The following is a 72,089-nucleotide window of genomic DNA, read 5'->3' on the forward strand; positions in this document are numbered from 1 at the left end:
ATCACAACGTTTAAAATGTCAAAATCGATTCTTTAAATATAATTATTTTTCCTCTGTTTGTGTTTTATAAGCTTCATTATTTTCTTGATGGCACATAAGTTTCACACATTAATTTGTATTTTGGATACTTTGTGACTTATTCTGAACATTACACTAGGCTAAGAAATGACAAACTTTCAATACAAATATATAGATTAATATTATACTCCTTTGGGAAGGGTGTGTTTTATTTCTTTTTCATTTTTGGCACTGCCCTTTACCTATCTGCTATCTATTATACGTTTTTACCTTATTCGGTCCTAATGCTAATTTGTGTCTGATTTAGCGGCTATGCAAAATATATGTATTTTCACCATTATTTTTGCTATAAAATAGATCCGAATTTAAAACATTCTCAAACCATTCGTTACTTTCGTATTTCAGCTATCGTTGCTCTCTACAAATATTTATGTATACATCAACAAATATATTTGTCAGGTGGCACAAGAGTTCCATTTAAGTTTCTGTTTTTCGTGTTTTCTCTACACTTTCTACTTCGTTTCAAGTTCGTTAGGCTGTAATTTTTGAGGCGCCAGACTCATTCAGAATAAGCTGAACATCAAATATCTTATTAAATGTATTCTTATTTTATAGTTATACTGTGTGATTCATAGCCATACGAAAATATATATAGCTAAAAGGTTGTGGGAAAGGTTTGAACAAGGACTGAAAGCTTTTCTTGTACTGAAGGATATTCAATATTTCTATTGTCTAACACCTACGAAACTCTGTACTTTTTATTCGGTCCTTATTGCCAGATACTGCGAACCGAAACCATCTATATATTTAGCATGCACCATTACTTTTTCTTTTTAAGACTTTTTAAAACGAAAAAAACGAAAGTAAAGAGTACACAAATAAAATATGTTTTTTAAAAAATTGTTATATATTTTCAAATGTAAAGTAAACTAATAATATAAAAATTAATTAAACTTAAGATAAACCTTTACAACTAGGAAGAAATTGATTTCTACAGTAGATTGAACATCTATAATTATTTAAAATATAACATAATAAAATTTAATTTTTATTTGCCATTTTGATTTCGAATCAATTAAGGAAGTACACTGGGGCATTTTTCAAATTTAAGTTTCCGTTTTGTTAAACAAGTTTCTTTTCTTTTATAGTTAGCACACGAATTTTTCATTATTCGATTTAAAAGTAATTTTTGTTTTTAACTTATGCAATTTATAATGCTTAGAGGAAAAAATGATATGCTAAGATTTGTGTGCTCAATTGTGTATTCTGTAGGTTAAAACCTAAATCTAAACCTTTAAGATAATAAGTTAATAATTATAATATATATATAATTATTTTAAAATGCAATAAATTAGTGTTTGTGTGTGTGTTTTGTGTTAGCATTTTTAAAAAATGAACATTAGCTAGGCAAAGGCGAAAGGATTATAATTTTTAAAATTATTTCTGGTTAATTGCAGTTATGTAAATGTAAATGTAAGGAAATTAAAATTAATAATTATTACACATGAGATCACAGTATTAGAGACATAAGTTAAATATTTTTTCCCATTTCAATTACATCGAATATAATTAGTAATCATCAATTTGCTTTAGTTAGGCTTTGTATTGGTTAGTAACTCTGTTTTGCTTTGCTTGACCATCCTATCCTGACCATTGTGTGATATTATCTAGGCTAACTGTAGCATATTGTATTGTTCATTACGATTTAATGTCTTGCATAGATTTTGCTGATAGCACAACCCCGATTTTACGACTACAACTCAGTATACATTAAATGATTATTCAGCATCAGCGATTGATTCAACTGGATCCGGAACACCCGGGACTTAGACCATCTTCTCCAGGATTTGGCTGTCCTTGTAGAAGAAGGGCTGGCTGGAATCCTGGCCGAACCACACGTAATTCGATTGCCTGGGACTGGTGAGTGGCGACAGGGTTCCATAGTCCGATGTGAGTTCGAAGGGAAAGGCGTTCTCGTCGAGATCCAGGGCTAGGGCCAGACTAACCTTGTGCCGGGGAGTCTTGGCCTTAGCCGCGCTGGATGCCGAGTTCTCTAGTCTCTACATGCTCGCACTCGAGGTGACTATGGCCAGGTCGGCGGAGTGCAGCAGGTGATGTTGCTGGTACTGCTGATGTTGCTGCAGGCTCAGGTGATGTTGCTCCTGCTGCTGTTGCTGCTGCTGCAGTTGCTGTTGCTGCTGTTGTTGCTGCTGCTGTTGCTGCTGCTGCTGCTGCTGTTGCTGCTGTTCGCCACGCACCTTCTCCTTCTTGATGCGCTGCTTCAAATGCACCTTGGCATGTCGCTTCTTCTCATCGGAACGCGCAAACTTCCTGCCACAAATGTCGCAACTAAATGGCTTTTCCCCGGTGTGGGTGCGAATGTGGGTGGTGAGGTGATCGCTGCGGCTAAAGCTGCGCATGCAAATGCGGCATTGGAAAGGTTTCTGCCCCGTATGGATGCGTATGTGGCGCGTGAGCTCGTCGGAGCGCGAAAACCTACGATCGCAGTTTTCCACGGGACAGGCGTAGGGTCGCTCATGCACGGGTGTCTTGCTGGGGCGGTTGGGATATTTGCGCGGCTTCACGGGCACCAGTTTTAAGGGTACACTACTCTGCTGATAGACCTGGGACAGGATCTCATGTCCCTTGCTGGTGGATGGACTGTATTCCGCCAGTTGCACAGCTGCTGCTGCTGCAGCGGCGGCCGCAGCTGCTGCCGACGAGCTTCCGCCGGATCCAGCCGAATAACCCGTACCATTTGAACTGGGCTGCATATCCGGATAGCTCTCCTGTTTCGGTATTAGAACGCCCAAGGCTGCATTGCTGGAACTGGCGGATGAAGTGGGTCCTGGCAGCACCAAGGTCTGTTGTTGCTGCTGCTGTTGCACCTGTTGCTGCACTTGCTGTTGCACCTGCTGCTGGGCATAATCCGCTGGTGAGTCCAGCCACTGGTACTTTGGCTGCGATCGTACATATTGCTGCTGCAACTGTTGCTCGTGGCTGGTGTGGAGGTCAGCCAGGCCGGCGAATCCGGAGGAGGCTCCGGCGTATGTTGGGGGTGGTTGCTTCAACAGAAGGGGTGTGCAATCCATTGTTAGGCCCAGTAGTTCAGCATGCTGTGCCGCCGCTGCTGCTGCAGCTCTTCCATCGTCGTAGGGTGATGGAGCAGCTCCTGCCGCCTGCTGCTGCTGCTGCTGGTGCTGGTGCTGCTGCTGTTGCTGCTGCTGCTGTTGTTGCATGGTGGCATAGTGAGCGGGCAGGCTGAACAGGGGTGGCTGGAACATGGTCTTATCCGGACTGGGTAGACCCCAACTGTTGCCCAAACTATTCGAGGGCGGTGACATTGGCCCGGCCAAGACGCCCAATTGCGGGGAGGGAAGTTGCTGCTGCTGGTGTTGCTGCTGCTGCTGCTGCTGCTGGGCTGCTGCTGCGGCGGCTGCTGCTGCATTCATTGCGTTGCCTGTGGTGGTGAAAATGCCACGATATGAGATTTTGCTAGCCTGTTGTTGGATGGCATGTTGCTGATAGTGTTGTTGGTGTTGTTGTTGCTGCTGCTGGTGTTGCAATTGCTGTTGTTGGTGTAGCGGCTGTTGTTGTTGGTGTTGCTGCTGTTGTTGTTGTTGCTGTTGTTGTTGTTGGAGTTGTAGCTGACTGTGATGGTGGTGGTGGTGATGATGATGATGGTGATGATTTGGCAATTGTTGTTGTTGGTGTAATATTTGGTGTTGTTGGTATTGATGTTGCGGGGAGCTCATGTGTTGTTGTTGTTGCTGCTGTTGTTGTTGGTGACTGTGGTGGCAATTGCTGTTGTTGCTGGTCGTGTTGTTGTTGTTGTGATGCAGCTGTTGTTGTTGCTGTTGGTGTGATTGTGTGTGGTTGCCCGGCGAGCCAACGCATTCAGTGTTGTTGTTGTTGTTGATGCTTTCGCTGGTGGTTTGTTTGGTTGTTGTTGTAGTTGTTGATGATGATGTGGTGTTGTTGTTGTTGTTGTGTTGTGGGTACATATTACAACTATTATTACTTGATTCTTCCTTGACAATGGCCAAAGCTGGCGGAGTACTGCGCTCCTCTTTCAACGGACTGCAATGCGACAACACGGGACTGGCCACAGATATCACCTGGGGTTCCAAGGAGAGATCCTCGGATTCGATAGAGCCTGGAATTGAAAGATGATGGATATTTTGTTTAATTTAGGTATTACAAATAAGAGGCTATATTACTGTAATTATCACTTAATTGTAGTGGTATAAAGCTTTGTGGTTCCTACACTTACATTTTTTTATTATTATTTATATTTAGGAAATAAAGTTATCTTACATTCCATTTGTCTGACCCAAACAAAACATATATTTTTATTTTTCCAATGAATCAGAAATTATAATGGAAATAATTTTCTTTGTAATCTCAAGAGAAGTTGATACAGAAATTTAGCAGGAATGAGAGTTCTCCTGGGACACTGGATAATATATTTTGGTTCTATAGGAAAGTAAATCATTGCCCTGAATGTCTTGATTGCTGGTGCTGCTAAAGTTGCTGCTGTTTCTGTTGCTGCTGCTGCTGATGTTGCTGTTGCAACGATATCAATCACAGTTCGCTTGAACGGCATTGGCACTGTGGCACTGGGCTGCTGCAGCTGGGCGCGCTTTGATTTCGCGGAAATCGAACGACACGGGAGGTCGGAATCATCGCTCATCGTGCCAGAAGTCCAAGACCAGAAGTGCAGAAGCTGCCGGCGGCAGAAGACCAGAAGACAGTGGGGGCTTGGGGGATTGGGGGCCAGGCAAAAGTGTCGGCGAGAAGACTAATTACGCGGCTACCAGGCCGAGGGAATCTTCTCCAGCGCTCTTATTTTTTTTTTTGTTTTTTGTTTTTGCTGCTCACGATTGTCGTCATTAATGCCGCTCGGACTTGAGCTTTAGCCTGGATATTGATTGAGTTGCAATGCGCCTAATGTGCTGCGACATCAATCTGGTTTTAGAGGGGCAGGAGGCAGTCATGCCTTGAGATTCACAGAAATTTTCGCGATAGCGTTTCTATTGTTCTTTTCCCCGCATATACACACACATATATTTGTAAGCCCCATTAATGCTGTCAGGGCAAATTATGTCCCTCTCCTACCAAAAAAAAATAGAAATAGAAAAATACGACAACAAATTATGTATCATTTCTGACAGACGCATTCTAGTCTGGCCAATATGGAGCCTTTGGCCGGCCATCCTCTTTTTGGCCAACCAACTCGTCCAAGCCCTCGAATCCGAGTGAGACATGGCCAGTTGTTTCGCCAGCTTGCCAAGTTTGGCGATTAAAAGCCGCTCCATCATTGTCATGCAAATTGTTTTAATGGATTTTCATTTGAAAATTGCCCATGTCTATGATTTTAGCCGTTCTTTCTTTTTCGCGTTTGGCCAAAAAGTCCAAGCTGCGTGGGCAGTGGCCAGAATTTATGAGTGACATTTTTTTGGCTTCTGGCTAACATTATATGTAGCTAAAACATATTTTAGCCCAGCTATACGTTAATATATTGTTTTTATGCATTTTCAATGGATCTTTGCGCTCTTTTTCTCTGTGAAAAACGAAAATGTTTTAATTCTTTGGGGTAAAGAGAGCAATTAAACTCAATTGTTTTTGATAGCAGCAGCAAATCTAGTATACTTTATTTGCTTTGCCTTAATTCAATTAGAAATGCAGCTCCATATGTCTGTAGATATATATTGTATGAATGTATATGCCCAAGTCCGATATGGTTTTTTTTTCTGTGGGTCCGCGTATCTTGGGACAGTTGCTAGTGAGAAAATTGCGCTCGAAACATTGACACTGAACGGAAATGTTTAATACATGCGTCGTTGTTGTTGCCTCTAGATTAATTAAGCGACGTTGTTGCCATTTTTATTTATTATTTGTATTATGCAGTCTTAGAAATATGAGAACGCTGCGCGCCGTGAGTATTGCAAAAATTCACTTTTATTTGACTTTAATGAAAAGTGAGCGCAAAAATAAAAATAAAAATGTTATGACATAAATTTTGAGAAGTCTATAAGGTGATATAGCCATTGGGATGTCAACATTTTTATTAATTTATATTTATGTGACCAAAGACGAAAAGTGGCTGTATATAATGTATAAAAACTCTTGGCTGGAGGTTGCTTTAAAAGCCCCATAACTTAATAAAACATTCAAAACGAAATTATTAAGACACAGACAGACGTAAAATCACAAAGTAAATAAGAAACTCAAAACGAAAAACAAGATCAACAAATCAGAAGACGCGCAAATAAAGAAAAAATTGGTACTTGAGCATTTTCGAATGTTTATTTTTGATTTTGAACTTGTTATTCGGGCCAGGCCCAGGGAGAAAAGGTTGATGGAAGGGAAGTCCGGTGAAAGACAAAGCCGAGTTATGTATGTTTGCTGGAGTGGCGCAGAAGTAAGTCAAGATATGGCCTAACATAACGACAGTTTTCTGCGCTCTCCGCTGAGGCTGATTTATGTTGAGACTTAAGACTGACAACGGATTAGTTGCAGACTCCATACGGACCGTGCAACTGGCATTGCTTGCCACTGGTGCAGCATGTGGCAGCTGCAAGCTGCATCCATTAGCAGCAGATAAAGAAACCTCACGGCCCGAGTTTCTCCCAGCCGATGGCGCAGCTAAGCAAAACTCCATAAATGCTTTTCGAGGCTTTTGTGTCCACGATTTATAGGGTGTATTATAATATTGAACTATCGTGGCAGGGAATGCATACACTTTCGCCTCATTTTAAATTATATTGATTTCAGGGTCATACTAAGACTTTTAAAAATATACTACACCTTAAGACACCTTTATGGAACATTTAAAGTACTTTGGTTTTTAAACTTTCAACGTTTTTATAAAATTATTTACAATAGGCTTGTTATTTTAATAAAATTTAAAGTATTTAAAATATTTATTATTATGATTACTTAAGTATCAACTAGTCGAATATAAGAAAGTATATTTCCTAAAAAAAATAGAATGCTATGTGTAACTTTTTTAATACAAATTTAATGGAACTTGTAATATTTTATTTACATTTGTTGTTTAATTTAAAGGAAATGAACGATATTTTTTTTAATTTTTTAAAGTTGCTCTTAATTAATTTCCTTTTTAAGATTAAGATGAATTTTAATGTTGTACTAATTTTTACGTAATTTATAAGACGGAAGATTTTTTCTTTTTTAATATGTTAAAAGATTCTCTTCTTATTTATTTTTTAAAATTTAATATTTCTAAGATTAATATGCTCTTATGAGGGTGTACTCACCAGTAATGGGTGGCGGCTCCACCACGGTGGTGGGTCCGAAGAACGAGGGTATGTCGCTGGACGTGGTCACCGGCGTGTTGAGGTCACCCGGCAGCGCCTCGATCAGCTGCTTGTGGGCCTCCACCTGCTCGACGGCCGAGGAGGCGGGACTGTGCTGGCCACTGGTGTTCAGCAGGCTGAGATGGGAGGCCGAGCTGCGTCCGCTGCTGGCGGTGGCGCTGGGCTGAACGGCCACGTGTCCCGGACTGCCGCCCTGGGTGGGAGTGGCCGTCTGGTTGCGGGCACGGAGCACCGAATTGTTGGCGGACGCGGATGCGGCGGCGGCGGCTGCTGCAGCGGCAGCGGCTGCCGATGCGGTGGTGTAGTGCAGCAGCGAGGACGAGGACGACGAGGAGGCGGCGGAGGAGTTGTGGGAGCTGCTGGTGCTGGCGCCACCGTGGTTGCCACCGAATTGGGCGGGACTCAGGTAGGTGGCCGTCGAGGGACTGCCGCTGCTCTGGGCCGCCGTGCTCGTCTTGAACAGACAGGTGTCGAAGCTCAGCACATTGAAGTGGGCGGCCGCGGCCGTCTCGGTGAGCAGGAATGCGTGATGCGTTGGCGCCACCAGGGTTTCAAGCCCTTCCATGATCATGGCCGCTGATGGAGTTCCAGGGGCTACGCCGCCTGCAATAAAGATGGGGAAATATAGATTATAATTTGGGAAATTTAATTATAAGATACGAAAATTGTCAATATTTTGAAGCACTTGAAAAAAAAATGGAAACCTAAACAAAAAAACAACATTAAAAAAAAAAAGTTTAAATGATCAACAGGCAACATGTTTATCTCCTGTTTCAAATTTTGTTTTTAATAAAATAAATATGTAGAACTGGTGACAATGGAGAAGTCCCTACACAGACATACACTTATAACTCCCTACTCATTATTCCGAAGAAAAATTATATAGTATATTTCATGGTAAATTGAAGATGAAATGTCAAGTGTAATCAAAGTTGGTAACCGCAGATGGAGCCCAAACTCATGCAAAATCATAATGCGAATGCTGCGCACTTTGGCTTTCAATTGATTTGCCACGACAGCTGTTCGATTGCATAACAACCAATCCGTCGATGGGTGAGTGAGTGCTTTCGGGTCATCAAGTGGTGAAATTACTTAACAATTTAATTTGCCATCGAGTTGTCGTCTTCGGAGACTGTCGCAGACTTTCGCCTCCTGCGCCCACGATCGCAGGCAATTAAATTAAGATCGATTAAGCACTTGGCTCAGCCCTGAGAAGTAGAACTGGCCTCTTTCCCATGGAAGTGGTCACATATCACCCAGGTTTGGGGTTTTGCACTGGGGGACCCACATCCCGGGAAGTGGGTCAGGCGGTGACCTTACGCAATCCCACCGCCGCGAACTTATGCAAGTCTCTCAATTAGAGCCTGTCCGGCTAATTTTTCTAAACAAATGTCTCATAAACTTGGCTTATTATTAATTTTGTAGTTTTGCAGTTTTGCCTGTATGTTTATCACGGATAAACTAACCGAAATTGCGATTGCCATCTGCAACGAGTTTCGGCACTGGGTCTGGGTCTTCCCCCACCATTCATTCGATCTGCTCGATGTGGCGTCATCCCAGCTCTCGAGTGTTGTTTTATTTTATTATTATTTTTTCAGTTTTTCCGTTTTTTTTTCTGTGGCGAAGGCTTGACCGCGTTGATTTGCATTACAAGTGCACTTGTGTTGACAGGCAGCTATGCGCCAAAATAACTACCGTGCCACGGCGTATCCGACATTTTACGAAGAGGCAGCCGCAGCTCGCCGCTTTTGGCACTTTTGCTTTTTTATTTACATTTGATTTCACGCATAATTTCCATGGCAAAGTGCACTCGACGAGACGTTCGGCGAGTGAAATTACATTCAAAACTGTAGGCCGCCGACTGAACCACAGATTCATGCTCAGTTTCAGATTCAGATACGGATACAGATACAGATAGACACACAGCATGTAGAGATACTTTTAGTTGTGTGTTGAGCCAGCGCGTGCTGTGCCTGTGCCTGAGCCTTTTGTGTTTTGTTCATTCATAAAATTATGCGCCCGAGTCAATAATTTTTACAGTCGATCAAAGATTTGTATCTTTTTCTTCTCTTGCCACATGAATCATCCGCGGGCGGCCGAAATGTGTATAAAATCCAATACCTCGAATCGAACCTCTCAAAGTCTGAAAACTGGTTGGAGAGCATCGAAGCCACTTCCACCTCTTTGGACTTCTTGGCCCGGTCTTTGTCTTCCCCTGTGGTTCTTAATAACTTGGCTAACAATTGACACTCCCTTAAAAAAAGAAAAAAATCAAGAAAAACCAACAACGGCCAGGCAAAGCTGTTGATTATCTACAGTGGCAACTGGCTAAGAAAATTACTACTGCTGGGCTTGACAAAAAAGCTTGATAGGAAACATTACTTCTACCGACTACAATCGTTATAAAAATCTCCTAGGGCTTATATTTTCCTGTGCAGACTTTTCCACTCTACGTTCATCTTAGCCAATCGCCACTGTTCCGTTTATGTATATTGTAAATCTTGTCTCCGGCCCGGATCCCCTGACTTCTTTCACTCTGCATATTTTTGCATAGCATTTTTCCTGATTTTGTTTTTAGTGTAGTAGGACAGACAACACACGTCAAGATCTCTTTGCCATGAATGAATATTGGCAGTGGCTGTGCGCCAGAGTGAGATGGATATCCGAAAGATACATTTAACGGCTCGATGAGGAAGAGGTAAGGCGGAGAGAAAAAAAAGCGTCGAGCATGAAAAAATTGTTATGTTGATATTATTTTAATTAAGTTTTGCCAAACCGGTTGCAGCTGTCGCTGCTCTAGCCATTTCCATAGATAGTTCCTCTTGGGGTTCTATATGCTCTTTTATCTTTTTTCTTTTCTTATTTTTTTTTATTTCGCCCCAGTCGAGAGTGTTAACAATTCGATAGATGGGCGCCAATTTGTTTGCTTTGGCAAATGAGGAGGGGATATGGACAGGCCATGGCAGGCTGACCCCCAGACCCCGGTTTTTTGACCATTTGTTTTCATTGGCAGCATTGTGAAGACCTCATTGAGGATTAAATGTTGAGACGTGCTAAGCGACCTTTGGCTACTTAACGGCTCCAAAAATAAACTACAAGTTTGTTGTCTTGGGAGATCTTGTGCAATACTATCCGGTGCTCAAGTATCGCCAGATTTGCATTCCCAACCTTGGCATCTCAATTAATAATAACAATAATAATAAAAGTTTTTTGTTTTGGTTTATTATCTTTGGTTATAAATATGAAAAGAAATTGGAGAAACGTTTAAAGGAGAAGGGATGGCGATCATTAGTCAAGTGTGTGAGTGTGCTGGTGTGTGAGGAGTAAGAGTATCTTGCAGATACATAGATAGAAAACATGCAAGTTGCATGCGACACGGAGCCAAAACGAAACGATGATGGAATGGCCGGGCGGCAACAAAGTCCATCATTCACACAGCGGGAGCAGTGGGAACCCCACCCATCCGTATCCCCATCCATATCCCCATCCTCCTCCCTTCACCAGGAGTGTCCAACAAGTTAACATGGACAACATGAAAATGTATCTTTTGCCGCCGTCTTTTGCATGCGTAACACTTTGTCACACTTTTCATGCCAACAGCTCTGGTTGCCTGTTTTTCCCTCCTCATGAGAACAATTAATGAAAATAAACAGCCGCGGGCCAGACAACAACAACAACAACAACAACACCACACCACACCGAATATGTATATTTTTATAAAGATTTTTTTTGTTCGAAATCATTTTAGTGGGCACTTAAATGAAAATTTTCTTGTTTGACTTGGCAGACAAAAACGCATAACGAAAAACAAAAAAACTCCCGACGGCAACTTCATGCATTTGGCCACTTAAAGTGGTAGATCCAAAGGAGGGGGTATGTCAAAGTGCCATTTGGCAACTGCGGCAAGTGTTAAATGAACTCTACGACCCAGCAACGCACGTCGGCACCTTTTGTTTTGATCTCATAATTAATTTCCCAAATACGAAAATTGACGAAAAGTGATGGAAAAGCTTTAAAAATTGATAAATGATCTTTTGCTTTTCCATTCCGCGCGTTTTCGTTATGGGAGGTTGCATGTAAATCATTTTGCTAATTGTTTTTCCATTTCGTATGCACTGTGGCTGTGGCATTAAAAAGCGCCACTAGGAAATGCATTAGCGGGAAAAGTTTTTGGGCGTTACGGGGGCGGACCTCTGGGGATATAAGTTTATGTAAATTTGGGGAATGCAGACGGACCAAAAATTTGCCATCAAATTGTAAACATCTGAGCTGAGCAGATTGCTATTTTAATTGAGCGCTAAGTGTATGACAATAATTTAATTTCAAAAACTGCAAATGGCTAATGCAGATACAGATACAGATAGACTTGTGCTCGGCTACATAAATTTAGGAATACATAGTTGCAGTCGTAAATTTTGCCGCTTGGCTGTGCCTGCTCACAGGTGCTATCTAAATAACGTGCAGAAATTTTTATTATGCGTTAAATGAATTTTTATATCTTTCAACTAAATCTGGGAAAAGAAAATACGCCGACTGGCAAGAGGAGGCAAGGGTTGTTGATTTTTCTATATATTTTTGGGACTATTATTGCAACAAGTTTATAGGCTAAAAGAAAACAAAATCAAGGAACTAATTTATTTTTTCACAATGAGAATCTAATAAGAATTTTTGTTTTAAAATGAATGTTCTATGAAACACACTAATTGTATACCTAAGGAATTCTTTTTTAAAATATTTTAGATATATAAATAATTTTCAACAAACAAATGAAACACTTTTATAAAACTTATTTAAAAGACACCTTGAATCTCAATCAAATGCCAATAAAAATTCTGAAAAAATGTTTCTTCCTCTAACATTGAATTTCCAATTTGACGCGGCACACATAAATCAGCATCCAAATTTATGCTCTCTTAGCGTTCTTATAAATTAAATTTGTTGGCCAATAATTCAGGCAAGCTCACAGCGAACATATGTCATTTTATTAAAAAAGTGAATAAAATGTAAGATATTTTATGTGACAACCTAGACAGAACACATCACGAAAACAGTTTCCTTTTGCATCACTGCTAAACAAACACCCACCTGGATCGCAATGGCACTTGCAGAAGAATTCAAAGGGATTTTCCTTTGGCTTTTTTTGTGTAGCCCTCTCGGCTTTTCGTCGCTCTAAGACGGTCTAAATAATTTTCACTGTCAGCTGCACGAAAGTCTCGGTCGTTCTCACTGCGGGGCAAAAATCAATAAAGCACTGCTCGTGTAATCATCTTATGGGGCTGTGGGCTTTTTTCATTCATGCCGTCGCCAACTGCCGCAATATCCTTTCACTTTTACTTGAGTTTTAGTTTAATAATGGAGCATTATTTATTTCTATTTGTTTTTATTGGCACTGCTCTTTCGCTGTATCACTGCACAAAACGATTTGTTATTTTCTTATTTTTCTTTTGTTTAGAATTTTCCAATAGATATCAACCGTTTGAATATCTATATAAATGTTTGCTTTAGATTTGCTTTCTTGATTTCTTGCTAGCTTGCTTGCTTGCTGGCTTGCTTTTTAGTTTCTTCTATTCCAACCGTCGCGTTTGCTTGTCCGAACACAACTGAGGCACGAGATGCGCCCTCTTTCGGTTTTTATGAATGAAACTCAACATCGCGGCTCGCTCACGCATACCGATGCATCGTCGGGCGCCAGTTTCATCGTTATATGTGCCCCTTCTCGAGCGGCACGCGCCTCACAGTCGAAATCGAAAAAAACCCGCTCTCGGGCGGGGAAATCGTAACGCTCACCGACGTCATATATCTCTAGCATACTTATATAGGTGTGTGTATGGTATAGCCGGCCGGTTTTGGGGCCCGATGTCGATCCAATCGTAGGTCTGGTTGCCTCCTACGCTGCAGCCATTTTCATCGCGCACGCGCACTCCAGCCAATCAACAGTTTGCCAGGCCTTTTCGCCGTGGTGAGTTTCTCTCTCTCTCTCTCTCTCGAATTCGAATTCGACTTCTCTCCGGTCTCGCTTGAGGTAAAAATAATACAACAGGTACTACGAACCCATTCCCCTAACCCGTCCCCCCAAAAGTTTAAGCATATACCTCTCGGTATCCATCGATTGTGTGCGCTTGTGTGAGACTTTTAGCGGCTGGCAAATGTTATGATTTCCCAAAATACGTCATCAGTGTGCGCGAAAATTGCGGCCCATTAGCCATTGAAATTTTCGCATCGACGTAAACACACTGAGATCCCATCCGAATTGTTTGCATGAGCCGGCCGCCAAAAATGTACCGATTTCTAAACAAATGATTCACTTGACCATTTATGGACAGTTTTTCGGTGCTATGTCTGGGCATTGTATCTTCGAGATTCTTTTTCCGGTAGCCACCAAAGGTCAGGGTGCAAGTTGTTTGATAAATATTTGAGCAAGTGTTTTGGCAGTGTCTGTCTGAAATACTTCACAATTGAGGTGTCTCGAAAGAGCGAATTGTTTAGGTAATTTTCGGGTAATTGGGGCACTTTTATTAAGTTAAACAAGTCAGTTTGGACAGTTGAGTCTTTGAAAAGCTTTTTGCATATATAAAGGGTCGGGAACTTTGTTTTCCCATAAAACCCCTCACAATGTTTAAGACAGTTAATGAAAAGCGCTTCATTTATATGCGTAACTGGAGTGGGCAAAGAAGGGCTTGACCATAAGTTCTGGTGACTGATTTTCGTGAGAATTATAAAATATCAAAGAGTTCTTAGGATGATTGATTTATTTGGGTGGTGAATAAATGATTTTATGCTTGACTGATTTTATAAAAAGATTTTCATAATATTTAAATTCAGTCTATAAAGGGTTTTGTAATCATCTTTTATTCAACATAAGACCCCAAAACATAAAATTTTTCTTGAAAATTCGAAAATGTAAAAATTTTAAAGTATTTTTTGCACTGCTTCCGTGTTTTCCTGTTCTGATTCTGTCTGTTTTCCAAAATTCCATTGACAGCGTTTGGAATTTTGGCTCATATGTTTATCATTCGTTCACATTGTAAATGAAACAACAGTTTTCATGTGCTAAGGACAAGGTTGCACGTCAGATGTGCAATGTGCAGAGGAATTTATTCCGCACTGTTTTTTCTGGGAAACATAAACAAAATTGCAGCCAGAAATAGTACGGAAATTAAAATGTTTTGATGGTGAATAGGAAAACACAAAACTCAGTCAGTCCCTTGAGTTCCGTAATCAGTAAAGGGTTTGGGTAAATTAACCCAACCTCAGGTGATAAAATTCAAACATAAGCCCAACCAGACACCTTTTTTTGTGTTGATTGGAGCACACGCCATGACCTAAAAATAAACACCTGGGGAAGTGTTTTCTTTTCGTTTTTTGCCGGCAAAAAGTTCAGCACCAGACAACAACAGAGTACGTCAGATATCTGGCAGATACACAAGGGATACGGCCACAGATACAGATACAGATATATGCGCCCCCACCCAAAAATAGAACTTTGCCTCATTTGTGAAAGTTTTTGCCAAACAAAATAAATACAAATCGCATACGTTCCCGATTATTTTTAACCTTCACATAATGCTGACCGATCGAGGATTCTGTAAGGGGCTGCAAGAGAAGGGGATCTATGGATATGGTCAAAATAGAGAGATGGAAAGGGACCGAATGTAGAGGCCGTCGGCCACCTGTAGGCCAACGTACTTGTGCGATTTTCATCAAGTCAGTATCGAGGAAAATGAAAACTCATTACGCTAAATATAGGAAAATCTGTTCAGAAATTTTCTATAATATTTATTGTAAATTTCTAGTGACGTTGTTTTTGGGATTGTTATGGTGTTGTTTTGCTTGTGTTTAAGGAAAAAACGTGAGAGGTACTTGGGTGCCCAGCCCCTGACAAAACACCCACGAAAATAGTTTGCACAATTTAAAAATACACTTTTGTGGCCATTGTAAATTATTTGCTGCCTGCTGACTGCCAGTTTGATTTTGATTGCTGTTCATCCAAAGATGGACATGCTTGGCACCCAGATGTGGCGGGCGTTCTGCGGATTTAAGACCAGCTGAGCTCCCAGGTGATGACTGGTAGCAGCACCACTGCACCTTTTCCTCAATTTGGTAGCACAGTGGCTTCAACAACAGCGCACCCAGGACAGGTCGGGTCTCCAATAAAGCTGCCTGGTACAGACAAATAAATAAATTAGCTGACATTCATTGTTGGCTTTTTTGTTGGCTTTTTAACAAACTAATTAATGTTTTTTCGGTGTTTGGCGTGAGGTAGGCCTCTGTTTATACCCTAAGTAACATGGATAACAAAATGTTTCGGTGATCTTTAATGTCAAATGGGAAATGGTTGATGCAAGTCCTACTAATTAAGAGGTATTTTCAAAACACTATTTTAAATTTCTTAGAATATTTAAGAAAATCAACTGTAAACATTCTAACAAATATTAAGCAAATTAACTGAAAATATTTTATTTATTTTTAGAGTTTCGGAAATGAAGAAACACTCAATATTTAAAAGTTTTTGTATTCACAGACCTTAAAATCAGCTTGATCAGCTAATTTATTCACCCTTTTTGTGGCTTGATGCCTTGCCTATCTGAATATCCAACATCGCACTGATATCTATATCTGTCTATATGCCAATTTCGCGGATGTGTGGGTTTCCTCAGCCGTGTTATCTCATTGAGAACGTTGCTGAACGTGCGTGGGTCAATTGGGGAGACGGCTGATGAGGCAGAGGCGTTAGATAGTCGCAAGTCGCGAGTCGCAAGCCAGATGACACATGGCACGCGCCCAGCGCAGACACAGATACAGATACACGACAGAAAAAAATACAAAAACAAAACTTAACTTGACAAACAAACAAACAAACATTGGCATCAATGCCAAGCCTGGCTTGAGTCTGTCTATCTGTCGTTTTAGCCAAGGTCCGCGTTTTGCCGTAAATGGTGAAAAGTTTTGTTAGGGCAACTTTTGAGTTACAGCTCTCGCGTAGGCCGTAATTAAAAGCGTATTGACTCGACTGACTGGCAATGCAACTCGTTTGCTGCCATCCCGCTTCCACTCGAATCGGTGGTTATATCTATGGGATACACTTGAGTTAGTGCTCTTTCTATTCACTTGTTATTGGTTGGCAAGTCTTTCGATTGCCCTCGGTGCTGAATTGTTTTGTTTTTCTCAGCCCTACCAGCTGCCAATGGGGGGACTTTGTGTAGTTTTCACTCCGATTCAAAACGCACTTGATTGCTGCGCATTACGCAAGCCAACTTCATTTTGGTTTTGGGGCCACATAGGTGAGAGCCATAAACCAATCGCCAAGTGGGCGTCGTCTTTAGAGTTGAGGTGTGAATAAATTTATACACCACCTATGCCTTATATAATATACACCTTTTACATGTATTTATTAACAACCGTTTTGATAGTGCTTAAATTTCTCTACTTGTAAATTGTCAGGACCAGAGATAAAGTTCAATTTTATTTTCCATTCGTCTGACTTAATTTCTTTGTAAATTCATAAATAAAATTTTTGATATTTTGTTTTATATTTTATTTAATTTAATTTATGACCATCATAATATGCTTTATGATCTTGGCATGTTGCCGTAAATTGCTGCAGTCAACAGGAAAAAGGGGGGAATATTGTTGTTCAGAGACACAAATTGGAAATTTAAACATTTGGAGACCCCGAAAAAATATTCCATTGGCTGAAATAGAGCAAGAGATGCGGAGTGGGCGGAGAATCTCAGGGGGACACAAAAAATCGGAGAAACAGAGAATCCAAACCTAGCGCCATTTTCCCCCTGTCTCTGGCGAAAAATGAGGTGAGAATTGAATTTGACTTTCGGTTTTTTATTAGTTGTCAGTATTCCAAAACAAGTGCATAAAATTTAGAAAATTAGTATGATAATTAGTGGTATTAGATATATTGCAGAGTGTTCTTTGGAAAAGTCTAAACTTGATTAGAGGGTGAATATTTATGGCCGATAAACTTGGCAAATTAAGATTGTATTTATAAGACAGCTTGAAGATCATATAGATATATTTTAAATTTATTTAAAGGCTTTTAAGAACTAATAATAATATTAGTTTTTGGTTTTGTTATTTAGAAACAATTTTACTAGAAAATAAGCTGAATTCAGCTTTGTTTATAGGAAATTGGCATGAAAAATAAAATATATGTTAAAAAAATGCCTCTATTTTTCATGGAATATTTTCAGGATTTTCAACATGAACAATCACTTTAGTTAACACTTTCTCCGCGCTGTCTCTTTGTCAGCCTCGATTTTGGAAAGCTTAAATCCAACTGTCTGCCAATTGTTTAGCAGCTGCCCACTGCCCCATTGCTTTTGTCTAATTGCAGACTCTATGGGTTTTGGCACCAACATGAATATTCATAAATAATAACTCAGCGCAATCCCAATTAGGAATAAGCTGCTCGATTCAGCCTGTTTCGCCTGGTGAAAGTGGGTCAAATTAAAATGGCATCGGAAATAGATTGCACGAATGTGTTTGATAGGTACTCATGCTCTATTTATGTTGATCTCCTGTTTTTTTTGTTGGCGCTCACACGCCAAAACATGGCAATCATCTAAATATAAAACGCGTGGCTCACTCGAACTAATTTTAAAAACGCTTTCCGATGAACATATTTAGCCAAAAACACAGAAAAAATCGACAACCAAAACAAATCAAAATTTCGTTCGTTCATCTTTATTTTATTATTATTATAGTGAGGGGCAAGACTGACAGCGAGTGGTGGGGCGATGGGGAAAAATTGGCTGAAATGCCCAATCAGCTGGCTGAAAATAGAGAGAGCCCGCGGAAATACGTGTGCCGGCCAAAGAAACAAGACCTAAATTGGCCAAAGTCAGCAGGCGGTCTGCCGGCGATCTCTCGATCCGCTGGATACGTCAGTAAACAATTAACTGCAGAGAGATTTTAAGATACAAATGGCAAATCCCCATCGATCTCGCGGAGATGACGTGAAAAGCACCGCGTGCAAATAGCAAAATAATTAGAATATAAATTTTCCACGCCAAGTTCATAAATACTGTGGCGCTTAATCAGCCTCGTTCGCCTTAGATGCTCACGTAGATTTTCCATCTATTTATAGACCTTTGTGTTATTTTTTCCTCCCTCGGTCAAGGTAATTTTAGGCACTCACACACTACTCGTACTTATCTAATGACGTTCAATTCCTTGGCGTTGGGCGAAATCTAAAAATATCCCAACAATGATTGGCAAATCACATGGGTGGAATAAATAGATTCCGCTGCATTTTTCGGGTTTTGGCTTTTACTATCTCCCTCTCTCTTATTTTGATGGATTGGGTGTATGCATTTTGCCGCTCGCTGAAAATTCGTTGAATTCCATTTTAATGGCTTTATTTATGGGGCGTGCATGGGCAGCGCGTTTTTTTCGCTTTTGGATATTTATGACACTGCCGTCTCGGCCACAAAAAGTTAATCCCACTAAATGCCGTTGATAGTTTATATTACGATTTGTTGTGCTGGGTAAAATGGAAGATATTGGGGCATTTTAATTTTAGAATTGTGACAAATGCGCAACTTTTTACGGCTGCATATGCCGAGTGATCCGAGTTTCGGTTTTATGATTGATTTTCATTGTTTTTCATTTAGCTTAGTGGGGTATTTTTCTTGGGACGTCTATCAGTGGGTTTTTCGTGCTTACTATGGGCATTAGACATTTCTTAAATTTTTTAAATGAAAAACTGGATTTTTTGGATTAGGTCTTAGGAATCAAGAGAAGAAATTTAAAGATCAAGGAATAATATTGATCTTACTATGTACAAATTACTATACTATAATTTTTGCACTCCTGAACCAAATTTTCACGTATTAATTTGCGAATATTTTCCCTATCAATTGGCATGAACGTCACAGACTATGGATAACCGATAGGATAGATAAAGTTGCCTACGTGTAACTATATAGAGATAAGTCAAGCGGCGTCATCGAACCCGCTCTCAAAAGCGTTGTGCGTCAATCAGCATAATATACACGGATATATAGATGTCACACGGCTAAATATAGTCCCTTGGCTGAAAGTATGTAGTATACCTTATAGCTGGCGATATCGGGGAATATATATCCGTTTGATTAAAAGCACCAAAGGGGGCCTGGCAACCGTGCAAGTCGAATGTGAACCAATTTCCAATATTGTCAGCTGCTAATGAGCAGATTCTTCGCCTTGTGAGTGCTAGGAGAAAATATCTGTGAGGAAATATCTTTTGGGTTCTTGGATCTCTTCGTTTTTGGCCGGGGCATCCGTGACACACTTCGCAGTTGCATCATTAATTTTCAGTTTTCGTTTCGGCTTTTCCATCTCAGCCATATGGATGGTATGGCAGTCCCTCGTATCTTGGGCTAATGACACAAAACTATCTGGTTGTGGGACAATGGGCCAAGGCACACGGCTAGAGGCAAGAACAAATTTTGTCGTGTTTACGCTGCCAGATTGCCATTAATTTTATATTTATATAGATATATCCCTATAGCGAGAGGGGGTGTGGAAGGGAGGCCTAGACATTCTTGATATATCTTGTAATTTTTAATGTTCGCAGTGTTGTCGAGTGGAATTTTTGATCCAAACTGAAGTGTGTCACGTCGTTGGTGCTGGGATTTTTATTGATTTAGTGGCCCATTTCCTTGTTTCCTCTTTTCGGGGTATTTTTAGAGCTCCTTTCCTCTTTATGACGAACCAGAAATTGCAAGCCTATATTTAGCCCAAAAATCTATAGAGCACCGACATATAGATAGGCCTTGTTTACTTCGCTCCCCCACATTTTTCGGTTTGCTTTTGGATTTGTTTAGATGATAGCGACGTCATAGTTGTATTTTCCTCGAGACTTTCAAATTCTCATGAACTTGACGTCGGCAAATAATTAGCTGAAAGCATTTTCGCTTGTTGTTCAATAATAATCAGCAGCTAATACTCGTTACGTGGAGCGATATAAATAGTTTGCGCTTGTTTATATTTAGCCACAGATACGGATACACAGGGAATTGGGGCCATTAAACGTTTGTCTATATAATTTTGATCTCTTTGCTAAGCCAAACAAATTGGGCGGAAAACAAAAGAGAAATGTGCAAAGAGATATTTTTTTTCTGGATAGGTGATTCTCCTCCACCCAATTTTACTCCTCCGATGGCTAATACAATTCTTAGGTATTTTCTGTTTTGGTTTCCTCGGTTCGCTTTCGTCATTTTTCATGGCGGAAAGTCCGGGGTGGATGTGTCGTCGTCTACAAGTCAGGCAGGTCTCATTGGGGCCACATAAATCCCTTCAAATGCCATGACATGTAAATATTTTCCGAGTCTTATGGCAGCCAAGAGCAACGGCAACAAGCCGAACAACTCTCTTGACTTGCACAGCGCGCTTATAAAATATAATTTCATTCTATAAGAAAAATGCAAAGTGACAACATAATTCGCCAGTTTATCATAATCAAAATACGCCTACATTGTTCGCCTTATTTTTTGTTGTTGTCTTCACTCTGGCATGCAAACACTTTACAGGCACGCTTTAACAACAAAAAGAGCAACAAGACACAACACAACACCACATACAACACCAACACAACAATGACACAGACGAGTGTCAGGCCAAGTTGTGCGAAAATAACTTCAAATAGTTTTTCGGATCTCAGTGCTCTGCACTTTTCCCCGTCTCGCCCCGGCAGTATTTTCTTTTTCCTTCAAGCAGTACATGAAATTTCTTTTTGCCGGCTGACAACTTGCGTTTTAAAAATGGTTTCTATAATACCCTGCAAAAGGTTAATCACCCAGAAGTTTTAGAATTTTTAAATCTTAATATGTATATTCTTGGACAATATATATTCATTAAAAAATATATCAATTGACATATCAATCTTAAAAAATTAAAAATCATATATCAAAAATGGTAGTATTTTTTATACATATGATCTCGATATTACTACTATTCTTTGTTCAACAGAAAATCAGAGTCAGACTACAATATATATATTTCATAATATGTATGCATTATATACTAAAGTAAGCAATATAATTACTGAAGTTGCCTTAAAATATATTTATATATTTAAATAAAGTCACTTAGAAAAAATTTTCAACATTTTTAGAGCATACAACTCTCGACCTAATTCTATTTCAAAGATGTCTCCTTGCTGATTTAGATTTGATTTCGGACACTAATCTGTTTGCTCCTGGTCTAATGTTGATAATCTCACGGCAAATTAATGCTGAACACGAAGTGGAAAAGTCTTAACATGCATCAGTATGAATCATTGCGAATGTTATTCTTAATTAACAGCGAATTGTTGGCTGCACCTAGCGCTGAGGACAGGCCATATAAATGTGTCCCAAGATCTCACTTCTCATGCTGTTCCATTCAAGAGTTTCCAGTCGAAGACGAAGAAAAAAACCCAAAAGCTCTTTAACGAAATGTCAGACACTTAAAAATTACATTTTATTTTGGCACTCTTTAAGCCAAAGTCGAAAAACAGGTCAAGTAACAAAGTGATTTTAATGCTCAGACAATGTATGAGCATATTATACAATTCATAAAAAAGACTCCGCCAAATTTGGTCAAAAGTAGGCACCACAAATTTAGTGTCTGCTTTTTTTCAACCATCATCTCATCGTTTCGGCTGTTTCGGTTGTTTTCTTTGGCTCCCTTTGACTGGTCTTAACCAAGTTTGGGCAAACTTTGTGATTTGTGCTTAATTGCGGTTTTCGCTTCTCTCCCTCTCATCGCACCATTTATGGTAACATTTGTGTCGAGAGTCGCGAAAACAAGTTAATAATTTCATGGCTGGCTTAATCATCGTTAGCCACGTCAGGCTTCTGAGCCGACTATTTTTAACAAAACATTTCACCATGGAAACGTGTTGCGACTTTGTCCGGGGAGCTTCTGCCATTGAATTTGCTCTTGGATTTGTGTATTATCAGATGAACTTCAGCTAGAGATTTAAAATCTTTAAGATTTTTGAACTTAAATGTATTTTAGAAGGTTTTATGTTTATTATAATATTAATTTGAGTATGATCTTAAGCTTTAAAATTATTAAATATTATATTATACGTTATATATTACATTTATATTTTGTTATATTTTTGTATTATTTTTTTTCTACTTGAAAGTATTTATATATTTCTTTTTAGGAAATTAGTATTGGGTTTATTTTAAAATTAGGAGATTTTTCAAGAGCTCTATAAAATACCTAGAAATTGCAGATCTGTTTAAGAATAATCCCTTAACTTTAATCCGTTCTGCTTTTATGAAAACCCTTAATGAAATTGGATTATCCAATAAAAAAGCTCTCCACGCTTGTTGGCCTTTTAATTACTGGAACTATTTTTATCGACGAATGTGTCGACTGTACAGTCGTCTAATGAAAATTTACGAGTCGCGCAACTTTGTTTGCTGCCCAACTACGTCAAACGAAATTGAGGGAAAGTGAAAATGGGGAAAGAAACCGGCGCAGACACAGACGTCTTTAAAATTCCACCTGTTGTGTGAAACTTTCCGCAGTCAAGGACATTGTAGGGCCTTGCTTTCGTCATAGCAAACTTCCGCAATCACACCGATACGCACCCACACACACACCCATCAAAATGGCAACGCAGGCGCCCTGTAAAGTATGCTATAGATTGCCGCTTTCATTCATGAAAATTCACCGGGCCCACAAAAAAGTTTACGCCAGCAAGGAAAAGCGAAGAAAACTGACAGAGAGTTGGGGAAATTGCAGGAAAACGTTGCCGGCAATTTTTAGCTCTATCGATTTTCGAAGTTTCCTCGGCAATAAAGAGATTGAGAAATGGGGAACTGCTCCTTGACTTTGAACTAAGATAAGTTTTCCACACGTGGCGCTCGGTTCAAAGTGCACCGGGCCTTATCCCAGGGTCTGTATTTATTTTGCTGTAGTTTTTATTTTAGCTCACCGGTTGACAGGCAAAACCGGTAAGCATTTATCATCTTTGCCGTCGTCGTCGTCGTCGTCGCTCAACCAACCCGATTCCTTTGCAGAGGCCTTGCCAAGAAGGCGTTCAAAATTAAAAGTCGCTCAACTGCGGCATAAAAAGATACAAAATGAAAAAAAAAGACAAAAAAAAAAAACAAAATGCATTGCGCAAATGCGAATGATATTAAAATGAAAAGTTTGCCAAGTAATAAACTGATAAAGAGGCGACGTCTGCGTCTGACGTCGACATATCGCAAGAAGGTAACTTATTAAACAACATGGCGCTGGCTTTTGATACCCTCACCTGAAGATACCTAAGAACGGGTGAGGTTCTTCTCTCAAGTCGGTGTGCTCAAGACATATTATTAAAAATACTCTTTGGAATTCTCAACAAAGTCCACTTTACCATATATTTATCAGGCATTTTATTCAGTCCTTAAACTAAACATAAGCTACTAAAAGTATTTAGTAAGGAACCTAGTAGATTTTTAAAAATTAACTTGACTAAAAGGTTTTAAATTTAAATAATTTAAATTTTGTGCTTTAATAGTACAATTAATTTTTTTGGAATATGGTATTTTTTCCATTTTTACTTTCATGCCCTTGCAAGGACATTTTCACTTCGGCCACGGGGTTACGGACTTTTCCTTTCTTGTTATTAATACACACACGCACTTATGCCGCGATCCAGTTGTTTTTGTTGCTGTGGCAGTGTGACTGCCTCGTTGCAGCAGATAAATGTAAATTATTATGTCGTAAATTTGTTGACTGCCATGTTTGTGGCCGCAGCCTCACACTGACATGGCCGAAAGAGAAAAAAAGTAATGCCAAAAAGCCAAACAGCCAACAACAATGCGAGCCGACGCTGCGACTCAACCAGTGCAAATTAAAACCCCTGAAAATGCTTAATAAAATGCCTTGATTGAGTCGCCTTTTGCATAATGCGCTAAAAACAAAAACCAAAAAAAAAATTGAAAAAAAAAAGATCGAGGTAGGTAATAAGAAATATTGTGTAGAAATAGGTATTGAGCCTGGGCGAACCGGATGCCTAAGATAGGCAGCAACATGTTGATTTATTTGAGTCGGCACACGACCAGACGACAATGACATACGCATCTAGAGTGGAAAAAAGTGCAAGTTGCAAGCTGAAAGACGTGGGGGCCAAAATGGCGAAGAGGCGTTCCAGATCGAAGCGTGCCAAAAACGCCTCCGTTTTCAGATACTTTTTCCTTGCATCATCTAGACGCCCGTGGCGTGTGCCAAAAAGGTTTGGTCCGCCCTTGAACTCAGCGTATATGTGTGAATTTTCTCATGACTGACCGACATTTGGCAGATCAGCGCCTCAGGTGGGTGGAATACACACAAAGCAACCCCCGCAAAAAAAAAAAACCGGCCACAAACATTTTTGCGACCAGACATTACGACGTCATTTCCTACACTTGTCGATGCCAAGTTCGCACGCAGAATTTTCGCTTTTGTGTGGAGGTGGAGGAGGAGTAGTATAATGTATAGTATATAGCCCCACGTGATCCGCGATCTGTGGCCGAGTCGCGTGCCACATTGTCCTACACAAAAAAGCCAGCACACATGGGTCAGTCACTCGAACTGAACTTGCTCCATAAAAAGAAGGCAGATACAAAAAAAAAACAAAAAATGAGGAAAAAACGTAACCGATCTGCCAGAGAATGGAGGCGTTTGCCAATTTGGCTTGGAAAGTGGGTGCACTTAATATGCACACTTCGCTTAGGCGCGATCAATTTTCGTCTAGTGGGGGTGTGGGAACTTTTTGGCGCACCGCTGCCTGCTGCTTATGTTTTTTTTCTCTCATTTCTTTTTTTTATAAATTATTGCACATAAATTTCACACACAAAGTAGTTTGGTCAGACGACTAAACTGCAACCGCCCACCCAACATAACGGACCCAAAAACCATTCCGATCCGATCCGGAACCCCAGAGACCTGGGCGAGATCGCCTTTAATTTAATTAGTTGCGCGTGCGGCAGCTTCTCTCCCGATTTTGTGGGATCTTCGAGCTGCCGGTTGTCGGCTGCCATTGCCCAGGTTCCATGCTTCAGTTGGAACGCCTTGTTATTTATGCGTCGCCTTCTTTATGGCTTCCCATATAAATTCTCATTTCGCTTGTCATCATTTTTTCCCCCAAGTTCTTGGCGAGAGGGCAACTGATGCGTTAAGTGCACGGGATTTTGGTTCGAATTGGTGAGCGCTTGAGCAAATTATGTGCATTTCAGCCGATCAGTTTCGGGGTTGCAAGTGGTCAGTTCGAGCAATTGAACTTGACACTAAAATTGGGGCATTTATTGGTCACTGCTTTAGTATGTATGATAAATATTCTATGGAGAGCTGAAACTAGAAAATCAAGGGTCTTGCATATTTTTTATTGTCTTGAGAAAAGAGTCAAATTATTGGTATCATCCTAAGGAATGTTGAATTTTATTGATTTGTAAGTTTATGTACAGGAAACAAACCCTGGCCAACCTACACTACACCATCAGGTAATATATTTTTTTGGTATGCAAAAATGTTTTTTTTAAACTAATTTAAGAAAAATAAAATTTAAAAAAAATAAAAGTAGGTATATTCAAATTTATATAAATTTTTATTAAAAAAGACACATTATTTGTTTTGTTAATTTAACTATTTTAATGGTTCTAAAACTTGATAAAAAAATAAAAAAAATAATATATAAAATAAAAAAGAGATTAACAATAAATAAAATATAATAAAATAATAATAAAATAAATTAAAAAAATTCAATTGCGTCGGCCGGGAATCGAACCCGGATCAACTGCTTGGAAGGCAACTATGCTAACCACTACACCACCGACGCCCATAACAAAATTCAGCTGAGTACAGCCCTAAAATTTATGTACTGATTACGAAGCAGACAAACTATGTTTACAACTACAACTGCTTTATCAAATTAACATATTATTTTCCTAGAAATACAACTAAATTATGTTTTATAGTTTTATTGGGTGGCTAACCTTGCCAATATGTTGATTAATTTCTTTTCCAGCCTTTTTTAATTGGTTCTGCTTAGTGGGCTCTTTCACTTGACGGCGACAGGAAACGGTTTGTGTAACTATAATTCTTATGAATATAATTAAAACGCATTGAAAATGAATAAAGCAAACAGTCAGTCGGCTGAGCGGCTTGCAAAGGCAACAAAACCAAGCCGATCCGATCCGAGCAACATCGGCTTCAACTTGACTTGAGTGTCTGTCGCTGGTTGTTATGGTTGTTGTAATGGACGCCCACCCAGTAAATGTCTTTTGCTGTAATAATTTATTATCACATTTACGTCTTGGCATCGCCAGCAATTAATATGAAAAGTAAATGGTGGAAACAGAAACAGAAAATAGAAAATTAAATGAATGAATCAACGGCGACGAACCACTAGGAGCGAGCAGAAAAAAAATCAAGTGATCAATGAACAAAACCAAGTTGTTGTAGCCCCATCTACAGCAATATCTATCTGTATCTGTATCTGAGGCCATATCTTTTGTGTTGGCGTCCGAAACCGCAGAAACAACAATCGGCAGCTTTTGGCTTAGTTGGCAAAGCGTTTGCCAATGCAGAAATCAAATTAGCCGCAACAACAGTCGCAGCTCGCAGTCCGTAGTTTGTCTTGCGTATCTTACAGATACCCAGATACTTGTCGCGTTTTTCGTTTGTTGTGTGGGTTGCCACTGGCGGTGTCCACTGTGCGTAGGTCGTACAAGTCGGCAGCACCCTGTATCTGCGGCGCAGAATAATAAAATTTAACAATTTATTGCATTTGTTGCTTTAATTTGTTGTTGTTTCTCGGCCAAAAACAAAACCAGAAAATCACAAAAAAAACAACAACAAAAAATGTATATTTTCATTCACAAAACGGCCGCCGTTGTATGCAAATTGATCGTTGTTGTTGTCGATGTTAACTTTAGTTTGGCTTTTTGCAGTAGCTGCGCAGTCGACACACTTGGCAAGCGATGTTCGATGATTGCAACAGCAACAGCAACGGCAACACCAGGCAGCAAACAGAAACAACAACCAAATGAATGAATTGGGTTTGTGCCTTGGGCCAGGGCATGTTTGCCGTTCACGTCGCCGTTTCGCCTCTGCCTACGTGGCGGCTACGTGTTGGCATAAATTATATATTAATGCTCTTTGAATGGTGGATTTGAATGGTTATTCGATGGATTCGAAGTAGCTTATGGAAGATGGAAACTCCTGAGTATTTGATGCCTCAAATGGGGAGGCAGTTAGATAAGATGTGTATTAAATTGTCAACATGGTCCGCATGGTTATATTTCTTGTTATTTTAGAAAATTAGCTGTAACTCACAATACTAAGTCTAATAAGTTTCCGCCTCTAAAATAGTGTTGGTGATTATGGCCTTCGACTCAACAATTTTTCCATTAACTAAAAAATAGTGTTCTAATTAACTTTAGTTACAACATTACTGCAAGGATTTTTAAAAAATATTTTAAAACGGCTATAAATTGTATTGAAATTGAAAACTAAATTTCCTTTCTGTGTTGTATATAAATTATATAGAAAATTACTTAAATCCCTAAAAACAAAATATATAAAATATACATACATATATATATTTATAAAAAAATCATGCTTTATCCATCACTAGGATATTACTTCATTAATATTAAAGGATTTCTTTACAAGTTAAAATTTAATTCCTATAAAAAGGGTATTCGCTAACCAGTTGTCGTTTTACATTAAATCTCCTTTCGTTTTTTTCTGCAATTGCATGCACATTTTATTTATTTAAAGCATTAAACAAAGACACAGACATATGTTCAACGATGGTTGTTGTTTGTGTTTCACTGGCGACATGCAACAAATGTTAGACATTCAATTTGTTGTTGACACTTCATTAGCAAACAAAAAATTAAGCGAACGAAGAAGCAGCAGCGGCAGAAACAGCGAAGTGGCCAAAAACTGGGTTAAATGTTGCTAAAATTAAGCGAGGCACGCAGTCGAGTCGAAGGAGCGATAGAAGATGAAACCAGAAGCAAATCAAGATATGGAAAATACGGACAACCCATTCCCCAAGTTTTTAAGCCTAACCAAATAAAAGCAAGTATTGGGTTACTAACTGGCCAAGAGGTGAAAGAGATATAGGGAATGGTTGAGGGCTGGGCACGCGTTTCTTAATGAAGTTGGTTTTTTTTTCTCCCATTTTTTTATGAATGAAGAAACGCATCGTAGTAAACTGCGCCCACATAGCTCGATGATGAAATCATGAATGAAACGAAGCTCAAGACAAAACTTTGGACCCAAAGAGAAGAAACCCCAGGTGCCAAAAGGGCACGCGAGTCGTAAGTGTGGGCAGCAAATGCAAATTGATGGCCATGGGCTAAGGTGCTGTTGGTAAGATGCTGTCTCTTGGCCATTAGCCAGGCACACCGGAACCGCATTAGCATGTCCGAGATCCGAGATCCGAAATGTTGAAAATCGGGGGACCGGAAAATGCCGAAATTTTACTGCTCTTCCCCGTCGCTTTGTCAATGCAAACAAATTAACTGTCAAACGCTTCAACAGCCATTCGAGATGCATTCAATGAAAAACATTTCGAAAGAAATCTCTTCCCCATCAATGAAATGTTTGTTCAAAAGCTCAGTGGGTAGGAAACGGACTAATCGTCTGGAGAACCGTTTCGATCGGAACTATCATATTTCAGGCGATTGTCAACGGCTACTTTTGTTCGTATTACCTTTATTATTTGGCCTAGAATCATTTTCTTTAGTCGTTTGCTGTTCCCAAGAAAGCGACGAGTAAGTTGTTAAGTATGTGAGAAAAGGCCCATTAAATGCGGGGATTATCTGAACGTATCTCTGACCATAAAATGTATCTGCAACTAGTAAAAATCTTGGCATAAGGTTTTTCGTAATTAATTTGCACTTTAGCGCTATTCATTACGGGTCTCAAAATCTTATCCGTGAATGGCTTATTTTCCACTCCTCCGCCAGGCTTTTTTTTGCGGCCATTACAATTTTACGACTTGCTACAGCTGCAATAGCAGTAACAACAACCACTGCTAACCACTTCCCATGGTCAGGCTGACGTCATAAATGCATAAATGCAAGCGGCGATGACATAAATTGCATTTGAATATTGGCCAACAGCGAGAAAAAAAAACCATAACCCCAGAGTTTAGGTTGAGCTTTGGTTTTGCCGCTTGTCACGATGTCTGACAGCTCTGGGGCATTGATCGATTTTTTCCCCTGTTGCTTGATTTTATGGCCTGCTTGGGGAAGTGTGTTTTGTTTTGCCACTTGATAAATTATTTTATATTTAAAATTGCCTGTAATGGCGGACAGGAGTAGGAAAAATGAAGCAAAGTTGGGACATGTTGCGAACATTTGGAATATGAGATTAAAGAAAATCAAATGGAAGTTGAATACTCAGAAAATGATTTCGTTCTTTAATATTACAAAATGTAAAATGCAAGTAATAGATAATAAATTAAAATAAACAAAAACATTTAAAAGATTTTTTTCTTAAGCATTCATAACTACTTTTGAAAATTGTTCAGCTAATATTTTTTGCCGAAAAAATATTTAGGCATTTATTAATTTGTATTTCAGAGGTTTGATATCCCAGTTCTACAAGTTTGACCCATAAGCTGAAAAATAAATTAAAATATTGCTTTTTAAATTAAAATAACATAAAAATCATTTTTTAGCTCATATATAGAGTCGCATCTTGGCCAACTGCAGTTGACAACGCCAGCAGTAAGTGCAACAGCAACAGCAGCAGCTACAAGAACAACGGTCGCAACGAGAGCCACTTTAGTATTGGCGCGTGGGTTGCTCCATTCATAACGACCGAAAATTTTCGCTCAATGAATTGCAGTTTTGTATCTCTCAGATACACACGCCACCAACAAACTTGGGCCAACTAACGGCACCGATCAGCCGACTGAGAGAAGAAAGCCAGCAAGTAGTGCACCAGAGGATTAGGGAGTGGTGGGCGGCTGAGCGGGAGCATTCAATACGCTGATTGGGAACCACCAACAAAAAGTTAAATAAAACTCGTCGGCGATTTACATAAATCAGCTGCAAATTTGTTCCACTGTTCAAATGCAATGTCGCCTTTGTGCGAGCGAGAGGTTCGAGGAAGTGGCAACAGCTTCCACCAGAAACTCACAGACGGCCCAAACGACAGACGGAAAAAATAATACAAAAAAAAAAAAACAAAAAAGATATCCCAAGTCTCTGCAGTGGCCCAAAGTCAACGCGTGTCGCATTTGGGAAAACTTGCTGCTGGCGTGGCTTTTTTTCGGGCTTGACTTCTTTTAGTTTTATTTATTTTATATTAGTCTTTTTTCTGCGGGGGCCCGTTGGCAAAGTTAGTAAGTTTGGTTACAGTTTTGTTGGGTCTGGCCAGGAAAAGGGGGATAGAGATAGGCAGAAAAGACTGCGATTGCATTCGCATATGTTATGGGAAAGGTTGGGACTCTTGTGGGGTTACTTCAACTTTAATCTTCCTTAATAGACGCAGTTTACTGGTTACTATTGCCTACTGTACACACTTTGTTGAAATTATAATTTATAAACATCGTAGATGAATTTTACTATATTTACTCAAAATATACTATTCCTTATCAAAATATTTTGTAAACTATCAATTGTTTTATTTTGTTTTGACTATGTATAAGTTTAAAGTTAAGAGAAATATATTTAAATGGAAAATTTTTATTATTTCAGTTTTGGAAGTATTGTTTTTAATAATTTTTAAGGAAGATTCAGATAGTTTTTTATATGTTTTGAAAACTTATTAAACTTAACAGTATGCGCATAAAAAAGTTCTAACCATATGTAACTAAGAGTTCATAATTAATGTAGTTGTCCCTGGAAATATTAAAACTTAAGACTTATTTTTATAAATTTTAATGATCTACAATAATTTGCTGATAGATCAATATAAGGTGCTATTTAAGCAAAATATTTCATTAAGTTTCCGCACAACTGGAGTCGCCATTTAACCCCTTGACAGCTAAACGACTAAGATATGTTTCGTGCCCATCCCCATCCCCATCCTCCCACTAATTAGCCCTCCTGTCCACTTTTTGGGATCGCCACAAATTGTCGCATCTTTCAGCGTTTGACATGGAACCGAAAATGCCAGCGGACAGTTTTCGGCTTTTGTGCTAACGATATGTGTCTGTCCAAGCCATCAGTTGGCACCAATTGCCAAGGATGAGGTGGTGCCAAGGGGTTGGGATGGAGACGCATAAATCTTGGTGCCACCAAACGAAAAAGACTTTTCTTTTCTCTCGGAAAATGTCGTCTTTACTGAATTCTCAGGCGTTCCGTGCGAGCCGTCGAATGATTTCGAACCATGGCGATATGCGGCATGGTTGAGCTCATTAGAAAATATGCGCGTAATTTGTGAGTTTCGGACTCTGAAAATGGGCCGGGGAACAGCTATTTTCTGATTTGTCTGCTCCCCTCCATTGAAATGTGTCAAGTGGCGTGAGCACACAAAGCCCCTTGATGATTTCTTTTGATGGAAACGGGGAGGACGCACTTGAAATTTGGCTACCAGACTTTGACCACCAATCGAATTTCTCGAAGTGAAAAAAAAATACAAAACAAAAATCCGAACCAAACCAAACAAAAAGCGGCACTGAAAAAGGCAATCCAAGAGTGGGCAGCCAGGCGCGCGCTACGCCCACAAAAAATTCAAGAAACAACTAGAAGAGCAATAACATAAAACTTCAAATCACGCAAAACTGCAACAACAACAGCAATGGCAACTATAAAAGATATAGCGACAACAGCAAACAGAACAATAAAGAGCACAAGAGTTGATGTAAATTATTTGGCTACCATATTTAGTTGGAAATCTTGTATGATCTGTGATCTCTGGCGGCGATGACGATGATGATGGCTGCCCCTGTTTTTCGAGTGGAGTACCCTTGATGTGCGGCAAAAGGGTATGACGGACAGTCGAGATCTCAATGAAGGAGAGGGGATTTTTTGGAAAGCTCCATTGTGAATTGATTTACGTAAAAGACGCAGAAGAGATAGTAATTGGGGGCAATATAAGAGGGATAGGGGTTTTTCGGTTTGTAATTAATTTTAAAGTTATTTTAAATATATATATTTTTTTTGTTTATTATATGACTTAAGATCAATAATTTCATACGATCGTTGGAAAGGAAAAGTTAAAGTGTTTAAATATACGCATAGAAAAATATATTGTATTTTCTTTATTAAAAATTTAGTAAGTAGTATAATGATTATGGAGAGTTTTATGCAAAACAACGATCAGAATCAACTGATCAGTTTTTCGGAAAATAAGGTGTTTATAACTATTCAACTTTTGTTGGGTTAGTTCATTTTATTATACCACACTTTGAAAGGTTTTTTATTAAATATGATATCTTCAGAAATTTTTGTTGGCACCTAAAGAATCTAATAGTCATATGTTTTTGAATTTCTATTACAATAATGGAATCATAATACAATTAGAAAAGAATGCCTCGTTTTTCATACATTGATCTTGAATAAAATTTTAACAAATCAAGGGCATTTTAACTTCGCCTCCTCGCACCGCTGACACTTTCCTCGAGCATTTGGTCTAAGCCATCTTGGGCAACCCACGGTGGTAATGGCCGCTAAACGCTTACCGAACCCCCAGTAAACCACCATCAGCGGCTCAAGCGCTCTAGACTGAAGCCGCTGGACAGAAAGTACAAAAAAATGGTAAAATAAGAGACAGAACAGACGGACCGACGATGGCGGGATGTTGAGCTGTGACTGACATTTCGCTTCAAAATGTCAGATGGCCTGGAACTCGCTGGTGCTGGCCAAGTACGAGTGATCCAGCCTGCTGGCCCCGGCATGACAGTTCAAATGTGGCCAAAACACGGTTCGGTTCAGACGAGACCATTTTGTGCCGAATGCGCCATATTTGGGCCCAGCTGTGTGTGAATATCCATTGAGGTTGTCATGAGAGGACCCCCGCGCCGAAAAAAAGAGCGTGATGAAGTGCAGCTGAGCCAAAAAGCGGGGACTCAAGATATATACATTTATATATGTACGTTTTTTTTTTTGGGGATCTCTAGAGATGAAGTTTATTTGTGCTGCAACACATCTGAAGCATCACAAGATGTGGCTGTGCTCCGGAGAAGGACTGACTTTGGTCGTTAACCGGAAACCCCCAGCGACAGCCTATAATTTGCAAATTTAATTTGCAACACACGCCAACATGTGACCCCAAAACGGCAAAATGTTATAAATAATGTGCAGTTGCAGTTGCAGTTATGCACTTTTGCTATATGCAGTACGCTGCATGCTGTATGCAGCTCTCCATCGGATCGTAGGTGTCCAGTGTGGCTTACCTTAAACTAGAAATGCTCGGCTTATGAATGGAGCTCTACCTCATGAATGAAATCAACTCTGGGGCTTGGTCTCGGTCTTGGTCCCCGACTCTCGACTCTTCAGTCTTCTGTCTGCCGCATGTTCGATTGCCTGGCACAGACAACAATTTTTTATGCAAATGAAAAACGCGTTTTGCGGTTTTTCAACGAAAATCCAACCAATTTCAACTGAACTCTGCTTATGGATTTTTTTGTCTTTTCTAGCACTCGTTTGATTTTGCTGTATTTAAATGATTGTGGTTTTCGATCTGGGTTTGTTGAGGGTCTTTTTTTTAGCGTAATGTGCGTGGGTTGCCACCGAGTTCCACTATAAGGCGCCGACAGGTTGGGCGTTATTCTAAAAAGATCAAGAAGTCCACTTAAGCGATAGATATATATTAGGATCTCAAAAGGAGTTTACCATTTATTTCTTTGTTCAATAGATGCCAAAACAAGATAAATGGCACATTAAAGAAAAGTAGCAGGAAACACAGATATATGATAAACAAATTGGAAAATTTGTGCTATGCACTCACTGATAAAAAAATGTTTGAAATAAAAACGTAATCTTCTGAACCAAACTAGACTATTGCACCATTTATTTTGAAAGTATTCAAATCAGTAAAAAGTAAGTATTTTTAAGTTTCATAAAAAACGATTTCAAAATCAAATAAAAAATTCTTATATTAATTAAAACTGTTAAATGCTTAAATTTTCCATTTTATTTAATTTTAAACGAAATGAGTAAAAATTAAACTTAAATATTAAAGTCCCTTGTCCGTGCTGAGGAAAGAATCCCATGAAAGATGTATACTTTTGCCCAATAAAAAAGTAAAATTATAAACGTTAAAACAAAATTACATCCCTTATAAGAGAAAAACCAATGTCATTAACTACAATTTACCTAATTGACATGTTACAATCGTCAACGGAACTGGCTTATTCCCTTAATGCCATTTAAGTCATGTTTAAGATCCAATAAATCCCACGTTCTACTCTGGCCTTTGGCTTCTGAGTTAAGCTAATATTTTTAGACCCGTGATGGCAATTTTTTCCTACTTGAAAGTTGTCAAAAAGTTTACACAAATTATAACTTAACTCGAATGCAAGCCGCAGAAACCAAAAATCAGCCCACATGCTGTGGCTTTCATATATACATTTTAGAGTTCCAAATCGATTTTATTCGATTTGATTTGGCCAGCGGCGCAGACTTGGCGCCAACTTCCAGACCGCAGGTGACAATGCAAAAAAAAAAAATGGATATAGATAAATAAAATAATAATAATCAAGTTGACCTATACGAAGCCATTTGTGGCACACTTTTTCGACCCACACACGTCTTATGCTAATGGCAGACTTAACGCAACTTTTGATTTTGGACCAGTTCGAGTCGATTATGTTAGTGGCTGTGACGAATCTCCAAAGGCATCGGGCCATTATGCAAATACTGGAGAAATGGAGGGGCAAATGCAATCCATCAACTGCATTGTGCCACCAACAAAGCCTGGCCGGGAGCAATCACAATCTTGCCTCCCATGTAAATGGCAATTAAGTTGCCGTCGTCGCAGTCGTGAACTTGTGAACCATTCCATTCCGAGAGGCATCATCATCATCATCATCAGGTCTGCGAGGCTGCGAGTCTAGGAGGAAGTTCGGTTCCATTTCCATGTCCAGTGGTTCCTGCAATTAATCGCGGCTCAAGTGGCTCGCTGATTGCAATTAATCTTCATTAAGGCCACTGCAGCAGATTCTGCTGCTGCTGCTGCCCGATTCTTTGGAGATGTCCTTTGGCCCAGGCATTTGACACAGGTCTTTTACTTTTCCCAATCCCCCTCTCAAAAGCTTATCCTTACAAACCAATTTGGCGATCGTGAGGTGTTGTTGTCGTTCGCCAAAACCGCAACAGCAACACCAACCGCTGCAGCAGCAACAGCAGCAACATCGCCAGGTGACCGCACAGCAATCACCTTAATTAAACATTAGGCAAGCCTCGCTGAGTGCCAAGCTTCTGGAGATTGTGTTTGTGCTTGGCTTGGTTTTCTTGCCTCGGTTTGACTTGACTGCTGTGGTGTGGTCCATGTCAGCGATTTCCGTTCGGCACAGGGTAACAAAGGTTGTGCTGCCGCGCACAGTGGTTCTGGCCTTGATCAGAAAGGGTGGTTCGGAAGTTACCGATCCTCAAACATTCTCCCTTTTTTAAATCGGGTCTTAAACTTTTAGGATGTTTCTAAGAAATGCTAACCGTGTTCCCTTAAAACATCATTAGTTTCCAATTCTTGTACTTCATTATTTTTGAGCTCACAAATTTGCATCGACTCCAAACTTTCAAACTTCAGCACCTAAAAACACATGAAAGCCATCATATTTCATCAACTACCCATTCTTTCAGCAAACTTAGAGTTTCATTTCCACATACCTTCTGAAGAACTGCCAGAATAGTTAGAACCACTGTGCCCCGTGTGCATTGAGCCCGGATGGTTGCCTTAATTTTCTTGCAGTTTTCTTGGCTGTTGGCTTTCATTCGTTCGTGTTTGTTGTCGGCGGTGTCAACGTCGCCTCTCGTTGACAAATGCTGAAAGGCTTTGTGTGCGAGTCTGTCTGCGATTTTCATTGGAAAACGTGGAACGATCACCCAGGTTGATTTGACAAAAGGAGGCGAAAAGCGGAGTGAAATAAAATAAACGGGTCACGTTATTAATTGGTTAACCCTTGCCAAGAGATTTATGAATATTGATTGCAAGTGAAGTGCAGCAGCGATCGCAAAAAGTGGCAGCTGCATTTGGCCCTGGGCCTGCGAATCGCTCCCAGATTGAGTCAGCTTCCTGTCGATTAGGGTCACTCAGCCGGCCAGTCTTGAATGCCGAATGCCATGCCCCTCGGTCAGCCGGGGTCATTTCCTGGCTAATTAGTTGCCATGAGAGATTTGTTTTTCTCTTGCCTTCTGTATATTTTTTTTTAGCGGCCTGCTCTCCATCGGCAATTAAGCCCCGTCGCATATTTATGATATTAATTAATTAAGACAATTTGTGTGGCGTGTCTTTATCTGGGGGAAATATGAGAACTGCGTTGGGCTTGTCTTTAATTTGCCATATATGGCATTGGATCCCTGGAGAACGGCGTTGTGAGTGATCTAACTTTGCATAGGAACTTTGCTCGGTTCGAAATCACTGGAGCAGAACACGATTCGAATATGGTTATAAATGCCAAGACTTAAATGGTATTATATCTAAATTATAATAGGAAGCTTTAAGAATGTTTCAATGAAATTTACTGTTTGATTTGTGACTTCAGAAATAAAATACAGTTTTAGCAGTCGTTAAAAATAAAAATATGTAGAATATTAGAGAATTTAATCACAAACTCATAGAGGTATGCCACTTCTAAATCGGGATCCAATTACCCAAGTTATGAAAGTTAGAAGTGCAGATTTTGGTCCCCATTCTGAAAGCCCGCTGGAAATAAGGAAAATTCGAACATGAAAATGGGTGAAAATTCTGACCATCGTTAAATCGAAATATTTAATGTAGAATATAAGACAATTCAACCACAAACTCAAAAAGGTATGCCACTTCTAAATCGGAGTCCAAATACACAAGTTATGAAAGTTAGAAGTGCAGACTTGGGTCCCCGTATTGAAAGCCCGCTGGAAATGCGGAAAATTTGAACATGAAAGGGGCTAAAATTTTGACCATCGTTAAATCGAAATATTATAATGTAGAATATAAGAGAATTCAACCACAAACTCAAAAAGGTATGCCATTTCTAAATCGGAGTCCAAATAAATAAGTTATGAAAGTTAGAAGTGCAGTTTTGGGTCCCCGTATTGAAAGCCCGCTGGAAATGCGGAAAATTTGAACATGAAAAGGGGGTCAAATTTTGACCATCGTTAAATCGAAATATTTTAATGTAGAATATAAGAGAATTCAACCACAAACTCAAAAAGGTATGCCACTTCTAAATCGGAGTCCAAATACACAAGTTATGAAAGTTAGAAGTGCAGACTTGGGTCCCCGTATTGAAAGCCCGCTGGAAATGCGGAAAATTTGAACATGAAAGGGGCTAAAATTTTGACCATCGTTAAATCGAAATATTATAATGTAGAATATAAGAGAATTCAACCACAAACTCAAAAAGGTATGCCACTTCTAAATCGGAGTCCAAATACACAAGTTATGAAAGTTAGAAGTGCAGTTTTGGGTCCCCGTATTGAAAGCCCGCTGGAAATGCGAAAAATTTGAACATGAAAAGGGGCTAAAATTTTGACCATCGTTAAATCGAAATATTTTAATGTAGAATATAAGAAAATTCAACCATAAACTCAAAAAGGTATGCCACTTCTAAATCGGAGTCCAAATACACAAGTTATGAAAGTTAGAAGTGCAGTTTTGGGTCCCCGTATTGAAAGCCCGCTGGAAATGCGGAAAATTTGAACATGAAAAGGGGTTAAAATTTTGACCATCGTTAAATCGAAATATTAAATTGTAGAATATAAGAGAATTCAACCACAAACTCAAAAAGGTATGCCACTTCTAAATCGGAGTCCAAATAAATAAGTTATGAAAGTTAGAAGTGCAGTTTTGGGTCCCCGTATTGAAAGCACGCTGGAAATGCGGAAAATTTGAACATGAAAAGGGGGTAAAATTTTGACCATCGTTAAATCGAAATATTATAATTTAGAATATAAAAGAATTCAACCACAAACTCAAAAAGGTATGCCGCTTCTAAATCGGAACCCAATTACCCAAGTTAGGAAAGTTAGAAGTCCAGATTTGGGTCCCCGTATTGAAAGCCCGCTGGAAATGCGGAAAATTTGAACATGAAAAGGGGGTAAAATTTTGACCATCGTTAAATCGAAATATTTTAATGTAGAATATAAGAGAATTCAACCACAAACTCAAAAAGGTATGCCACTTCTAAATCGGAGTCCAAATACACAAGTTATGAAAGTTAGAAGTACAGATTTGGGTCCCCGCATTGAAAGCCCGCTGGAAATGCGGAAAATTTGAACATGAAAAGGGGGTAAAATTTTGACCATCGTTAAATCGAAATATTTTAATGTAGAATATAAGAGAATTCAACCACAAACTCAAAAAGGTATGCCACTTCTAAATCGGAGTCCAAATACACAAGTTATGAAAGTTAGAAGTGCAGACTTGGGTCCCCGTATTGAAAGCCCGCTGGAAATGCGGAAAATTTGAACATGAAAAGGGGTTAAAATTTTGACCATCGTTAAATCGAAATATTAAATTGTAGAATATAAGAGAATTCAACCACAAACTCAAAAAGGTATGCCACTTCTAAATCGGAGTCCAAATACACAAGTTATGAAAGTTAGAAGTGCAGTTTTGGGTCCCCGTATTGAAAGCCCGCTGGAAATGCGGAAAATTTGAACATGAAAGGGGCTAAAATATTGACCATCGTTAAATCGAAATATTATAATGTAGAATATAAGAGAATTCAACCACAAACTCAAAAAGGTATGCCACTTCTAAATCGGAGTCCAAATACACAAGTTATGAAAGTTAGAAGTGCAGTTTTGGGTCCCCGTATTGAAAGCCCGCTGGAAATGCGGAAAATTTGAACATGAAAAGGGGGTAAAATTTTGACCATCGTTAAATCGAAATATTTTAATGTAGAATATAAGAGAATTCAACCACAAACTCAAAAAGGTATGCCACTTCTAAATCGGAGTCCAAATACACAAGTTATGAAAGTTAGAAGTACAGATTTGGGTCCCCGCATTGAAAGCCCGCTGGAAATGCGGAAAATTTGAACATGAAAAGGGGCTAAAATTTTGACCATCGTTAAATCGAAAAATTTTAATGTAGAATATAAGAGAATTCAACCACAAACTCAAAAAGGTATGCCACTTCTAAATCGGAGTCCAAATACACAAGTTATGAAAGTTAGAAGTGCAGACTTGGGTCCCCGTATTGAAAGCCCGCTGGAAATGCGGAAAATTTGAACATGAAAAGGGGGTAAAATTTTGACCATCGTTAAATCGAAATATTATAATGTAGAATATAAGAGAATTCAACCACAAACTCAAAAAGGTATGCCACTTCTAAATTGGAGTCCAAATACACAAGTTATGAAAGTTAGAAGTGCAGATTTGGGTCCCCGTATTGAAAGCCCGCTGGAAATGCGGAAAATTTGAACATGAAAAGGGGGTAAAATTTTGACCATCGTTAAATCGAAATATTTTAATGTAGAATATAAGAGAATTCAACCACAAACTCAAAAAGGTATGCCACTTCTAAATCGGAGTCCAAATACACAAGTTATGAAAGTTAGAAGTGCAGTTTTGGGTCCCCGTATTGAAAGCCCGCTGGAAATGCGGAAAATTTGAACATGAAAAGGGGGTAAAATTTTGACCATCGTTAAATCGAAATATTTTAATGTAGAATATAAGAGAATTCAACCACAAACTCAAAAAGGTATGCCTCTTCTAAATCGGAGTCCAAATACACAAGTTATGAAAGTTAGAAGTACAGATTTGGGTCCCCGCATTGAAAGCCCGCTGGAAATGCGGAAAATTTGAACATGAAAAGGGGCTAAAATTTTGACCATCGTTAAATCGAAAAATTTTAATGTAGAATATAAGAGAATTCAACCACAAACTCAAAAAGGTATGCCACTTCTAAATCGGAGTCCAAATACACAAGTTATGAAAGTTAGAAGTGCAGACTTGGGTCCCCGTATTGAAAGCCCGCTGGAAATGCGGAAAATTTGAACATGAAAAGGGGTTAAAATTTTGACCATCGTTAAATCGAAATATTAAATTGTAGAATATAAGAGAATTCAACCACAAACTCAAAAAGGTATGCCACTTCTAAATCGGAGTCCAAATACACAAGTTATGAAAGTTAGAAGTGCAGTTTTGGGTCCCCGTATTGAAAGCCCGCTGGAAATGCGGAAAATTTGAACATGAAAGGGGCTAAAATATTGACCATCGTTAAATCGAAATATTATAATGTAGAATATAAGAGAATTCAACCACAAACTCAAAAAGGTATGCCACTTCTAAATCGGAGTCCAAATACACAAGTTATGAAAGTTAGAAGTGCAGTTTTGGGTCCCCGTATTGAAAGCCCGCTGGAAATGCGGAAAATTTGAACATGAAAAGGGGGTAAAATTTTGACCATCGTTAAATCGAAATATTTTAATGTAGAATATAAGAGAATTCAACCACAAACTCAAAAAGGTATGCCACTTCTAAATCGGAGTCCAAATACACAAGTTATGAAAGTTAGAAGTGCAGTTTTGGGTCCCCGTATTGAAAGCCCGCTGGAAATGCGGAAAATTTGAACATGAAAAGGGGGTAAAATTTTGACCATCGTTAAATCGAAATATTTTAATGTAGAATATAAGAGAATTCAACCACAAACTCAAAAAGGTATGCCACTTCTAAATCGGAGTCCAAATACACAAGTTATGAAAGTTAGAAGTCCAGATTTGGGTCCCCGTACTGAAAGCCCGCTGGAAATGCGGAAAATTTGAACATGAAAAGGGGCTAAAATTTTGACCATCGTTAAATCGAAATATTTTAATGTAGAATATAAGAGAATTCAACCACAAACTCAAAAAGGTATGCCACTTCTAAATCGGAGTCCAAATACACAAGTTATGAAAGTTAGAAGTGCAGACTTGGGTCCCCGTATTGAAAGCCCGCTGGAAATGCGGAAAATTTGAACATGAAAAGGGGTTAAAATTTTGACCATCGTTAAATCGAAATATTAAATTGTAGAATATAAGAGAATTCAACCACAAACTCAAAAAGGTATGCCACTTCTAAATCGGAGTCCAAATACACAAGTTATGAAAGTTAGAAGTGCAGTTTTTGGGTCCCCGTATTGAAAGCCCGCTGGAAATGCGGAAAATTTGAACATGAAAGGGGCTAAAATTTTGACCATCGTTAAATCGAAATATTATAATGTAGAATATAAGAGAATTCAACCACAAACTCAAAAAGGTATGCCACTTCTAAATTGGAGTCCAAATACACAAGTTATGAAAGTTAGAAGTGCAGACTTGGGTCCCCGTATTGAAAGCCCGCTGGAAATGCGAAAAATTTGAACATGAAATGGGGTTAAAATTTTGACCATCGTTAAATCGAAATATTTTAATGTAGAATATAAGAAAATTCAACCACAAACTCAAAAAGGTATGCCGCTTCTAAATCGGAGTCCAAATACACAAGTTATGAAAGTTAGAAGTGCGGGTTTGGGTCCCCGTATTGAAAGTCCGCTGGAAATGCGAAAAATTTGAACATGAAAAGGGGTTAAAATTTTGACCATCGTTAAATCGCAATATTAAATTGTAGAATATAAGAGAATTCAACCACAAACTCAAAAAGGTATGCCACTTCTAAATCGGAACCCAATTACCCAAGTTATGAAAGTTAGAAGTGCAGTTTTGGGTCCCCGTATTGAAAGCCCGCTGGAAATGCGGAAAATTTGAACATGAAAAGGGGGTAAAATTTTGACCATCGTTAAATCGAAATATTTTAATGTAGAATATAAGAGAATTCAACCACAAACTCAAAAAGGTATGCCACTTCTAAATCGGAACCCAATTACCCAAGTTATGAAAGTTAGAAGTGCAGTTTTGGGTCCCCGTATTGAAAGCACGCTGGAAATGCGGAAAATTTGAACATGAAAAGGGGGTAAAATTTTGACCATCGTTAAATCGAAATATTTTAATGTAGAATATAAGAGAATTCAACCACAAACTCAAAAAGGTATGCCACTTCTAAATCGGAGTCCAAATACACAAGTTATGAAAGTTAGAAGTGCAGTTTTGGGTCCCCGTATTGAAAGCCCGCTGGAAATGCGGAAAATTTGAACATGAAAAGGGGGTAAAATTTTGACCATCGTTAAATCGAAATATTTTAATGTAGAATATAAGAGAATTCAACCACAAACTCAAAAAGGTATGCCACTTCTAAATCGGAGTCCAAATACACAAGTTATGAAAGTTAGAAGTCCAGATTTGGGTCCCCGTATTGAAAGCCCGCTGGAAATGCGGAAAATTTGAACATGAAAAGGGGCTAAAATTTTGACCATCGATAAATCGAAATATTTTAATGTAGAATATAAGAGAATTCAACCACAAACTCAAAAAGGTATGCCACTTCTAAATCGGAGTACAAATACACAAGTTATGAAAGTTAAAAGTGCAGTTTTGGGTCCCCGTATTGAAGGCCCGCTGGAAATGCGGAAAATTTGAACATGAAAGGGGCTAAAATTTTGACCATCGTTAAATCGAAATATTATAATGTAGAATATAAGAGAATTCAACCACAAACTCAAAAAGGTATGCCACTTGTAAATCGGAGTCCAAATACACAAGTTATGAAAGTTAGAAGTGCAGTTTTGGGTCCCCGTATTGAAAGCCCGCTGGAAATGCGGAAAATTTGATCATGAAAAGGGGTTAAAATTTTGACCATCGTTAAATCGAAATATTAAATTGTAGAATATAAGAGAATTCAACCACAAACTCAAAAAGGTATGCCACTTCTAAATCGGAGTCCAAATAAATAAGTTATGAAAGTTAGAAGTGCAGTTTTGGGTCCCCGTATTGAAAGCCCGCTGGAAATGCGAAAAATTTGAACATGAAAAGGGGCTAAAATTTTGACCATCGTTAAATCGAAATATTTTAATGTAGAATATAAGAGAATTCAACCACAAACTCAAAAAGGTATGCCACTTCTAAATCGGAACCCAATTACCCAAGTTATGAAAGTTAGAAGTGCAGTTTTGGGTCCCCGTATTGAAAGCCCGCTGGAAATGCGGAAAATTTGAACATGAAAAGGGGGTAAAATTTTGACCATCGTTAAATCGAAATATTTTAATGTAGAATATAAGAGAATTCAACCACAAACTCAAAAAGGTATGCCACTTCTAAATCGGAGTCCAAATACACAAGTTATGAAAGTTAGAAGTGCAGTTTTGGGTCCCCGTATTGAAAGCCCGCTGGAAATGCGGAAAATTTGAACATGAAAAGGGGGTAAAATTTTGACCATCGTTAAATCGAAATATTTTAATGTAGAATATAAGAGAATTCAACCACAAACTCAAAAAGGTATGCCACTTCTAAATCGGAGTCCAAATACACAAGTTATGAAAGTTAGAAGTCCAGATTTGGGTCCCCGTATTGAAAGCCCGCTGGAAATGCGGAAAATTTGAACATGAAAAGGGGCTAAAATTTTGACCATCGTTAAATCGAAATATTTTAATGTAGAATATAAGAGAATTCAACCACAAACTCAAAAAGGTATGCCACTTCTAAATCGGAGTACAAATACACAAGTTATGAAAGTTAAAAGTGCAGTTTTGGGTCCCCGTATTGAAGGCCCGCTGGAAATGCGGAAAATTTGAACATGAAAGGGGCTAAAATTTTGACCATCGTTAAATCGAAATATTATAATGTAGAATATAAGAGAATTCAACCACAAACTCAAAAAGGTATGCCACTTCTAAATCGGAGTCCAAATACACATGTTATGAAAGTTAGAAGTGCAGTTTTGGGTCCCCGTATTGAAAGCCCGCTGGAAATGCGGAAAATTTGATCATGAAAAGGGGTTAAAATTTTGACCATCGTTAAATCGAAATATTAAATTGTAGAATATAAGAGAATTCAACCACAAACTCAAAAAGGTATGCCACTTCTAAATCGGAGTCCAAATAAATAAGTTATGAAAGTTAGAAGTGCAGTTTTGGGTCCCCGTATTGAAAGCCCGCTGGAAATGCGAAAAATTTGAACATGAAAAGGGGCTAAAATTTTGACCATCGTTAAATCGAAATATTTTAATGTAGAATATAAGAAAATTCAACCATAAACTCAAAAAGGTATGCCACTTCTAAATCGGAGTCCAAATACACAAGTTATGAAAGTTGGAAGTGCAGTTTTGGGTCCCCGTATTGAAAGCCCGCTGGAAATGCGGAAAATTTGAACATGAAAAGGGGTTAAAATTTTGACCATCGTTAAATCGAAATATTAAATTGTAGAATATAAGAGAATTCAACCACAAACTCAAAAAGGTATGCCACTTCTAAATCGGAGTCCAAATAAATAAGTTATGAAAGTTAGAAGTGCAGTTTTGGGTCCCCGTATTGAAAGCCCGCTGGAAATGCGGAAAATTTGAACATGAAAAGGGGGTAAAATTTTGACCATCGTTAAATCGAAATATTATAATGTAGAATATAAAAGAATTCAACCACAAACTCAAAAAGGTATGCCGCTTCTAAATCGGAACCCAATTACCCAAGTTATGAAAGTTAGAAGTCCAGATTTGGGTCCCCGTATTGAAAGCCCGCTGGAAATGCGGAAAATTTGAACATGAAAAGGGGGTAAAATTTTGACCATCGTTAAATCGAAATATTTTAATGTAGAATATAAGAGAATTCAACCACAAACTCAAAAAGGTATGCCACTTCTAAATCGGAGTCCAAATACACAAGTTATGAAAGTTAGAAGTGCAGACTTGGGTCCCCGTATTGAAAGCCCGCTGGAAATGCGGAAAATTTGAACATGAAAAGGGGTTAAAATTTTGACCATCGTTAAATCGAAATATTAAATTGTAGAATATAAGAGAATTCAACCACAAACTCAAAAAGGTATGCCACTTCTAAATCGGAGTCCAAATACACAAGTTATGAAAGTTAGAAGTGCAGTTTTGGGTCCCCGTATTGAAAGCCCGCTGGAAATGCGGAAAATTTGAACATGAAAGGGGCTAAAATTTTGACCATCGTTAAATCGAAATATTATAATGTAGAATATAAGAGAATTCAACCACAAACTCAAAAAGGTATGCCACTTCTAAATCGGAGTCCAAATACACAAGTTATGAAAGTTAGAAGTGCAGTTTTGGGTCCCCGTATTGAAAGCCCGCTGGAAATGCGGAAAATTTGAACATGAAAAGGGGGTAAAATTTTGACCATCGTTAAATCGAAATATTTTAATGTAGAATATAAGAGAATTCAACCACAAACTCAAAAAGGTATGCCACTTCTAAATCGGAGTCCAAATACACAAGTTATGAAAGTTAGAAGTCCAGATTTGGGTCCCCGTATTGAAAGCCCGCTGGAAATGCGAAAAATTTGAACATGAAAAGGGGCTAAAATTTTGACCATCGTTAAATCGAAATATTTTAATGTAGAATATAAGAAAATTCAACCACAAACTCAAAAAGGTATGCCACTTCTAAATCGGTGTCCAAATACACAAGTTATGAAAGTTAGAAGTGCAGTTTTGGGTCCCCGTATTGAAAGCCCGCTGGAAATGCGGAAAATTTGAACATGAAAAGGGGTTAAAATTTTGACCATCGTTAAATCGAAATATTAAATTGTAGAATATAAGAGAATTCAACCACAAACTCAAAAAGGTATGCCACTTCTAAATCGGAGTCCAAATAAATAAGTTATGAAAGTTAGAAGTGCAGTTTTGGGTCCCCGTATTGAAAGCCCGCTGGAAATGCGGAAAATTTGAACATGAAAAGGGGTTAAAATTTTGACCATCGTTAAATCGAAATATTAAATTGTAGAATATAAGAGAATTCAACCACAAACTCAAAAAGGTATGCCACTTCTAAATCGGAGTCCAAATACACAAGTTATGAAAGTTAGAAGTCCAGACTTGGGTCCCCGTACTGAAAGCCCGCTGGAAATGCGGAAAATTTGAACATGAAAAGGGGCTAAAATTTTGACCATCGTTAAATCGAAATATTATAATGTAGAATATAAGAGAATTCAACCACAAACTCAAAAAGATATGCCGCTTCTAAATCGGAACCCAATTACCCAAGTTATGAAAGTTAGAAGTGCAGTTTTGGGTCCCCATTATGAAATCCACTGGAAATTCGAAATTTTAAAGTTTTGTACAATTATGGCAATTTAAATTTTTTCAATAGTGCCCAATTAAAAAAACCCTTTAAATCGAATAGGAAAACATTTTTAATTTAAGAAATTATGACTATCTTGTCTAAAAATCTGCGAAGATATCTTATATGCAATCCCTTCCGCTTCATGGTTGACATTTAACCAATTCGCAGCCAAAAATTTAATTGAATTCGAAGCGGAAATAGCACCGTTAGGCCTCGATCGGAGCCACAAGACATATAATTTAATTTGTACGCACTGTGGCGCGCTTCCCAGCGCCAACATTGACACACTTTGGGTGGTCTTGGCGCGCTGACTTAATTTTGGCAAGCCGGCGAGGGAGAAAACCTAAAGCCAAATAAAAAAAACCAAAACCAAGAGAATAAACCAAAAGTCCGACCGCACTCACGTCCAATTCGAGGCGAGTAATCGATGAGACGTGCGATGGCAGCCCAAAAACAGAGGTGCATGCATGCCACCTGTTGAAAGGGCGCAGCCGGAGTGAAAAGTCTTCGGGTCTCCGTCTCCGCCTCCGTCTCCGGACGATGCACTGCATCATTTGCAGCTGAAATTTCAATTTCAGCCTTTTGGCAGCCTTTCAAAAGAGCGGCTGACTTCGGTCGGTCGACAAAACTCAAGTAGACGGCGGGCGCCAAGGCGCCAGCTAAAAATTTGCCAGCGAACGGCATTAAAGTGCGCGAAAATCTCATTTTATTTCTATTTTATTTATTGAGCCATTAGAGAGGGGCGCAGGAGTTTGGCTGTCAGCTCATTCACAGATTAATTTTGGCAATTTATAGCCGGCGAGATAGTTTTTGAGTAACTGCATCATGGACATATTCGCAACATGGAGTGCGCAGACCGTGAGTTATGTAATGAGCGGGGAGGGAAAATGAGGAGGGGGAAGGACGCCCGATCGCCAATTTGACTCCCATGTTGGCGACAGACTAACAGAAATGTCACGATACCCTGGGAAAATGAACCGTCCAGCGTGAGTTATTGATTGGTATTGGGGGGAGTTGGGCCACTATGGTAGATTTTTAACCATTACAAATATTTCAGTTAAATGCAATAGCTTAAATAGTTGATTGACACCAAACATGGAGTGCATTTTTCTTTCGAGTGTACAACTTAATTGCAGTTTTTGATAGTTAAATGTAAATATATACTCAATTGCATTTATTTATTTTGAATAAATATTTTAGATACTCGTTAGAAATGTTAATTAAAATTTTTCATAAAAAATATCGGAAAATTAAAATAAAATTTCAAGAATTGATATATTGAAATAAATATTTTTTTATGTCGGTAGCATTTTCTTACATTTAAAGGAGACTGAGATGTTATAGAAGAAAAGAGAAACTCTAGCCCTTTGTAAAATACACATAAAGTTATTATGCGAGTTGATGTACTTATAACTGTTTGAATATCTTTAAGATACTTTCAATATAATACCACATTTAGATTGAGATGTATCATTTACTTTGTAAATATTGATTTTGTAAAAAACTATCCTATCTTTAAGGATTACATTTTTAAAATTTTTTTAATTTAGCTAAATATTTCTGTAGAACTATTAGCACTCGACAGTCAAGTTTTAATGACCATATGAGGGACCACTCACCTGTGCCATTGCTGCCGAACCAGAGGGCAACTAGGTCCTCACTCGGCGGCGTATGGTGGTGATAGGGATTGCCGTACAAATAGGGACTCGGGTAATCGAGCAGGACACGACGCGAGCCGGGCGATGAGGACTCGGCTGGAGGGGTCAAATGATATTGGAGTAATAATGGTGGATGGGTTATAAAGTGGCTGGTGCTTTCGAGTCCTTACCCTGAGCTAATTGTGCAGCGTATTCGGTGGCCTTTTGCAGATTAATTCGCGGTCGCGGCTTGGCAAGAGCTTGTTGTTGCTGTTGTTGCTGCTGCTGCGGTGGCACCACAGTATTATGCTGTAGTTGTTGCTGATCTTGTTGAATGGATTGTTCAGTTGTCGGGGGATTATTTGCAGCCGCTGCTGCTGCTGCCGATGAATCCAACAGCAATTGTTGAACCTGGAGTATGTCTACGTATTCATCCAATTCCACCGAGGGTGGTTGTTGCCCCGAAGTGGTTGCGTCAGTGGGTGGTGGTGGTGCAGCACTCGAAGTCTGATAATAGCCGAAAGTGGGTCCAGAGGCTGGGGCACTTGCCACCGCAATGGGTGGTGCAGGTGGCGGTGCAAATTGCAGGGGATTCCGACTAAGACCCAATAAAGGTGTTGTGGGTGTATTCAGAGAATCCTGTGATGGGGCTGCCGTGGAATTTGCCGTTGCCGGTGGCACTAAGCTGAGATTTTGTCCAGGTAAGCCAGGTGAGTTTGTGGCACCTGCCACAGTTGCAACTGATGATGTTGTGGAACTCGCCGACGGATGCTGTTGTTGGCTGCCTACAATCAGTTCATTTTGACGCCGCATTGTCAGCAACATTTTTGTGGTTTAGCGCCTTGCACGTTGATCGATTCGAAAATAAAACGAAATATTTTGAAAACAAAAAATTTAAACACAAACGTATTAACCAAAACTCCATTTGTTTGGTGAGCAATCACTTTGTTGGTTAATTTAAATTCAATTGACACATTTTGTCGTACTTTGTTCACGTTTTTGCTGTGGTCAGCTTGATTGATTTTCACTGTATATTTTTTTAAAGATCAAATCAGTCTTGGCCAATTCACTTTGATTGGGGTTTTTATATGATTGAAGTTTTCGCAAAAGCTGAAATATAAGAATAAATATTTGAATTATTTTATGGACAATAAGGTTTAGATTTCTGTTAAAAATGTTAAATATTTAACTGAATTTTACCTTTTTTAATGTATTTTCTTTGATTTGTAAATTCTTGTTTCACCCTTTTAATCTTAAACTTATTTGTATAAGTAAAACACCGAAAAACATTCATAAAAATGTTTAGGGTAAATATGCACTACAGTAGATAAACACTCAGATTTTAATAATCACAATATGACACTTAGATTAAGAATTCTATAAGATATATATTTTGTCAAAATTGACCCTCAAAAATACACATTTATATAGATCTCAAAAATGTTGACCAAAAATATGCCCAATATAATTTCACTTTGCCGTCGGCAATTTATTTATTTTATATTCGATGCTTTTATTTTTGTTGGCTTCAAATTTTTGCCAAAGAAAAACTCTCGGTCATTTTTCACGCTGTTGTTTGGGCTTTTGCTTAATTTTAATAAATATTTTTGATTTTGAAAATGATTTTGATAAATTTGTTTTGGCCTGACGCGCGCGATGTAGTTATTTCGGCGATTTGTTTTTTTGTGTTCGATTTATTTTGCCAAAAGTTTGCGAGACGAGCCGTTGAGCCGTCGAAACGCTACTGGCGCGAGCGGTGAAAATTGAAAATGAAAATGGGAAACTCGGGCCATCGGTAAAAAAAATAATGAAAACGGCGGCAAATCGGCTGCGTCGGCGTCGGAAGCATCGGAAAATGCCTGAAAATGTGTGTTTAGCTTTTGGCCATCATCTATTTGCCGCCCGAACGCTGCTGTGTCTGTCTGCGTGTAACTTTGATTCTTATTTGTACTGAAGCATCTGCTGGCTGAACTCTCGCTCCTGGCCCACACACATTTCTCTCTCTCGATTTCTCGCCCAATTTCCCTGGCCCATCAGTGTGTGTGTGGGTGGCTGTTTGAGAGTGAAAAGCCGCATTTCCGATTTCGAGAGGAGCAAATGTCAACAATTGTGGGTGGCGAGTGGTTGGGAGCGAGTGTGAGAAGCGCTGAGCATCGAGGAGATGGGGCAAAAATGAAAATGCCCAAGCAATCGCGGAGGAGAGCGGAAAATGTGCCACTGAACTTGCCAAAATCTACGTAATAGTTGTGCATTATTGCATGTGTGTATTTCGCAAACGTAATTCGCTTATCAGCGTAGATAAGCCATTCGATTTTCGGCTTTCACTTTCCATGCCCATTGGCGTCATCACAGGGCGTATGAGTAATTTATGGTAATTATTCATACGCCTAGTAGTCTCTTGGTAGAGTCCAATTAAGTTAATTCATTAAAATTGTATTAAAATTAATTAAATATTTATTTATAGGTCGAGTTAAACCAGATGATTCAATTAAGTTTCATTAAGGAAAATTCTTAAATTTTTTAGAATTTCAAATTTTAGTTATTATGTATATTTAAATTAAATCTTTATTTAAGTAAAAAAATTTTAAGTTTTTATTTTTCGTTTAGTAATTATTAAATATTAAATTAAGTTAAAACTGTTTATGACAACTAGTCGTCAAACTAAAGATTGTATCGAGCAGGACTCAAATCATTTTCATTCTTGGAAACATATCGGAAGCATGTGAACTGATCAGATGGTGCTTTAACCTATTGAACTTCACCTGCTCACCGAAAAGAAAACCTCCGCTAGCAACCTATCACTTATCAACTGACATTTGGCCAAAATGTTGTGGAATTCCTGAAATCCAAACACTCGAAGGGCCAAAACACCGAAAACTTTGAAAAGTCAAAAAAAAAAGACAACATGCTAAATGCTAAAACGCCCCCGTTTCCTCGCAAAATGGCAATTAGAGTTGCACAGTGGAAGCTTCGTCCCTGCGACGACATTTAAAGGTTAGAGGTTGCGAGCATCAATCAAAAAAGCAACAACGAAAATGTAGGGCCCTTCCCACTCAATATGCTCTAGGTAAAACAAAAGAGCAATAATATTAAGAATCATTATGAAAGGACAGCAGCGACTGGCAGGTGAAAAATCAGGAGGCCGGTGGGCTTATAACATTGAGGTTATCCAAGCTGGACCTGTTGATTGCCTGCCTTTATTTCGCAAAAATGCTACACTTGTACTTCAATTTCCTAGTGGAAATCATTTCTGGCGTGGGCGTGTAAGAAAATGCTCTACTAGGATGCTAATAGATGCGATTAAACGCCCACGTTGTCAGATACCATTGACTGGGAGACGATGATGAAGTGGAGGGCAGCAGTCTAGCTTAACAGCAGAAGCTGCACAGTGGGTTGTGGGTACAGTGGGAATTTCGAATATTTTTGTAATCCTACAAAAACAGGAAAAGTAACAAAACTGCCATTTTTGCTTCAAAATGTAGTTAATTGTCAAAAGTCTGAGTTTAGTACAAAAAAAAAAAGAACAAAAGTATATAAGTTTGAAATGGGCTTCAACACAAAATGTAGGCGTATGGCAAACCTAGAAAATATTTATCAAATAATTTTAAAGCGACAAATACATTCGGCAAAATATTTGGAAATTTGAAAAATAAACAATTTATTTTGTAAATTTTTTTCTATTAAGTTGTTTAACATAATTATAAGATCGTAATTAAATCAAACTTAATTTTTAGACCCAAAACTTGCAACCTTAAAGAGTCTTAAGAAAATTTAAAACTATTAAATGCCAACATATTTATAAATTTTAGATACCTGAAAGGTTTTAAACATTTTTCAATTAAATGACTCAGGCCCACTGTGCAGGAAAAGCTAGAAGCCACTCGAACTTTCCACTTGATAAGAGCATAGGGAGCGTAGATACAGGATGCTGATGCTTTGCCCTTTTGCCAAATGCCTGCCACGTGTGTGGGCTGTCCTGTTGCTGTTGCTCCTGTAGCTGTTGCTCCTGTTGCTGCTGCTCCTGTTGCTCCTTGCCGGTTGTTATTGGCCAATGGCAGACGAAAAGTTCGCGGTCATATTCGGATATTATATGAATGAGTGGAAAACGAATTGACCTTATAATGAAAAAAGCTCCCGTGACGTGGGGCTCAACTCGAAATTCATTCATGAGACGTCCCGAGTTCTGTTAATAGAGAACAGGAACTATGGAAGCTCCCTTGCTATCCGATTGAACTTTGGTATTTGAGGAGTCCTGCTCCCCTTTGCTGAAACATTTTGGGTTCACTTCAAATGTCAGCTGCGACTCCATTTTTGCAGGGAGCTTTAGCTGGAACCGTTAAGTCGCAGTGTTTAATTAGCCCGGCAGTTTTAACTTGTTGCAGGAAATTTGCGGGCGCCTATTGCCGGTTGACCTTAAGCAAACAGGCCCCCCACACATTTATTTCCGCCCATTTGCAGGAACATGTGTGCGCGACTTTTAACCTTTTATTGTGGCAGGGCTAATTGATTTGTTTCAGGCACGTGTCGCGCTCCAGGAGTGGGAAGTCACTTCGTGTGGGCCTTGCATGCCAAAGTCTTTACTATCTTACATTCAAAAGTAACTGAATAAGAATATCCAACAAGTCAGAAGGCTTTTACAAAGGAAGTGCTTGAGGGCACTTTTTTTATATTGGTTATGTTTATAAGGAACTTTTTTGTTTCTATTTTAAAAATATATCCTTTTGACGACCTTTACAATATTTTTTATAACTTATTTATAAATTGGTAAAAAGTATACAAATTTTCGGCATTATTAGATAAATTTTATTAGGCTAAAAAGAAATAACTCATTCTTATTTTTATGAATCTTTCAATGAACTTACAATTATTTCTAGAATATTCGGTACCGTTAAAAAAACCCGATTTGTTTTAAATTCCAAATAGAGTGCCAATGATTTTTGGATAAGACTGCAATAAAGTTTTAAAGTTTGAAAAATGTTTTCCCTGCAATATGATCTCATTTTTGTATTTCACCTGTTTGTAAAATTATAAACGTGAAAATACGTAATACCTACTACAAGAAATGATTAATTCGTTGTTAAGACATTATATAGTATATACTCCAATACCAATTAAATTATTAGGCTTTACAAATATACTAGAATTTATTGATATAAAAGAAATAAAAACAATACGGCAGTTATAAATTTAAGTGGGGTCCAATTTCCCCGCCATTCATATATGAGAAAGCTTTATTTTCGCCCCAATTAAAGGCCATTAGAGACCATAACCAACGAGCTTCTTCAAACCGAGAACTACCCGCCCATCCGTGACCATTAATATACTTGTTTAGATGTCGATGGTGGAAGCCCAGCTACTTACCAGCTATAAAAAGGCAATCAGATGTCGTCGATTCAGAACCAAGCCGGCGACAACAGAGCACGCAAGCTAGTCAGAAAGCTAGTCCAAAGAATCAAGATTTGGGCGCGTAAATAGGCAGGATCGTTGGATCGTTGGATCTGCTTTTCCTCAGGAGTTTGCCGGTCGAAAAAGGGAAGCGGGGGGACGGGGATCGCGACTGCGTTTGTAATTAATTACGAGGCGGGCCAAAAGGCGAACGCACGCGCGACTTGCAACCACCACTGCCAACTGCAACTGCAACTGCAACTACAGATGGCCAAGGAGCGATAAGATCCGGCTATAGAACGTGGCCAAGTCAAAGGAAGCGACCGAGCTACTGCGATTACGCGAAAGATATATCCACTGGCGGTGTAATCGCGATCTTTTGGCTTTTGCGAAACTCGTTCCCGGCTTCTTCGCAGATTATGCAATTTTGATTTGAAACACGCAATTTGATGGGCTGGCCAAGATATTGGCTTGGCTATGGGCTATCTTTCGGCTTAATTCGCTTAACGATCTCATGCACAGGGCGCGTAAATCGGTGCTGTATATTCCTTCTCCCTTTCGGATTTACTGTGCCAACTTATTAGACGATAATTTCCTTCCGGTTGCGATCCGTTTTTTGCGATTCGACTCGTCGTCCGACTGTCAGCGGTATAAAAAAATACGGTTTGCTTCGCTTTGCTGCGCTGCCTTGACTGTCTTGCCTCGGTTTCACTGTATCCGTATGATGTATTTGTATCTGTGAATGTATCTTTGGAATTGCAGAGTGTGAGTGCGGCAGTCGTGGGCCGATCATCGCCTTACTTAGAGATCTGTCGCCCAGTCGAGATGCCTCGTCTTAGTAGTGTTGTTGTTACTGCCGTGTGTGGGCACAACTGTACATGCGAACGGGCTAAGATAGCCGTCCCTGTCGCACACATGAGCGGAGGATTGCCGGTGGGGCAAGACAACAACAAACAACGAACAACCAACACCGAACAACAAACAGCAAACACCACAAGCCACACACGCAACCCCCGCAACGCCTCACAAAGTGCTTTTCTCTCTCGCTGAGCTTCTATCGCCCATTAAAAGGCTCCAACACCTTTGGATTGCTCTTAAGCCGTTTTCCTACACTCAAAAGAAATCTAGGAACTATAGTCCTTAGGCTGTAAGTCTTCAGGCTGGATTCAGTAATTATCCAAAAGAAACACCTATTCTAAACATTAATTTGATATCTAGTAATAAGTGTAGAAAACACATTAAAAAACACAGTCATTCAAATTGCAATTTAAGCTTGCCAATTTTATTGCCTTTCAATAGAATCCCCTGGAGATTGGCGTCATTTTCAATTCTTGAGAAATATCACGTTTGGAAAACGCTGTTAGCATTTCCTCGTAATTTTAGCTACTCAGGAAGTTTTGTCTGTCTTGTCAAAGTCAAAAATGAAGTCAAGTTCATTTAGTTGAAGACAATTAATCGACTTAAACGGTTCAGTTCTAGTCGCACAGTACTGTGTACTTTCTCTTGAAAAGGCTATTTAAATTTACAAAAAATAGTAATAAACAGTTCCTTGTTAAACTCTGTTGGTGAGAAAACATTTCCCCTTATATTCTTAAATTAAAATGATATTTCTTCAAGAGGTTTCCTACGTATACTCATGGAAACATTGTAAAGTAAAATTCTAGTATTGACATATTTTACATTAGGCTATTCCCCAAAAAGTTTTAATTTTTTTGTGTGTATAAGAGCGTGCCAAGTTCTAGTTGTGTGAGTGGTTGTGTGGGCTTTCCTCAGTCAAAAAGCCCACACACTTAGCCAAGACTGCTGATCTCAACCCTCTCTGAAGATTGGAGCACCTCGCGGCCTTTTCGTGCAAGAACCCTTTCTGCAGGATATTTTTGGCATTTGCGTCATTCGTTGCACTTGTGCAAACATAATTTCATCATCAGATGCAGTGATTTGCGAGGGTTTTCCTAGAATCGGTGGCAAACAAAATATAATTATTAATCCTGAAAGCTTTTGCTGGAACGCTGGGGCAGCTAAAAATAACACCAACGAAAGCTTACCTGCCGAAAAAAAGCTTGGCTCCCCTGAGGGAAAGCTCTTGGCATTACAGAGCACCCACACAAATGTCCACCCACACAGATACACACACACACAGATAGAAGCACAGAGGGGTCGCGTGGGTGGTTTCATTGATAAATTCGTATCTTTACCTCTCGCTCTTTCGGCTGACTGCAAATTGAATTGCAAAACACTGCAGCTGTGCAAGCAGAAAGAGACAGAAGGCTAGAAAGGGTGTGCAGGTGGAGAAAGGGTATGCGAAAGAGATGGAGCTAACTGGAGCGGAAGAGACGGGGACAGCCCCTCTTTGCACTGCTCCACTTTAAATGATGTGGGTGTGGATCAAGCTCGGCATTAGATTGTGAATGAAAACTCGAAAAGAGACAGCGAAACGCGCCGAGAAAGAGACGGAGCACCCAGTTGAAAACGCCCACTAAGCAGCTCTGCTCACACACAGGCACATTCTAATACTTTGACTTCTAATCATATTCATATTTCACCCCATTCCCCATTCAAAACCCGACTTCATTCATTCACAAAATGTTTATATATGGAAACTTGTCAATTAGTTCAAGTGTCTTACACTGAGCGAAACCTAAGCCCCCAAGTCAAATTAATTATACTTAGCCGAGTCGCCCACATGGCCATTTGACATTTGTACTCTTATTAACTGTAATTGCTCATTCAGAATGTGACACAAGCAACAGCAATAACAAAAGCCAGCACAATTAGCTAGCACCTTATAAAGCTTATACTTTGTCAGGGGAAATAAAATTGAGAAATGGCATTATATGAAGAACAATGCTGACCCAAATATTGCTAAAATACCAAAATGGCATAAGGAGATTATCAAAAAATTTCATATTACTATGCACTGTTGTTTGTAAATATTTTTGGGACCAATATTACAACACTTATATCCGGTATTGTTTAGGCTTACAAATATTACAAGCAAAAAATGTGGTTGAATTAAAAATATAGTATTGTCTATAAATGTTTAATATACTTAATGTTAAAAGAAATCTGTAACTTGAAGAGACTTGTGAACAGACTTACATAACTGAAGTTTAGGCTTTAGCTGTCCTAACCATTTTTCATGCTTTCCATTTGTTGATTATCTTTTTAATAACTTCTTAAATCCAATCAACATCATCATCATTGGCGCTTGATTGACCATGTTAAGTCCTTCACAGCAACTGACGCTGGCTTCCGTTTTTAACACCATTTAATGAATTAATGACAGACTCTTAAGTTCTGCAGACCTCGCAAATTGAAGGAATACCTTAGGGCTATGCAGACGACGACATCGTCGTCTGGGGCTTCTGTTGTCGACTGGATTGGATGGTTAAGAAGGGGCTGCTCATTAAAAGGCAACTCCTCTGCCATTTGGCTGTCAGTCACTCATTCAGTCACTTATTCATTCATTTGTTCGTTTGGCAGACAATTTACAATAAGCGTTCTATTCATTAGCATTCGCAGCCGTAGTGGTAGCTGTTGCTTACCTGATGGTTACCCTGGACAACTGCTTTGAATGCATCTTTCAGTTATATTTAGTTGGCTTTGACCAGGCGCTGTTAACAAAGTGTTTACTTTTAATTGAATTGCGTTTAAAATTAGACAAAAACGCCTACGGTTTTTCGTTCTTTCCTTATTTCTATATTTCTAAATGCTTTTTAGCCATAATTTGTATGGTATTGTTAGGGAAAATATTTAGAAAACTTACAATTATGTAGTTGTTTTTTAATTTAACAAAAAGAAATTGGGATGCTGATAGTAATAATTTGCTTAGGTAAAAATAAACTTATTCTTTAGAACCTGATCTGCATTTGTGGTATCCATTTACAAAATCATGCTGGTGGTCCCCTGATAATTTAATAGCCTAGGAAATTTCCTTTTCAAAGTCGTAAATTTTCGAAAAACATTTCAATTGGACTGCGGTCTGTGTGTGGCTCCGCGGCATTTGTTTTCATCATCATCAATATCGTCAACATCTTTTGGGCCCAGATACGTATGCATCTAATAAGTGGATATATAAGGTGACACTTTTATTTCGGTCGCATTTGCTTGCATTCATGGTGATTTACGATAACGCGTTCCATTCATTTTATGCAAATTTATTAGAAATATGTTTCTTTTCATTGGTGGTCATATTTATTGGGCATTTTCTCAATTTATATTGTTTTATTGGGCTTGCCACACAGGTTGAGTGTCTAGGGTTTCCACTTCTAACCCGGCGGCCTATATCGTCGAACATCTCTCATAGTAATCATAACCCAGGCATCTTGGATTAACAGCTTATAATTCTACAATTAATAAATGTGACACTGCCGTGCCTTGCCTTCATAAATCTCCTAGCTGGCAGAGTCAAGAGCTGTATAAAATTTCTATCAATTTTTCAGAGCAACCAAAATTTGCAATTTCAATTAGTGCAACGCCCTTTAAATCTTTACTGCATCGCTAGTGAACTATGTCACATAAATCATAACCAACACGGATCTCAGTCTTTTGGACTGGCGTCAACTTGCTCAGCTCACTTCCTGTAAACCAAAAAAAAACACGAAAAATCAGCAAAATGCGCAAATTTAAATAAATAAATTGAGTTACCACCTCGAAAAGCGCTTGTCAACAAGTCTTGAGCCTGGCTTTTTGGTCTGTGGTGTAAAAGTAATTGCCAGTTTGGGTCCTATTACGAAAATTTCACCATTACCTCAATTGTTGGATCTATGCAAATGGATATTCCCTAGGCATTTATACCATAGTTCTGCGCGGATATCCCATGTCTTTGCATGGATGATTGCCCCTACGATTTCTCTATTAGCCATAACCAGGGTAAATAGGCAATTGACTTGAAATTGGCAATTATTTTTTGTCTGTTTCGGAGACAGGCAAAAAGTTAAATGGTAAATAGAGAGACCCAGACAGACGTCCATATGTGAGTGCTAGTCCCTCTGCATTTTCCCCCTGTGAGCCTCTGACTTTGCCTTCAGCTTCGTGAAAAGCCCAAGCGCATTATGAATGAATAATGTATGAATGAAAATTGCATGCACGTGCCCTCAAGCTATAAAATGTTGCACTCTTCGCCGTTTTTGCTGCCGAAGTCTGCGGAGATGAAGAACTTTGTTGGAATTGAAATCGGAAAATTGTTGGCCAGGGAATTTCGTTTAGGAGCTTGGATTATTGCTGTCCTTAGAACTGATCCTATAATAATAAAAGCTTCGGTCTTGATGATTAACATAATTCATAAAAATATATTTATTATTAACTTTATTTTTATAGTATTCTATTATTCTAGTCCTATATCGAATATCTTTAATTTTTATTAATAAGAAAAGCTTTTCTTTCAAGCCAGAGGCTTTAAAATATATATATTATCCTTTGACTAATTAAACACGACGGCCAACCAACGAAACTGATCTGATTGGAGCCTCGAGGAGAGTTCGTCAAGTTCGTCACCTCAGTCTTTTGTTTCGCAGCGCCTTCGTTGATGTCTTCATTAGCGACGTCCAGCGATAAGCGTGTTTAATGCTGGAAATTTGTTTTTAATAACCCGGTCGAACGCTTTTAATTAATTGAGTGGAAGAGGAAAAGCCTTTTGTCACAAAAACTCATCGGCAGTAGCTAGACGATTTAAATGCAAATATGAGCTGCCTGTGAGTGCATCGGATCGTTAAGTCGCCTGAAGATATTCAATTTGGGCACTTTGCTGCTTCTTAAGCATTGTTAGATGCAGTTATTAAATTTGACAGTTTACAGTTGGCGATAGCTTTGATGCCAAGCCGCCGCGGCTACTAAATTACTTCGAGTTGGAGTATTATCAGCCGCGTGTTTGATTTTCTGGTGCAGCGACGGCAGCAGATGAAAGGCGGCGTGACAGGGAAAAGCGGTAAGGAAAAGCGTTTTCAATTAGCATTTTGATGGCTCTACAAATGAGCGGACAGAACAAAAATCGCCGCCATTGATAGGCCATTGATAGCACATCATAAAGCAGGCGATCATTTGTCGATCGATCCGCCGTTCATCTGCTTCATTACACTCCGGAAAATTTAAACAGATGCGATTTAAAATTAAGTATATTATTATGTGCTTAATATTTAAATTCCAAGATTTCTTTAAAGACTATATTTATTAACATTTTTAATATACTTTGTATGTTTTCTAGGCTTTAACATTAACAAAATACGTTTATCAGCATAGAATGTACAACTTTAATATCTATAATCTCTGGTAGACATGTCCAATATCTTATTATTTTCAAATGGTAGTGCTAAACATATTTTTATGATATTCTAATGGCGCATATTTTTGATTCGTGCAAATACCGCTTTGATGGCAGTGTCGTTGGCTTGGGGCTGAGTCGCTCACATTATTAAATCATTTGGAATTTATGATACGTCACGCGATTTTCGAAAGACACCAGCCATCAAAGTGGCCTCCAACTGAGCCAGCTATGACAATCTTCGGGGTAATTAAGTTTTTGCCAAGTGACAAATTAATCGAACCACGGCAATTGCCGCAATGACCGTCTGGGTCCGGTCCGCCTGGCATTAATCAATGAGATGTCAATTCAACTGCAACACGGGATGCAATTTTACTATACATACTTTTATTGGTTTCTTTTTTTTGTGGGACCATTTTGGTTGAAAACAAATGACAGGTTCGAACAAGCAATCAACGAACCAGCGACAAGATGTCAAGTTTTCGGTTTGGCAATAAAATTGTAAGCATTTATCTTGTAGTTCGTTGGCGTTGTTCGCCTGTGTCCGAGGTCTTTGTATTGTGCGTAGACCCAAAATAGGGTCTTACTTTTCTCTTTTTGCATTACAAAAGTATAGAGTTACCGAACGATTTGTCAACGTTTAGCTAGTTATGCGCCAAAGGGGAAAACACTGGCACCGGATCCAAACATTTTGTTAGCTCGTTAAGATTTGTTGACACTCGTGTTAATGTTTTGTGTTATTTTCGTTTCTGTTCGTATTTTTTCATGGCTTGGTGGTGATGCAAATCAACGGGGCAGACCACCTGGAAAGCCAGTTCATGTTTGAAACTTTGTAGAAGAATACCTATCGACTGGGTATTCTATGGAAGGAAATAATACGTTTCCTAGGAAAAATGTCAACACTTAATGGCTCAATTAAAATCTAAATTAATAATGATATTCTTGCTTTAAATAAAATATTTTTGTATTGTTCTAAATAGAAACTAGTATAATATTTGTTATATTTATCAGAGCTTAACCTTTTTATTAATTTTCACAATAAATCCCATAATTGATCACCGATCATTACAAGCTCTAATTTCACCTTAACCGTGGAAACAACAGCCACTGCATTTTAACAAACCATAGACAAAATCAAACGCAGGCCGCATCGTCTTATCGCCGTATTTATGGTCGAGCGATCGGACTTATCCGACACAGTACACCACTTAAGGGTCTCCGTCGTTTTGGGACCTTTTATGTTTAATTTAATTATGTTAAAATCATTTGATGCCAGTCCGCAGCATTTTGTTTAATTTGATTCGATTCGATTTCCTTAACAACGCCTGTTCCTCGCGTAACTCCGCAAATCCACATAGTTATGGCTCCGAACGAATTGGGTCTAAAAGTGGAGAAATCCTCCGAGTCGTGTTCCAATTTCACCTAGAAATTCGATACACTTGGCACAGGTTGTAGAGGTCGTCGGATACCATGACGAATTGCGTGGCCCAGTGTCATGTTAAATAAAATTGATAGAGAAATTAGGCAAAATGCTGGAGTTTCTGGAGTGCGGACCCGCCTTTTAATTGGGTCACATTAGTTTTGGGCCTTAAGTGGTGCATTTGTCAGCGAGATGCCCCCGTGTGCGGCGGCCCCTGCAATTAGTCAATTAATGAAAAACCCATAAATATGCGGCTAACATTCATCGATAGCCAAAAGAAAAATAAAAGGCCTGCAAGCTCTCGGAAATGGCAACTGCAACGGTCAGTTGGTCAGTTGGTCGATCTCTGGTCTCCGCTGGCCATAAATTAATAGTCCATTATTTCTAAATTTTTGTCCACTTCAAACTGTCGTCGCCGAGTCGCCCAGAGCCAACTGACTGCCCTCGTTTGCATTTTAATCTCCCGATGAAGCGATGGGGGCCACAAATTAGTCCAGACCTGACTTTGTGTTGACTTGCCAGTGCGGCCAATAATTTAGGCCGACCGAAGCGATCGGCTCACGTAATGCTGGAAAATGAAAGCCAAAATACGCTCTTTTTTCCACCCAAGCCATATTTTTTTCGGGGAGAAAAGTTATGTAAATCATGCACATGGCTGAACATTTTTCAAAATTGCTTAATTTCCTTCGCATGCAAGTACGCATGGGCTAGAAAAATCGAGGGATGGAAAGCCCGAAAGTAGAAATTAGATAGGATACAATATAGGCTGTTTAAAAACCCGGCTTTAATAGGATATTGGAATGGGAAAACAAAGATCAAGAAATGGTGAAAATAAAATGAATTGGGAAGATCGAATTTATATATTCTAGTTCTGAAATATTTATCCTGTTATAATGTAGCATTCTAAGTGCACTCTTTTTTTTTGTACATAGAATGTAAAATACTTAAAAGCACTTTTAATGTGCCAGCCCTGAAGTCAGATAGCCAAAACCAAAGCCAAATCATAAGCCATAGTCAAACTTCACCACGTTTTCTGCCAGTTTGCCAATAGTTAGGAAGTTCGGTGATCGGGGGACTTGAGCTGGGCAGTCGTCGGCAAAGAGCTTTGGGCACTTTGCGAACTCATTTTCCGACTCAATCAAATCAAATAATTTATGCCTCGCGAAATTAACTGACCAAGTGAGTGGAGGTCATGCCATATGTGAGGAGAGACCAAGAAGTCGGAGACTCGGGGCCCAGAGCACAGTTAAATCTTTTGGCTGGCCATAAAGTGTGTTGATTTTTCCATTTGCCAGACCCTAAAGCGCTGCAATGCGAAATAAATAAATGTTTGGTGTAGAGGAGGCCTCTTGGAAAATTGCCTGCAAACGGGGAGTGTTAGAGAATGAAATTTTGCGTTGGATTCAGTGCGTCTGTTTATTTACAATACAAAAAATATTTTAAAATGTTTTATATATACAATTTCGCATTTTTTACCAGTTCTTTACTCAAAATCGAACTCGAAGCCGTCCTCCTGGTACTCGTATTCACTGCTGTCGCAGGTGACTTGAACATACTTGTTGCACTGCCAGTGATAATATTCCTCGGGTGTAAAGTTGCCCCACATCATGTCGCTGAAAACCTGGAGTGGTCTTGGGTTCCTCTCCTGATTGCGAATGTTCACCAGCTTGTTGAGCTTCTCCCAGTTGCTGTGGTAGCCATTCAAAGCCAAGTGCTCGAGATTCACACACTCGGTCACCATTTCCATGAGCTGATTCTCCCTCACAATCTCCCAGCCACTGAAGCTGATCACCTCCATTTGATGGCAGGGCATGTGCTGGCGATCCAGAAAGAAGTCATTGTGGCACCAGTTCTCGCAGATCACCTTCCTGAGCTTGGGTAGTTCCAGGACCAGACTGTGTTGCCAACGGGCTGGCAATTGCACCACCTCGTTGTTCAGGGCAATCCTTGTGATCCTATCACTCTTGGCCACCACAATCTGCTGGAAGATGGTCTCCTGATCGGCATTCAGTTGCCGTGAGTCATCGAATCTCACGGATAGTTTCTGCAATTTTGGCAGCTGAAGAACCTCCGATAACATTCCCTCCACGGTGCTTAGGTTGATTTTCAGCACTTCCAGATTAGGTAATTTAATCTCTGTTAACCTAACGCAACTGTCAAACTGATCGGTAATATCGAGGACCCTCAGTTGTGTCATATTCAGGCATATCTCCTGCATCCAACGACTATCCAGTGGCACCGAGTGGTACAATGAGTTGAAGATCAGCTCCTCCAGCTTCCTGAATCCACGCATATACAAGGCAGATAGGTTCATGCAGGTCATCAGGCGCTTGAGATTAGGCAACATCACTGTGAGATCCCTGATGTCCTCATCGACCACTGTATTTGGGTTTCCCGCCAATATGCAAGTGTCCACCTTGGGAAACCTTGTGATGTTGATGTCGCACAGATGTGTGATATAATCGTAGAACTCCGAAAAGGGGCCAACGCCATCATGGACATGCAGATCCGTGAAGCTACCGGCCATGTGTTCCATGAAGAAGACATAGTCCTCGATGTCCAGGAGTCCCAGGAATGGGGTATTCGGTCCCACTACAAGATGCAGTCTTCTTTGCCAGAACTTGAGGATCTGGGGCATGAACTGTGGATAGGCCCTGGCCATCCTAACCTGATCACTAAGGTTTTCGATCTCCTCGAATATCTGCTCAAAGAATATGATGTGCAGGTTATCGATATAGTTCGGTTCCAGATCCTCCATCGATTGACAGGTATTTTTTTGTTTTTGATCCAATGCCTCCTTGTAGAACACGGTATTGTGCATTTGAGTCATAATAATGTTTATAATTTTTCGCTGTTAAAGATGTGATGCTTCCTTGAAGGCTGCCGTCGGTTGAATGTGCTGTTGGTGTGAAGAACATAGGTTTTTATGCAAATTTAGGTAGTTTATTAAGAAGTAAGCCAGGTAGGTGGGGGAGGATTACTTATCCTTATCCTTATCTCAATTCCAGCGATAGTTTGCCTAACCGTTTTCGCCGCAGACTAATCCTTTTCAACAGCTGCACCAGCTTTCTTTAGTAGTTACCTGTAGTTAGTACTACCTGATCTGGAGGATCGTGCCGTGATTCGCCGGTCCTCATAAATCGGCCCTCGTATACCGACTGCAATTTGTAAGCGTGTGTTGCAGAAAAACCCCTATCTGTACAGTTATCGCAGAGCGAGTCGCTAGTTTGCATATTACACGAACCCAGACGTGTTCCCCAATCCACCTCCTCGACTCCCTTCCTCCAGTCGGGAATCTTGGCCGGATGCGTTGGACAAAACGTGGTGAGCATTTGGCTCGCCTCGGCTTCTAGGAAATGCTAACACAACTCTCGCACAGCAATCGTAGAAAAGAACAGTCCCATGGATTCTTCGGGATTCTGTGAGCTTCAACGATCTAATAATCAAAGCAGTGTGTTTTTGTCTGGCAGCTTAGCGAGCGATTAGAGGAATCACAATTGGAAGCAGAACGTTGGGGAGTACACTGTAACATATAATCAATAGTTGGGAAAACCATTGCTATTTATAAAAGGTATTTAAAAATATGTTCTAATGGATAATACATTTATATATAATATTTTAGAACACAACACAAATATAGTAACCGAATTCTTAAAACGTGAATCTCTACCTCTTCCACTGTGACTTTTGAAAAGGATTATAAGATATATTTACCCCACATTTAAATATAATTTTCTAACCTTCTAAGCGAAATTCTTAAGTCATTTCTGTGAGTGTGCCAGAAGGTTCACACCGTTGGCCAAACTTGTACAGTTTCCCTCCGCTTCTCATTGATAATTTTTGGATACCCCGTTGTTGTCAGTTGTCGTGGCGATGCCTTTTGTCAGGGACTAATGGCATTGTTGTCAGCCTTGTGTGTGCCTATGGCCTGTCAAAGCATAAAACTCGGGGCCAGACAATGCTGACAATCTTGACCGGGGTGGCAACTTAATGTCTATATAATGCACATTTACGTTTTGGCCTGGTTGGTGAAAATATTTTCATTTGTTCATATTTTTCAACAAGTTGTTTGGTACACCTCAAAGTCTCATATTCATAAATTCTCAGCGTCTTTCATTTGGGAAAACGTTGCTTCACACGAGACTTGAAAAAAAACGAGTTGGGGATCGGGGTATATCTCTGATGCAAATGCACTTGTCTCCTGAGTTCGGTTTTCGGCTATAATATTTTTTTGGTTGGTTATTTGACTGTCTTATCTGAGATCAGTGTCGATCAAGGCAGCAGACGAATTGTGAAACATGACATACGGAGTATGCGTATGAGAAGTGTATGTATTTGGGGAGGGACTCGAGACTGTTTTAATAATTTTGACGTAATCACATCACAACAATCTACCGTGGAGTCTTTTGGCTTTTTGACTTTGTATGGCTCTGGCTCCCAAGTGGACAGTTCTTTTTAGCCTCGATCTCGATCTCTGCCTGATTTGTTCATTTAAATGAATTACAATATTTTATCTTTACACAGAGATCGTTGGAGCTTAAAATGTTGACTCTCTCTGTATCTTTGTTTACAGGTAAAAGAACTTTCCAAGCAGCTGCCTGAAATTCCTATAGCCATAAAAACCGGGCAAACACAAAAGGATCAGGCGCAGAACAGCAGCTGCCACTGGTAAATCAGGTAAAGCCCTTTTGGCCAAATTACTTCACACCTCCGAACCGACAAGCCAACACGATCGGTAGCCGGCAGGAAAAAAGGTAAGTGCACGTTTTTTAATTCATTTGTTCTAAAACTTAATCAGCCGCCGCGAAAAGAGGAAGACTGCGTTTTTGGGCAGAGACAAGAAGTCGTGATTGCGCAACTCATAACTCACACAGGCCAACTTGAACTTGGCTGCCTTTTTTATTTTTATTTTTTTTGCCATCTGCTTACATTGTTTAATTAAAAACGAGGCTGTTGTTGCTGCTGCTGCTGTGGAAGTTGCAACACGTACCAAGATGATGACAACAACTGCAGCAGCGACTGCAACACTGGCAACTGCAACATCAAGACACACTCTTCAGCTGAAGGGGCAACACTTCAAGTGGCTCAAAAGGACGACACGTTTTGGCTTCTGTGTTGTTAGTTTGCTGCGGTTGCAATGGAAAGCAGTAGCTGCAACAGCAGCCACAAGAGGCGCACCACTTGCCACAATTACCGGGACGGGACTTGCAGCGAAACTCCGGAGTCTGTCTGCGGCGGCTGCTTAATTTTCAGACAGCCTGCGATTATATTGCTCTAGAAATATACGAAAATGATGGTTGAGTTACTCTTTCTAAGGGGTATAATGAAATAAGAGTTCATTTATTTTAGAAGGCTTCAGACATAAAAAAGTATACCAAATATCTTTTAATAATATTCATAATAGAATTTACTGCATAATGCATTTTATGTTTTCTACAAGGTTTTTGACCTGCAAATAGGATATTCGATTAAAAAACCATCTGTAATATAATATTCTAATTTAGTTGTAGTAAAAACCATAAATTGTGTATATTAGTTATAAGAAATAGTATCGACTTTCATGACACATTTTAGTTAAGGATAAGATCCAAGGGTATATGAAATTCGTAGATATAATCCCCATTTACCTTGTATCAGCGCGTGGTGTTTATAATTCGCGAATCATGTTGCATTGTTCGGGGCGTCTGGGGGAGCTTTAGCCTCGGGTGATTCTGTTTCTGTTTCGGTGGCGATGATGAGGAGCTTCACTTTTATGGGGCCCCTGGAACCTGGAAGCTGAAAGTTGGAAGCCTGCAACCTGGATGGCCGCGGCATGATGGGGCACATTTGCCATGTGGACTTGAACTTGGCTCCTGTGAGCTCGGCTCGCCTTTAACAATGACAATTGTTAGTGCCACAGTCCACAGCCGGCTGCTGATTATTTTGACTTGATAACGAGCTAAACAATAAAAACAAGCATCAGTCCAAACAAACTGAACAGAACTTTTCGCCAAGTCATGTTTATCAGGAGAACTCCGGACAGGATTCATCCTCATGGCTCAGAGAGTATACATATGTGTTGTAATCAATTTGAATGCCTTGGGGGTTTTCTTTGGTTGAATTCGAGCTTCGAGTTTGTTTTGCTGCTTGTTTGTTGTGATTTCTTAAGTTGTTGCAATTATGTTCGGTCTGTCGCCGATGCATTCTGCATAAAAGTGAAAACTAATTGAGGGGAATGGGGGCAGAGGGCAAACAATCGAGAAATTAACATGTTCTCAGATGTGGATTTAATGTTTATACCATTGAATACTTTAATGTTTGGTAGCACTTTGTGTCATTCGACACGTTTCCTTCTTAGCAGTCGTAAATTGGCGATCCATAAACTGGCCAAACAATAAGCGGCTAACAATCGCTAACAAAATGTGGAGCGTCACAAACTCGGACTATGATCATGATCTCCTTTTGTTGGCACCCCACTCCAAAGGCGATTTGCATAAGAATGCAACCAACCTGCGGTGGTAGCTCCACATTTTTCACCTGCATTTAGTCACAAATGTTCCTCGGTCATAAAGAGTGGAGTCCCGTCTCCGGTGGAAATGCAACCGAAATTATATCTCCAACACTTGATGTTGTCCCCAGATGAAGTGTATTGTGTTGTTGTCTTTAAAGAGCGGATATCTATTGTATGCTTTTTGGAGCGATCCAACCATGAGATGAAATTTATTTTACAGCTCTTTTACTGCAAATTGTTTTGCTTCTGAATGTCTAAACTATCGATCTGAGATTTAAATTCTATGCAGCTTTGATTGTTTTCGCTTCTGAATGTCTTAACTATGGGATCCATTTCGGCTCGTTATATATATAGCTTCTTAAGTGATCTTTTCAAGTGGCGGCCATCATTTGGTCACTTGTTTTGAAGGTTGATCTTTAAAATTGGGAATGGAAAGTATAGGGAAACTTAGTTTAATTTACAAAAGTTGTATCTTAAAATGATGTATTAATTTGGTTATATTTCTAAGACTCTTTTAAGTATAACTTTTTTTCTGACCATTCCATATCACCTACAATCCATGTGTTGTTCCCCTTCTTAAGATCGGTTTCAATTACTCACTCACAAATTTCCCTAGAGACCCCACAGACAGCGAACAACCCTCTCTTCTACTCACTCTATATATTTTACGATCTCGCCTTCGTTTATCATTGTACACTTGACTTGACCTCCCGATCCAATTCATAAATCAACAAATCATTAATTTTTCACTCCTCCGAAGAAAACTACACGCTTGAGTACCTTAGCAATTTCTTCTTGTCCGAGTTGGAAAACCACACCGATATCATGGAAAACGAATGCGAATGGGGGAGAAATGAGAACCTTTCGCAGTGGGAAATCTTGGCTCCCACAATTAATCAAATTTAAATTCAGAGTTGAGGCAAAGGCAATGAAATGGAACACGCACACCCAGATAATTTGTTTATTGATCCATTGTGTTGAGTTGTGGATATATATTCGAGTATAATTGAACATGCTAATTAAATGTGGGATTCCGGAGGGGAATCTTTCGTCATGAAAATCCATAAGCTGTATGACCCCCACTACTGGAAGTTCGTATCCTGTCGGTCTTTAAGATCGCATTCCTTTTCCATTTTTTAAGCGGCATGCTACGTAAGATCGCTTATCGCCGGTTCTTAATAAATATCAGTGCAAGGCGATAGCACTCACACTATTTATTATACAAACATATTGTAGATTGGCCGCTTATCGGTGCATATGATCAGCCGAGTATCCCTGCCGCAGACTTTCGATCCGGGCAACGATCGACCATCGACGGCCGATCGACGATCGACGATCGCCGATTGATTGATAATAGCACGAGATGCTGATGCTGTATTACTGTACGCCAGAACGGGTTAGCTGAAAGGAAAGAGAGCAAACAGAAAACTCATTAACGCAATAATTAAGACGACAACAAGGTTTTTAAGATAACAGACAGCAGACAGAGACAACGACATGCTACAGGGTATTTATTTTCGGTATGCGTACACTTAGGAAATATCTTAGGAAATTGACTTTTTGAAAGAATGTCTGACTGCCAACTTCAGCATCATATCTAGGTTCTTTTTTAATTATTAATAAAGTAATTAGCAAAGTATGACTATTTTATGAGTTATAACATTGTATAAATTACATGTTTTGAAGTTTATATTTGAAGTTAGACTGAAACATTCATCGGAAATTTATAGTACACCCAGTATCATACCCAAAACAAACAGAAGAAAAATATTTTAAAGCAAATAAAACGATAAGAAGAATGCGAATCTACCAGGTAAAAGTTTGGTGGAATTTTTTCAAGTGTACGGCGAATCCGCGTTACGGATCTGGGCCAGACTCCTCGACGCTGACGGGCTGCTTAGGCATTTGTCCTGAGCGGGACACGCGGCGACCCCCGACTCCAGACTCTCGGCTCTGTCAATGTCTGGTACCTGCCCTCGGGCCAGATGTGATAATGATAAAGGGTTGCTACATCAATCGCTGACAGTTGGGCTACCACACTTTTCATTTGTCCCTCCAATCTCTTCGATTCGAGATTCTCGATTCCCGATTCCCCGATCCTCATCCTAAGTACCACTTCACGCTCCGCGATGCCTGGCTGTGATAAGATATTCTGGTTTTCTTATTCCTTCGCCGATCCGATCGTCGATCGCCACGGAAAGAGGAGATATTTATTGTGAAATTGATTTTTTATTACACTGTCACATTTGCAGAAGACGATCGCACATTCCTCTCGATCTCTGGCTCTCTCTCTGTTGGTCGTGTGTGTTTTAAGAAAACCGCATTCAAGACCGGCAGCAACGGGCAATTTTACGCTTCATTTAGCGTGACGTTTAATTGGAAGTTGCTCGATCTTTCGGCCGACTCGACTCGTTTTTCATTCCCTGGGAGATCAGGTGTTCAGGGGGCTAAAACGGAACGATCTTGGCCCGGCGATCACTATCTGAGCCACTCTCTCCCGCTCCGGCAATTGCAATTGATCGATTGTTGCGTTCGATTTAATTGATTTTTGTTTTGACTCGCTTATGAATTTGGTTATTCATATAGATAAATGCCATGACTTGTCGAAAGAGAGTATGGAAATTGCATGCTCATGGCAATTAGAAAAACACGATCGCCGATCACAGTTAACCGGAGGTGTTAGCCATAGCAAAGTGTAGGGTTTTTTCCCGAGGCCCTCCTGGCGTTATTTAATTATGCCGCTGATAACATTCCGCCTAGATGGTAGCAATTATTCATCGGGAGGGACGCAAACAAACAGCAGCAGGGCCTCCAGAACGGATTGGCTTGCAATAAATAAACCAAAATGATAAATGGGGCAGTGCTTTTTTAAATGTATTTTAAATGCAATTCGAATGTGGCAATGGGTAGCAAGGGGCATCGGAAGCAGCATCCACGGCGGCGCCTGTTCAGTCTCATTACGAGGATAATTTATGATGGCCAAGTGCGAAGGACGACCGAGACAACTCAAGCAAACCTGTCGACAGAATAAAGAAAAAGTGAAATTGAAGCAGCAAAAATTTTAATTGAATTTGTCCCATAACTTACAGATTTAAATAAAAAGTTGTGGTTTAAACTATACAATTTTATAAAATTTTAATCACCCCTTTTTTGTTCCCCACTCAAATCCAATTTAATCGTGGCAAACAAATGACATGTTGTACATACGTCACATTTCATTTGGAACAACTTAATTAGATTGCTAATAAGTCACCCAGTTGTGGCACTCGTCATTGAGTGGGATTCTTGGCAATCCAATCCCCATCATCTTCCACTTGGCGCCATTGCTGACAAGTGCCTGGGTGGCAACAAAGGAAAATGCCACATAAGAAGGGTGGTACCCCACAATTTCGCACATGTTTATGGCTTGTAAATCGTGTATATGATTGAGGGTATATCATTAGCAGGCCTAGGGTGAATTAATGAGCACTGAAATTAAGCATAGGAGGCGGCTTGGAGATCCTGTCTTGAAAAAATACTTTCCATAATTCGCATCGTAAGAATATTTACTTTTTCCTTTAGTAACCTTAATATTATATTTATCAACTTATGTATTATTTTTTGAAACTTCCCTTACACTTACTGAGGTTAAGGTCATAAGGTGATTAGATGAAAATCTGGCTCTGCCTTCCTAAATTCTTCTCCTAATCAGCTACTTTCTTTTATCCTAACCAGGTTGTGTTTGGGAACATGCTGTGTCCCATTTAAATACACGAATCTTAAATAGTTGAACCGCTTTTGTAAAATGGATGTGTCTATGCATTATTAACAAAACATTTATGAAGCAGCTTTTGGCCGGCTCTTGTTTGGCTTTGTTAACACCTGCTGTTTACATACCGAAATCAACATCTAATTGTGAACTGCCCATATTCCGCCTCTTGCGTCGATCCATTGGATCCATTATATCTTTGGAGCTACATAAATTAACATACGCTTTGCTCCAAATAAACTGACATAATTGCCGTTGAATTTATGGCTGCCGTGGCACAAGGGTTTCTTTTCTAAGACAAAGCCAAAGTGTCAAAGCAAGTCATTAGGTCGAAAATTTTGGGGAACTGAAACCCTCGTTCAATTAATTAGGTATTCGTATGCCTCTGTGCGTTGTGTTTTTTTTTTGTTTTGGTAGAAATTTTTCACTTTGTCGCCTGGAGATGCCGACACTGCGATCGAGATAAAGAGATAAAGGCACAAATAAAAATGCGATAAAATCTGATCGAAAATATTTCCCCCTGCATTTTTGGGCATTTAATTTTTATTCCAATTTGCATTTT

The 72,089-nt window shown here is 39.3% G+C and overlaps 2 protein-coding genes and 1 non-coding gene across 6 annotated transcripts; all 3 read right to left on the bottom strand.

Annotated features, from left to right (window-relative positions):
- Positions 1-902: 902 nt before the first annotated feature.
- LOC119557015 (AF4/FMR2 family member lilli) lies at positions 903-54,218 on the bottom strand. Of its 4 annotated transcripts, XM_037869561.1 has the most exons (5): positions 53,587-54,216; positions 48,417-49,335; positions 7,302-7,964; positions 4,040-4,174; positions 903-3,478 (listed from the first exon to the last, which is right to left on the bottom strand). In XM_037869561.1, exons 2-5 carry the CDS (start codon positions 49,048-49,050, stop codon positions 2,079-2,081), a joined length of 2,832 nt encoding a protein of 943 aa, XP_037725489.1. In that variant the 5' UTR covers positions 49,051-49,335; positions 53,587-54,216; the 3' UTR covers positions 903-2,078. The 4 variants fall into 4 exon arrangements, with proteins under 4 accessions (XP_037725489.1, XP_037725480.1, XP_037725504.1 ...); XM_037869552.1 differs by having other exon boundaries at positions 903-4,174; positions 53,587-54,218; XM_037869576.1 differs by lacking the exons at positions 48,417-49,335; positions 53,587-54,216 and adding an exon at positions 48,208-48,332 and having other exon boundaries at positions 903-4,174.
- On the bottom strand, positions 26,089-26,160 carry Trnag-ucc. The gene has a single exon. It is a non-coding gene; the product is annotated as a tRNA-Gly (tRNA).
- An 8,541-nt stretch (positions 54,219-62,759) lies between the features above and the next one.
- Positions 62,760-64,119, bottom strand: LOC119563025. The gene has a single exon (XM_037876223.1). The coding sequence runs from the start codon at positions 64,117-64,119 to the stop codon at positions 62,773-62,775; it is 1,347 nt and encodes a 448-aa protein (XP_037732151.1). The 3' UTR covers positions 62,760-62,772.
- Positions 64,120-72,089: the final 7,970 nt, after the last annotated feature.

This window comes from Drosophila subpulchrella, chromosome 3R (genome assembly GCF_014743375.2).
Source record: "Drosophila subpulchrella strain 33 F10 #4 breed RU33 chromosome 3R, RU_Dsub_v1.1 Primary Assembly, whole genome shotgun sequence".
Classification (NCBI taxonomy): domain Eukaryota; kingdom Metazoa; phylum Arthropoda; class Insecta; order Diptera; family Drosophilidae; genus Drosophila; species Drosophila subpulchrella.

Bases quoted from the DNA above. Each gene is read 5' to 3' on its own strand.
- LOC119557015 (XM_037869552.1), bottom strand. From the start codon at position 49,050: ATGTTGCTGACAATGCGGCGTCAAAATGAACTGATTGTAGGCAGCCAA. The intron at 7,965-48,416 runs GTAAGGACTCGA...TCTTTATTGCAG, and splicing joins CGCTGCACAATTAGCTCAGG to GCGGCGTAGCCCCTGGAACT. The intron at 4,175-7,301 runs GTGAGTACACCC...TTTCAATTCCAG, and splicing joins GGAGCCGCCACCCATTACTG to GCTCTATCGAATCCGAGGAT.
- LOC119563025 (XM_037876223.1), bottom strand. From the start codon at position 64,119: ATGACTCAAATGCACAATACCGTGTTCTACAAGGAGGCATTGGATCAA.